At 35.2% G+C, this 72,089-nt stretch overlaps 1 pseudogene; it reads left to right on the top strand.

Moving 5' to 3' along the window:
* Positions 1–21,553: 21,553 nt before the first annotated feature.
* LOC149167222 (calcium-transporting ATPase 1, endoplasmic reticulum-type-like) lies at positions 21,554–52,783 on the top strand (annotated as a pseudogene).
* Positions 52,784–72,089: the final 19,306 nt, after the last annotated feature.

Genomic DNA, 72,089 nt, shown 5'->3' with positions numbered 1-72,089 from the left:
ATGTTGACTTCTAAGGCTCAGCCTAGAATCAACCCAGAGATCAAGAGAGTACTGCAATTGGCCAAGAACAACAACGTGGGAGATTAGTACTTGTACCAAAACCACACTAAGATCAGAATTTATGGTTTGAGCTAGCCCCCTATAAGTTGCCCAAATACCTCCCTATGAGGATATTTTCTCTTGCATACTTCAGACAAATCATTAGCTCTGGTGAGGTCCACTTCCTAGCTTATAGGAAGAAAACCTAGTTCAAAGTGAAAAACCAAATGGGCCCATTCATTTGCAACAACAAAGCGGTTGGACCAGAGGCTGATAAGTTGCTTCAACAAATGAAATTAAGAAACAGTTTCATGTGGCACTATGACCCTCATGGGGTCATAAACAAGCTCAAACTCAAGGTCAAGTTGGGAGCATACATCCACCACCCAAGGCTTGACATTGAACAGTTTGCTAACTAGGATGAGTGGGTGGAGAACACCTTGATTGATATGGACAACACTATTGTGGATGTAGAGAACACACTCATTGATTTGGAAAGACAATTTGATAACGACTCTTTCCTGCAAGTTCCAGAACAAGGGGAGCCAATGAACATTCCTCCTATCATACAGAGCCCAGCCAATAAAGAGAATAATCCTAAGAAGAACAGAGAGGAGGCATCTAGATCTGCCATGGAGACTACTAATGAGCTGTTTGAGCCAAGCAAAAGGCCCAAGTTGAATCATGTGTTTGAATAGGAGGAGAACATTGCATCAGAGGAAATAATTGACACTAAGGCAATGGGGCAGAGAAGTAAAGAAGCAGTTGTATCAAAGGAAACATAGCAGCCATCAACCTCCAACACACAGATGATGGATAGACAACAGAGTATGGAGATCTCTTCCTATGTCAGGCAAACTGACAAGGAAAAGGATATCAAGGATATAATCAAAGAGATAAAGATGAGGAATGAAAAATTGAAGGCAGAAATATATGCCAAGTACCTCAAGCTTACACCACCAAACCAGACCAGACTGATGTCATCCTTTGACATCAAAGAAGGAAAAATGCAGGTCTCGTTTTTTCAACCCACTGTACAACAACCAAAGACCTCAGTAGATTACACGAAAACTAATTTTGAGGTCTTGGCCAAGGATGTTCATCCCATTGATTAGAGTTTCACAAGCAGGCTAGAGAAATGATCTACTCCACCCTCGCAGCAAATGCCATGGATGCTTACAAGCTATAGGATTCATTGGACAATGTAATAGCTCAATACAAATTGGAGAGGGCCTCTTCACAGGCCAAAGACACCAGGATAAAGTCCTTGGAGGACTTGGTCCTTGAACTAGGCCATGTCCCAAGTGATATTAAGGCCACATAAAAATTGATCAAAAAGAAGAATGAGGACATAGCATCCCTCAAGAAACAGCTCAAGTTGCCTCATTTATAGCACCCATGGGCAAAAGGAAGTCCTGGAAAGCCAAACCAATCATGAGGAAATGATGGAATTAGTGCTGCAACTGAATGACCAATTAAAGGAGATGTAGAAGGAGTTAGATAGCTTGATTCAGATCAAACAAGCTAGTATTGATAATGCTCCTGCAACTGTCATTCCAACAATGATCACAGTTGTACCTTCTACTTTGGTAGCATCATTAGCTCCCACTTCTCCAATGGCCACTGCACTACTGACATCTGCACCGACTACATTAGAAATAGGATCAACAGCAACAACCTCCATAAGTGATGAAGCAAATAGGCTGGTCAAAGCAATGGAAGAAATGTCCATTCAAACCACTGAGATGAATAGACTAAAGGAGAAATTCACCAACCTAGAGACAGATTATAGACTTGCTAGATCATGCATAAAGAAGAACAGTAAAAGGCTACAAGGATGAATGAAAGAATAAAAAGCCTGGAGAAAGAAATGACACTTAATGAACCTATAGGTAAGGCTAAGGAGCAACTATGGGCCAATATCATTGACTCTAAACATATTGATTTAATAAAGCAGGCTACAGAAGCCATTGAAAGGGTTAAAACAGAACTTGGAGATATGCCAGAGGAAGCAGCAAGAATCATCCACTTCCTCAACTCCAAGAATAAGTATGAGTTACAAGAACTAGAGATACCTAATAGGATAGGTACAATTTTGGAAGTCAGAAAAGTCCTCACTAAGAGGAATTTGATGTTTAATTTAGAAGATAAGTGTCAAAACATGCAACTAGCCGTTGACAGGTTCATGGCTAAGTTCGAACTTTTGAAGGAAAAGGGAATACCTAATCCCTTAGTAATAAATGATAATTTAATAACACATGAGGATTATAATAAGAAGATTAGGGAAGTGGCCAAAGAACAGGTAATCACTTCATCCATGGAGGGCTTACCAACAAGCATAGTGTTGTATCAAACTTTTGAAAACTTGTTTTACCTCCAGCATGAGGTAAAACACTTGTTTATTAATAAGCCTACCTTTGCCAAATATACAGAGGCAGATGAAATATACAGAAAAATTCTCAATATACAATTACCAGATGAGGGATGATGGGAAAAACCGAATGAGTTACTGTAGTAAATACACAGTAAAATATAAATGTACAGTAAAAAGTAAAACAACATAGTAAAAGGATATTGACAAGTCAAAAAGGTTAAAGCGTATCAGATGAAAGAGTATCAGATGAAAGGTTAAAGTAAAACAGAACATCTAGTGTGAAGACCAAATAGCCAAGCATCATAAAGGGCAAAAGATCAAAGCGAAAATCCAGAAGAACCTAAATAACAGGGACCGCAAGCAGCAATTCAATAGCTGTCTCTATCTTCTTGCATGAAGATATTTCTTTTTCCTAGATTAGTTCTCAATGTAGTTTGAGATATTTTGTAATTCCTTTTGAATAAATACTTCATAATTCGAGGTATTATGGTGGATTATTTTACATTTGTAGAGTTATTTTGATCTGAAAACCTAAGGGTGATTGTACCATTTTCAAGTCAACAGACTGGAGCAAGTAATAAAAGAATTTCGCTATAAGATTCATGAGATGAGCTATTTTCAGTGAAGTATCTTCTTTGATTGATATTGTTACCTTCTTATGTGTTTCATAATCTTAAATGTGTTCTAAATTTGAATGAATTAAATGGAGATATGACTCAAAAATTGTTTAAGTAGACTCTGTTTTGCATAGTTAGTCATTTACATGCTTTCCTCTGATACCCGTATTTGAGAACCCCTAATTGCTCTCCCATCCCAGTTGACTTCTTTCATTCCTTTCATAGTCCAGCCTACGGAACCCTTAATTTCTCCCTGGATCCGATTTGAAGCCATTTCACCATTTAGACTTTGAGATCTGTAGTAACTCTTCTATCTTACCCTATAGACATTGTTTTTAGAACTAAATCCAGTCTTGTTTGTTTGACATTCGACTCCATAGCCCAATGGTAAAAGAAAACCTCTGTTCATCTAAGTAAAGCTATCCCACCACCTAAATTCAAACCAAAACCCAAGTGCAAACAATAACTAGCCTCAAATCATCTTAACTAAAACAAAGTTAAATTATAAAGAGAGAGCCCTCTCTGAGCATCAGGAAGGCTAGGTCCTGATCTCCAAAAGTGGTTTGTGGTTACCTTTGACTTTTTTGCTTTCATTAACTTCGAAAGAAAAATCAGATTGATAACATTCCTGGTGACCATATTGAGGAACTTCGATAATTAGTCTCATAAAACTTTAAGGAAACCTTAAATTCCATCTTAAGCCCTTAAAGTCATTTTCTGAAAATTAATCTTAATTTTTTTTTATAAAAACAATTAAAAAAATTAAAATTCTAGCTCCTAAGAAGACTCACTATACTAGGGCCAATCCAGATCCAAACCGTGCTACCATAGTTGATGACCTGGAGAGAATTTTAAGAAAACCAAAAACAATAGAAACACAAGCCAGTAGTAGCCAGTTAATCAGAGCCAATTCACTCCTTGAGGGGTTGTTAACTTTAGAGGAAATCCATTTTGATTTGTCATTTGACCTCTCATTATTTAGAAGTAAATCTGAGAATGCAATCCATGAAACAGTCTTAGACCCTGAGTTTGTTCAACTCATTAAATAAAAAAGGATTATTCATTCAGATTTAGATAAATTTGTCGTTGAGACTTTTGACAAGATAGAAGCTTGGGCCTCTAAATTGATAAGTAATATAGGTGATTCTTACCTTCAACAATCTATTGAAATAACTACCCTTACTACTGCTGCCCCTGAAGTTTCTGCACAAACTTCACTCACTGTAAATACCCCTTCTTTTACTACCACCTCACCAATAGTATCCACAGTCCAGTCACCTAAACCAGTTATTAATCATCCATCCTCATCATCATCTAGTTTACCTCTATCCAGTTCAAGTCCTTCCTCAAGCACCACAACTTTACCCTGTATTCAAACTAGAATCACAGCTTTGGAAAACCGATATGCACCTCTAGTTTTACCTACACAACTCCATGCCATGTCCGCATATTATCAGAGTAAAATCTTCCTGTTTGATGCTACTAGTCAGTACACTACCCAACAGCATGTAAACAAGATGTCTGACTTTTTTGAGTTGCATGAGATAGATGAAGCAGATGTCCAAATGAGGTTGTTTGCCCAAACTTTAACTGGGGATGTCAAGAAATGGTTCAAAGCCTTTCTTGCCAACCATATTGTAGACTTAGCCAATTTTCATAGATTATTCATTGATAGATGGGAGAGAAAGAAAAACCCATTGCAAATACTTTGTGAATATGAAAACATTAGAAGAGCTCCTAATGAGTCAGATCAGGACTATTGCACTAGGTTCAACAGTATCTACAATGCAATTCGAGCCAATATTAAGCCTCCACCTAACCTAGCATTAATTAAATTCCTTGATGGTTTTGACGCTGACATGTCATACCAGTTAAGGGAAAGAAACCCTGAAACACTGGAACAAATGCAAAGCAATGCTATTAGTGTAGAGGCCAACCTATTAGCCAAGAAAGCCTGAATGAGAAATGAAAAGAAAGTTGTATTTAAAGATGAAACTTCCACTTCATATGGAAAGGTAGATATTTTAGCTAAGAATTTAGAGAGAATAATGGATAGATTAGAAAACATGGAGAGGAAAAATCAATGGGAAAATCAACAACCACCCCCAATAAGAAACCCCAATTTTAGGAAGAACCCTAACACTGGAAAAAATGCTACACCAGATCAACAGATTAGGCCCCCCTTCTAAGAGAACTATGTTGAGGATTCACAGAACCAAGAAGGAGAGGATGACACCCAGATAAACTTACTAGAAACCAAAGATGAAGACACTATTTTTCTTACTCAAGAAGAGTAGGAGTTTTATATGCTACAACAATTGCAGTTAGAATCTGGTGAATCCTTTGATTTTAAATAGGGATATGAGTCAGCTATATATGAGGTACACAAACAATATAGTTTAAGAAGTAAAAAGAATAATGAGACTCCCATTAAAAGATCCATCCATACCCAGACTAAGATAATAAAAGAAGCTCCAATTACCAAAGTGTTACAAATCCTCCCTAAGGGAACACTGGAGACTTCTACCCCAAAAATTGTAGATATAACCTCCACTAAAACTCAAACAGAGACAATTACTGAAAACAATAAAAATAAGAGAAATCAAGGCAAAATAGTGGAAACATAGGCTGAAATGCCTAGTACTGAGAAACAGGATAAGAACACACAAATTGCATATGTTAAGGAAGATCTAAATCAGACAAACAAAGCTCAGCCCCCTTTCAACATCAAAACTGAAATAGGAAAATTAAAGATATCAATTCCCTTGACCGAACTAGTAAAGAATGAATCCTATAGGTCACAGATAACTGAAACTTTAAACATAGGAGAGGGAGAGGATTCTGTTAATTTGAATGATGATCAGCCTAAATTATTGTTTGGCCCTGAGGCCAATGGTATTCATCAGCAAGGGGGAGTTCCTCCTTTATACATTAGCCTGAACATTCATGACAAAATATTGCATAATGTTATGTTGGACTCAAGGGCATACCATAATTTGTTGCCAAAGGCAATCATGGAGAGACTGAACCTAGACATTACCATACCATATAAGGATTTGTTTTCTTTTGACTCTAGCCAAGTTAAATGCCTTGGTTTGATCAAAGACTTATGTGTAACTCTTGTCCAATGCCCTGCAAAGAGTATTCTAATGGACATAGTAGTTGCAGACATCCCACCGAAATATGGAATGTTGTTATCTCGCTCATGGGGAGAAAAACTGCAGGGATCCTTGTAGTTAGATATGTCTTATGCCACCATATCTGTTTTTTGCCAACCAAGAAAACTATATAGAGAGACCTTGATGAAATACATGGTGAGTAGTGATTAAAAACCAAAAAAAATTCCCATATACTCCATGCATTCAGATATGGACTCTTTTATCCTGTACAATGCAGAACATGACAATAACGAAATCACAGCTCAAGACCTGAAATACATAACAACTGATAGTGAGAACATCTTTCATGAGTCCCTTTGGCATATTGAATTTGATGGATCTGTCAATAGGCTAGGGGCTAGTGTAGGAGTGTGGATCCATAATATGGAGAATAATCATGCTGAGGGACATGCTTTTAGATTGAACTTCAAATGTATCAATAACATGGCTGAATATGAAGCCCTAACTCTAGGGTTACATTTGGTTAGGAAATTTGGAGCCAAAATATTTTCCATCATGGGAGACTCAGAGCTGATTATTAAACAGATTAATGGTGAATACTCTGTAAAAAATCCTAGACTTGGTCAATATAGGGATACTATCCTAGACTTGATCAAAGACCTCCTGGAAACAAACTTTGCTACCATTCCTAGAAAAAAGGACATGTAGGCCCACAGTTTGGCCACTTTTGCTAGTACCTGTAAATTGACATTTCAACCCAACCATCAATACAATGCAGAAGTAAGACATAGGCCTGTTATACCAGACAACCTGAAGTGTTGGCAGATTTTCTCCCAGGATTCTCAGATTTACGATTTCATGAACAATGAAGGTGAGTTTCAAAATTGTAAGATAGATACAGATTGTACAATAGACAATAATATAGAAAGTAACATAGATGTAAATATTTTAGATGTAGCTAAACCAACTAAATTTAGTAGAGTAGAAATAGATAGTTTAGAGAATGTAGAGATTGAGGAAATAATGAATGATGATCTAGAAATTCTTAATCTGAAAAATATTTTTTTTCCTAAGAGATTAGTCCCTTTAGAAGATTTGTTTGACTCTAATGATGTAGCTAGGAAACCCAAAATGGTACCTTTGAGAGCTGACATAGAAGAGGTTAACATAGGAACTGAGGATAAACAAAAACTCATTAAAATATCAAACGCCTTGCCTCCAGAGGAAAATATTAAATACATCAATTTGTTTAAAGAGTTCTAGGATGTATTTCCATGGAGTTATGAAGACTTAAAGTCTTATTACACTAGCATAATCCAACACAAAATACCTCTAAAAGAAGATCATAAACCTTTCAAATAGAAACTTAGGAAAATAAACCTAGTTCTCATGCCATCTATTGAGAAAGAAGTTAAAAGAATGTTTGATGCCCAAATTATATCCCCCATTAGATACTCAGATTGGATTTAAAACTTAGTCACTACTAGGAAAAAGACTGGTGAAATTAGACTTTAAGTAGATTTCAGAAATTTAAAGAAGGCCTCACTAAAAGATTACTATCACCTACCAAAAATGAACCATATCCTGTAGAGGGTAGTAGGCTCATCCAGGATTTCACTGTTAAATGATTCTCTAGGTATAATCAAATCTTAGTTCAACCAGAGGACAAAGCCAAAACTGCATTTACTACTCCTTGGGGTACCTTCATGTATTTGAAGATGCCTTTTGGATTAATGAATGCAGGTGCCACATTTAAAAGAGCTGTGGATAGAGATTTTGCCAAGGAAATCCATGACTTCCTAGTAGTATACCAAGATGACATCACAGTCTTCTCTAATTCTGACAATGAACACCTAGACCACCTAAGAAGAGTATTTTTCAAATGTAGAAAACTTGGGATTTCTTTAAATCCCAAAAAGACACTCTTCAATCTGGAAGAGGAAAAATTTTTGGACATATCATATCTAAAGATGGGATTAGAATAGATCCTACTAGAATAGAGGCCATTTTGACCATTACCCATCCTAGAAACGTTATAAAGTTACAGTCATTTCTAGGCAAGGTAAAATTTTGTAGGAGATTCATTTCAAATCTAGCAGAACTGACTAAAGAATAAAATAACATGCTAAGAAAGGACTCATCACTTACATGGAGAGTGGAGGCCAAACAATCCTTTGAAGCCATCAAGGAAGCCTTAACCAAAACTCCAATCCTAATAAGTCCTAATTTTAACAAGGATTTTATAATTTTTTCTTTTGCTTTAGAACACACCATTGCAACAGTCTTGCTGCAAAAGAACAACCAAGGATATGAACAACCAATTGCATTTTTTAGTAAATCCTTAAGAGATGCCACACTAAAATACAATATTATGGAAAAACAATCATTAGCTTTGGTAAAGGCTATCAAAGACTTCAAAGTATACATTCTGTATTCTCACATTATTGCTTATGTTCCACATTTTGTAGTTAAGGACATTTTGACACAAAATGGGCATGAAGGGAAAAGAGGCAAATGGATTACCACAATATTGGAATATGACATAGAGATAAAGACAACTATTCTTATCAAAGGCCAAGGTTTAGCCAAACTCATGGTTGAATCAAACTGTCAGGCCCTTGATATAAACTTCATTAGTATCGTTGATGATCAAGAAGAGATGGCGACTCCACCGATCAGTGAACCTTTTACTGATTCACCCTGGTATGCAGATATTATATTTGTATTACAAAATTTACAAGCTCCTCCTGGTTTAACAAGAACTAAAGCTATATTTTTAAAGATGAAGTCATTAAAGTATTATATCATAGATAATGCATTGTTTTGGAAAGACAATAGTGGTATTCTTTTGAATTATTTACTAGAAAATGAAGCAAATAAAATCATGCAAGAGTTTCATGCAGGGGATTGTGGAGGACACTTGTACTGGAAGACTACTGCTGACAAAATCCTGAGGGTTGGTTTCTACTGGCCTACTTTGTTTGCAGATTTTAAGAAACATGTGACCTCCTATCATAAATGCTAGATATTTGATGGAAAGAGAAAACTTTTACCCTTGTCACTTAAACCAATTTCCACTTAAATGCCATTTCAACAATTGGGGTTAGACTTCATTGGAGAAATACACCCAACCTCCTTAGCTCAGCACAAATGGATTCTGGCAGTCACTGACTATTTTACCAAATGGATAGAATCCATACCTTCTAGACAAGCCACAGACACTGTCATAATCTCATTTCTAGAGAATAATATCTTATCAAGATTTGGATGTCCCCAGAAGCTCATTACTGATAATGCAGTTGCCTTTAAATCCAAGAGAATGATAGACTTCTGTAACAAATACCACATCACCCTTGGCCACTCCACAACCTATTACCCTCAAGGTAATGGACTTGCAGAATCATCTAATAAAATCATGGTCAATATCATTAAGAAATTGTTGGAAGATAACAAAAAGACATGGAACAAGAAGTTAGTCAATGCTTTATGGGCAGATAGACTGACTACTAAGAAGTCCATTGGCACATCTCCTTGCCAGTTAGTATATGGGATGGATGCAGTTTTTCCATCATCTTTGGGAGTGCCATTGATGAGGATCATCCAGGAATTACAGGTGTAACCAAATGATATCCAGAGAAGGATAAATCAGACCATACATCTGCAGTAGACTAGAGAGGAAGTATATGTAAAATCACAGGTAATCCAGGACAAAATCAAGAAATTTTTCGATAAAAAGAGTAAAGCAGATGATTTCTACATAGGAGATAAATTCCTTAAGTGGGATTCAAGGAGAGAAGACAAAGGAAAGCATGTAAAAATTGATTTTTTGTGGTAAAGGCCTTATTTTATTTATGGCTACAATGGTAACAATGCCTTTTTCTTGAGAGAGATAGATGGATCAGATCTACCAGGAGGACTTGTTGATGGTAAAATGCTAAAGCATTATTTTTCCACTGACTAATAATAAGTTCACTTTACTTTGCATCATTGTACATAACATTGCAGAGTGTAGATTGAATTGGATGGTAATCCTTTGAAGTTGAAGCCCGGAGAGAAGGCCCTGAGCTTTGAAGGATTCACTATCATAACTATCAATAAACCATAATCATAGAATGAAAATTCACAAGGTAATGACAGTCACAATTTAAAGGCTACTAATCTTTAGAGTTTTTGCATTTCACCAGGAAATGCCATCCCCATGTGGAGCCACTATTAGAGTCCTATAGTGATAGGATTCATAATTTTGAATTGGATGAGGTTAAGTCTTGTAATATTGTACATACCTTTGCTTTCGGCAAACATTTTCCATATTAAATTTAAAAAATGTAAAGAGGGTATATCCTAAAAGAAATATCAAAGGACAAAAAGAATAAGAAAAGTGAAAAAATATGAACCCCAAACAAAAACAGATCATGAAAGTGTGCAAATAAAAGTGCCACTACTCTTTACTTTACTATCTAAAATAATGCTTGTGTGCAGCTTGTCATTAATGCCACAACCCATGATAGTCAAACTATTTAATTTTGACTACTTCATGCTTTAAATTTCATGTTTATAGTTAGAGAATAAAGATCTAGCCAAAAAGTTTAATCTTGGTAGATCAGTAGATAGGTAGAGAAATAAAAGGAGCTCATCAGTTTAATCTGAGCCCTTCGAAGATATAAGGTTAGACATAGATAGTTAACTTTTCAATTGAAAAAGGAAAGAAAGGGTCTGCTAGCTTAAGTGCACCCAATAAAGTGAAGAAAAAAATGTTAGGGTAAGTAGAAGAAAGGTTGCAGAAAGTACAAAGTTCTATGAAACAAAAGCACATTTATCATGTTTAATCATGTGTTTCAGTGTGCAAGAGCAGTTATGAAAGAAAAAGGATGCTCATAAGTTCATTTGGTTAACTTCCCCCCATTCCATTTCACCCCTCACTACATACTTACTAATTTCCCCTTTTACCCCTTCATTTCTTATGCAAGCCCCTTTTCCTTCATTTTGACTCCTACCCCTTGGTTTCACACAATTCCCTAGCAAAATACCCTCCAAACTCATTCCCCTACCCAAGAACCCTTTTTCCCTAGTGTGAAACCCTTTCCCATGCAAAAAATCACTTTCCCTTGATTAATTTTCCTAAGAAAACCCACTAAACCCTATTATCCTAACTATTATCCCCCCCATTACTTTATTAACTCCGCTACAATATCTTGTTCCCAACAAAACCTTGGCCCCACTTCATAAACCCGCATTACATTTTAACCCCACAATTATCCATTAATTCATTATACTTAAGTGAAATTAACCCCTGGGCCCCACTAATATCTGCCCCCATTTCCCACTGCACAATTCCGCCACGCGATGGTCATTGGATCTTGCACCCCCAGATACTATATCATGCCCATTCATCTCCCGACCTTTACCGACCCGAGAGCATGCGATATGGGCAGTATTTCTTGGGCCCCCTTGGGTTACATGGCGGCATTGCGTTAAGTCACTTGCTCTTGAGAAAATACCATCCATCACTCAAAAGCAGTGCGATGGCTTCCTAAACTATCTCCCTACTGAAAGAAAAAACCATCACTGTTCACTAAACAAGTTTCCGAGCCAATTTTTAACTGCTGCCTGTTAAAAGGCTGTAGACCCCCATTTTAACCCTTTTTGCTCGTTTTCTCTACGAAAGTGTCTTAAGCTTTCCTGCACCCCCCAAGCTTCTGCAACCAGTTCTGACCACCAATTGCCTCCCGAACACTCTCTAGAAGCCCAGTTCAACCCTCCAATGCACGACTGAAGCCACAAAACCCTCTGTAGCTGCCATCAAAACCAATTTGCATTCTAAACCTCAAATTCCAGGTATTTTACAACAAACCATAGAGAACCCTCTCAAACTCAAAAGTATACAGTAAATTCAAACATTAAAGTAATTGAATTTAAATAATTTTCATTGAATTGAAAGTATTTCCCCTCAAGTGCCAAAACCCCTATCCTGCAAAATTTCCATTACCCTATCCCTATACCAGAGTTATCAAGACTTCATTTCCACAAGCTCTATAAGCCCAATTCCCATATTTTATCACAAAGATGGTTGCCCAGATCTCTTTCGATGTTAGAACTGTATGAACCCCTCACTTGGACATTGACCATTTGGCCCTAGCTGACAGAGATTTCCATATTAAAGACAATGCTACTCCAGGCCACCTTTTGAGAATCCACTGTTGGAGTAAGGTAAGGTTCCTAAACTATGTTGATGACATTAACCTTTGGGAATCCAATTTACCCAAGTATACATTCCCAAAAGTTCACCCATTCCCAGAAATTTTACATTTTTGTCATGCTTGTTATATTCGAATCCTAGGGGCTATTGTGGCACCAAAACATGAGTTATTATTCACTATTACTCCTGAATCCATCAACCAGATGCTGCAAATCTAGCCTAGTCCTAATATGACCCCCTTGTCTATTGGAAACCTATTGGACCTGTACATCACACTGGACCTAGTCAAAATCAAACAAATTTTCCAAAATTTCATCATTGAGGAATGTCATACTCCTACAGACATTCCACCCTATGCCTCCACTATTTTTCAGATATTGGCAGGCGCATAATCACCATGCTCTCATGCATCCTAGGATACACATCAGATGAGCATGTGGATGAGGACGTTATGGCCTTTCTGTCCATTTTCACTCCAGTTAACACTCCATCTATCATGTTTGATTATGCCCAGTTCATTGCAGACAGAATGCATGAACAATTCATTAGACTGCCCACTGAAAGAGTTTTCAAATACTCTTCAGTATTGTTTCATATGTTCTTGTATTACCAAACATATAAGTTCCCTTTGAGCATCCAAAAACTGGATACCAAGGGAAAGGAGAGATCAATCATCTACTAGACACCCTTGGTCCACAAGTTTTCGACAGCATTCACCTACAAATAATTCATAGACTCCTTTGTATACCTTGTCATGAACATGCTGACTTCTAAGGCTCACCCTAGAATCAGCCTAGAGATCAAGAGAGTACTGCAATTGGCCAAGAACAAAAATGTGGGAGATTGGTACTTGTACCAAAACCACACTAAGATCAGAATTTATGGTTGTGAGCTAGCCCCCTATAAGTTTCCTGAATACCTCCCTATGAGGATATTTCCTCTTGAATACTTCAGACAAATCATTAGCTCTGATGAGGTCCACTTCCTAGCTTATAGGAAGAAAAACCAGTTCAAAGTGAAAAACCAAATGGGCCCATTCATTTGCAACAATAGAGAGGCTAGACCAGAGGCTGACATGTTGCTTCAACAAATGAAATTCAGAAACAATTTCATGTGGCACTATGACCCTCATGGGGTCATAAACAAGCTTAGACTCAAGGTCAAGTTGGGAGCATACATCCACCACCCATGGCCTAACATTGAATAGTTTTCTAACCAGGATGAGTGGGTGGAGAACACCTTTATTGATATGGACAACACTATTGTGGATGTAGAGAACACACTCATTGATTTGGAAAGACAATTTGATCACAACTCTTTCCTGTAGGTTCCAGAACAAGGGGAGCCAATGAAAATTCCTCCTGTCATACAGACCCTAGCCAACGAAGAGAAGAATCCTAAGAGGAACAGGGAGACACAAGGGCTTCACTCAATGACCTTGTAACATAGCACGTGCGTTCGTGGCATACCAAACAATACCCTTAATTTGACTACATATTGGAAAATGCCTCTAAAAATCACTTTATTTACCCCCTACCAATACTAACCCAATACACATTCCTAATTTAAAAAGCCCCTACTTTCACTAGATATTGTAGGTATTCGTTTTTTCATAAACATTTTTGATACCCCTATATATTTATAATTTTCATTAACAATGGTAAGTAGATTTTGCACCTAGAAAGAATAACCTAAATACTAGGTATCTGAAAACTTGAAAGTTTTAATAAAAAAGGTGAATATAAGTTGGTTTATTTACAAATACATATTGTGGAAAATTTGAATGGAAAATACATAGATTTGAACTCTCAATTGTATCTATGTTCTATTGAATAATGAAAAAGATACACTACAATAGTTCAAAATAAAACCTCGATAACCAAAACAATGGCACACCTTTCATATTGCTTATAGAATAGGAAGAGGAGAGAAAGTACAATGAATATGGACACATGCAAAATCCTATTTCGTTGGAATTTATCAAATCATAGCCCTAACCTGATCACCTAGTGCACCATAGTTGCATGCTAAGAGTGCCAAGTAAGTATGTCTCCATCAAAAAATGAAATGGACCATGCAATCATACATCCTTCCTTGAGATCTGTGTCCTTTACCTAATATGGGAATTTCTCACGCATAAGTATTCTAATTGACTAAGGATCTGCAACCTCTTAGTAAAAATATATCATGCATGCTAAAAATAACAAAAGAAAATATGTAATAATAGAAAAACTCTATCCAAAATTGAAATTGCTAAATTTGGAACAACATCTAAATTAGAATTAATTGGTGTTACATGCATGACCTTAGAATGCATGCACTCTCTTCCAAACAATAGTCTATTTCACTATCTCCTATGGCATGCATGTGCCCTATACCAATCAATAGTTTTTATTAGTGTCTCCTTCACTTTCATTCAACCTATTCATCACTAATGTAAGGAAAGGGTGAAGGTGTTATATCTGTTGTCTTCTCTACTACCCCATCAGTGGGAGGATCACTAGCGTAGCAAGGGGTAACAAATATAAACACGCACATTAGACATATATTATAGAGGTATTAGTAATGTGATGCATGTCTACTCTAGAGCAAGGCTACTTGGGAGTGGGGGGTAAAAGTAGGAAGCGAGAGTAGAAGTGGGAAGTGGGAGTGGAAGCGGGAGTGAGGAATGACATTTTCAAAAGCTCCCAGTTTGGGAGCGATTTTGGGAGTGAATTTTATATAATATATAATTTTATATATTTTGATGCATATATGTAAACAAAATCTTGTAGAATGACGAATTTTAATAAAAACATTTAAAAAAATGGATTAAACCATATAACATCATTTATCTACTAGTTATAACCTTCACCAACCATAAGTCCACAAATTACAAGTTCTCAATTATATAGGAAGTAAGGGCACACCTAACCAAAATAACATCAAGTGCAATCCATCTGTTAACTGAAAATACATCAAAAAATAGGTTTTGGATGGCCTCTAACATCCAAAAAGCCATGCTACAATAAATACCTACATATCATCAAAATCATTGGCTATCTTGGGATCATTGTCAATAATATCACCCTCTAAGAATTAACAATAAGATAGAAAAAATGTAGCATGTGAAGTCAAGATTCCATTTGAGTGAGGTACATTTTTAGTAGGGTCATGATAGAGGAGTTTGAAAACTAATGTCACTATCATAAAGGAACATAGAGGGCTTGGTTCTCTTGATTAAATATGAGTTCCATACCCTAGTACATGACAAAATCCAATGGAAACATTGTGATCCCCCCAATCCTAAAATCCTGAAAAACTAATAAGTCTGTTGGATTTTAAGTGAGATCTAAAATTCTACTTTCTCCATATGAAATATAATGAGGTTAGAACCACTCTCAAACATCCTGTGTCATTTCATGGTAATGTTAAAAATTTAAGTAAAAGTGACATTCAAGAATTTAACATTACCATGACTTGCATGTCAATACTAGGGCCATAGGTTTGAATATTAGGCTACTATGGACCTAATATTACCATATTGTTTTCTTTCTCCCTCCCACAATACTCTTAAACCTCTATTTCTCCAGCCCACTTGTTTTTTGCCTCCGCTTGGCCAATGTATTGTATAAACAATACCTTATAATACACATATTGCTATAAAACATATAAAAACCATCTACCCCCTATTATATGCTCAATATATTATTTCATTTTTCCTCATTTTTTATCCCCCAATATTAACGCACATGATATGGTATTTCCTTTTCAGTGAAGCCCCCATGCAGGGAGGAGGCATCTAGCTCTGCCATGGAGACTACTGATCAGCTGTTTGAGCTAAGCAAAAGGCCCAAGTTGAATCTTGTGTTTGAATAGGAGGAGAACATTGCATTAGAGGAAATAACTAACACTGAGGCAATGGGGCAGAGAAGTAAAGAAGCAGCTACATCAGAGGAAACGCAGCAGCCATCAACCTCCAACACACAAATGATGGATAGATAGTAGAGTATGGAGTTCTCTTCCTATGTTAGGCCAGCTGACAAGGAAAAGGATATCAAAGATAGATGCAAAGAGATAAATATGAGGAATGAAAAATTGAAGGCAGAAACATATGCCAAGTACCTCAAGCTTACACCACCAAACCAGACCAGACTGATGTCAGCCTTTGACATTAAAGAAGGAAAAATGCAGGTCTCATTTTTGCAACCCACTATACAACAACTGAAGACCTCAACAAATTACAAGAAAACTAATTTTGAGGTCTTGGCCAGGGATGTTCATCCCATTGATCAAATAGAGTTTCACAAGCAGGTTGGAGAAATGATCTACTCCACCCTCACAACAAAGGCCATGGCTGCTTATAAGCTACAGGATTCATTGGATAATGTAACAACTCAATACAAATTGGAGAGGGCCTCTTCACAGGCTAAAGACACCAGGATAAAGTCCTTGGAGGACTTGGTCATTGAACTGGGCCATGACCCAAGTGATATTAAGGCCACAGAGAAATTGATCAAAAAGAAGAATGAGGACATAGCAACCCTCAAGAAACAGCTCAAGTTGCCTCATTTAAAGCACCCACAGAGAAAGGAAGTCCTAGAAAGCCAGACCAATCATGAGGAAATGATGGACTTGGTGCTGCAACTGAATGACCAGTTAAAGGAGATGGAGAAGGAGTTGGATAGCTTGATTCAGCTCAAACAAGATAGTATTGATAATGCTCCTGCAACTATCATTCCAACAGTGACCACAAATGTACCTTCTACTTTGGTAGCATCATTAGCTTCCACTGCTCCAATGGTCACTGCACTACCAACATCTGCATCAACTACATCAGCAATAGGATCAACAACAACATCCTCCACAAGTGATGAAGCAAACAGGCTAGTCAAAGCAATGGAAGAAATGTCCATTCAGACCACTAAGATGAACAAACTGAAGGACAAAGTCACCAGCCTGGAGAGAGATTATAGACTTGCCCAAATCATGCATAAAGAAGAACAACAAAAGACTACAAGGATGAATGAAAGAATAAAAAGCCTAGATAATGAACTGACACTCAATGAACCTATAGGTAAGGCTAAGGAGAAACTATGGGCCAATATCATTGACTCTGTCAATGATATTTGGCCATCCATCCAGGTCATTTTTTAATAGACTGATATAATAAAGCAGGCTATAGAAGCCATTGAAAGGGTTAAAATAGAACTTGGAGATATGCCAAAGGAAGCAACAAGAATCATCCACTTCCTCAACTCCGAGAATAAGGATGAGTTGCAAGAACTGGAGATACCTGATAGGACAGGTACAATTTTGGAAGTTAGAAAAGTCCTCACTAAGAGGAATTTGATGTTGAATTTAGAAGATAAGTGTCAAAACATGCAACTAGCCATTGACAGGTTCATGGCTAAGTTCTAACTTTTGAAGGAAAAGGGATTACCTAATCCCTTAGTAATAAATGATAAGTTAATGACACGTGAGGATTATAATAAGAAGATCAAGGAAGTGGCCAGAGAATAGATAATCACTTCATCCATGGAGGGCTTACCCACAGGAAAAGTGTTGTATCAAACTTTTGAAAACTTGTTTTACCTCTAGCATGAGGTAAAACACTTGTTTATTAATAAGCCTACTTTTGCCAAATATATAGAGTCAGATGAAATATACAAAAAAATGCTCAATATCCAATTAGCAGATGAGGAAATATGGGAAAAACTGAATGATTTACTATCATAAATATAGAGTAAAATATAAATGTACAGTAAAAAGTAAAATAGCACAGTAAAATGATATTGACAGGTCAGCAAGGTTAAAGTGTATCAGAAGAAAGGTTAAATTAAAATAGAACATCTAGCGTGAATATCAAATAACCAACCATAATAAAGGGCAAAATATCAAAGAGCAAAGCCAGTAGAACCTAAATAATAGGGACAACAAGTAGCAGTTTAATAGTTGTCTCTATCTTCTTGCATGAAGATATTTCTTTTTCCTAGATTAGTTCTGAATGCAGTTTGAGATATTTTGTAATTCCTTTTCTATAAATACTTCATAATTTGAAGTATTATGGTGGATTATTTTACATTTGTATAGTTATTTTGATCTGAAAACCTAAGAGTGATTGTACCATTTTCAAGTCAACGGATTGGAGCAAGTAATAAAAGTATTTCACTACAGGATTCATGAGATGAGCTATTTGCAGGGAAGTATATTCTTTGTTTGATATTATTACCTTCTTATGTGTTTCATAATCTTAAATGTGTTCTAAATTTGAATGAATTAAATGGAGATATCACTCAAAAATTGTTTAAGTACACTCTGTTTTGCACAGTTAGTCATTTACATGTTTTCCTCTGATACCCGGATTTGAGAACCCTTAATTGCTCTCCCATCCCAATTGACTTCTTTCATTCCTTCCAGAGTCTAGCCTAGGGAACCCTTCATTGCTCCCTGGATCCAATTTGAAACCATTTCACCATTTAGCCTTTGAAATCTACAGTAACTATTCTATCTTACCCTGTAGACACTGTTTTTAGAACTGAATCTAGTCTTGTTTGTCTGACATTCGACTCCATAGCCCAATGGTAAAAGAAAACCTATATTCATCTAATTAAAGTGATCCAACCACCTAAATTCAAACCAAAACCCATGTGCAAACAATAACTAGCATAAAATCATCTTAACTAAAACAAAGTTAAATTATAAAGAGAGAGCCCTCTCTGAGCATAAAAAAGGCTAGGTTTTGATCTCCAAAAGTGGTTTGTAGTTACCTTTGACTTTTCTTCTTTCATTAACTTCGAAAGGAAAATTAGAGTGATAACATGTTGAAGTCCCTGACTAGGTTGGATTTTTCATATATTAATAAGAGCTCTTTTCCTCTTGTATTTCATGAGTAATTGTACTTTTTATTATGTGGAATTGATGATTTTTCTATCATGATTATTATTTTGGGTATATGTTTGTTACAAGCATGGTTTCATAACAGGTTCTAACTATGGCCCTTGAAATTTTTTTATTAGTTGATGAATGGTTAATGAGTGCATGAGCTAAAAAATGTTATTGTAGCTATTATGAGAGGGAATTAGACCTTCTAGATGATTCTTAGATAATTATAATACCACTATGTTAAGATATGCATTCATGACCTGTAGATTACATGTTCTCAATATGTTTGATGAAATGACTGTGATGGTTATGCCTAGTTAGGTCAAGTTTTGATCAAAGTTTTGTATGAATGGATTTGTCTTGATATTATTTATCATTATGGAAAGTCTCACTGATTTATGGGAAATAGTATGGAGGATAACCTGGAATTTAGGCTCAAAATTTGGGAGCTCACCCTTTGAATTGAGGACTTTAGGTCACAACTACTACTTGGTAGGCTTATTCATGTGGTTGGAGGCCCTTAACCACATGTACGTCTTGTCATGCAAGTCGTTGGGGGGCTAGGTCATTGAAAAAGAATTCCAACTTAGGATTTAGGCACTAGGAGCTGTTATTTAGCTCCTGGGTGTCCTGTAGCTCCTAAAGAAGGCTAGTAAGGTTTTAGTTCATCGATTCCACTTCCTTAACTATAGTTAAGAGGTTTAGTCATGTCATAGTAGCCTGTATCTCATGTTTACCCTGATAAGCTGGTGAAATTTGGTAAATGTGGGAGTAGGTGTTATATATTGGTATTAGAGCGGGTTTCCATTCTCTTTGGGTGATATGTTAGATGCATGTATTTATGCTTTCATTGTTATGGTTATTTTTATTCATGCATTACAGTTTCTATGATTAGCATGTATCTAGTCAGTTTTATAGTTTGTGACATCATGCATGGTAACTGGGATGATTATTGAGATAATGTTGGTATATTGATATGATTATTTATATACATGTATCGTGCTAATATGGACTGGTTTTGCAGACGAGATAGTTTCCCATGAACTTCACAGTGGTATGTTGATTATGTTTATATTTGGCTTATCTAACACAGTATGCTTGTAAGAAGAAGAGGATTAGAGATGACTAGAAAAAAGGTGGATTATAGTTCACAAGACTCTCCTTATAGATTAGATGGGCATCCAAGTGATGGGTACTCTCGTGGCATAGAAAACACTTTGAGAAGTTTAAAGCTATAAATAATAATTTGCAAAGTAGATAATGAAAAATCATTCAGTCACAAGAAAGACTTGCCAAAGAATAGGAGAAACAAGAAGAGGTCCATGCAGTTTATATTTCAGAGTTTGTCATACTTTCAGAGACAGGGACAACCATTGATCAGTTATTGATAGGAGGAGAAGACTAATGGGGCATACGGCAGCAGGTCTCATGGTGCGAACAGGTCAGATAGATATGAGATAGTCAAAGATTGAATGTTCTCAGATACACCTGCTAGGAGAGGTAGTGGATATGGTTCTACTCTATTTCTAGTTCAGACAGATACCTTGGTCATCATCACTATCATCCTTACAAGGGGAGTGATTGGGGATATTTTTCAGATGAGTTCAAGAAAGCTAAGGCACCTAAATTCGATTGCGAGTTGAAAAAACCAAAAGATGCAGAGGAATGGTTACTTGGGATGAAGAAGTTCTTTTAATTTCATGATTACATAGAAAACATGAAGGCAATGATTGTTATTTTTAGTCATAAAGGGAAAGCAAACATCTAGTGGGAAGATGTGAATTTTGTAAGAGGCATGAGGATAGAGGAGATTATTTGGCATGAGTTCAAGAGACTCATCAGGAAGAAGTATTTGTCAGAAAGGTACTATGATGGAAAATCCAAGGAGTTCTATGAGCAGAATATGGGGTCAATGACAAATGAGGAATACACGACTAAGTTCCTAGATTTTTTGAGGTATGTGCAATATCGTAAGGATGAGACGACAAAAGTTCATATATTTATCAATGGATTTCCATTAACATTTAAGAGTCGAATTGAGTATGATGAGCCTCAGTCGCTGGAATAAGTCATTGGAAAGTTGAAGCATTGTTGTGAGAAATCGAAGTGTAAGACTGGGTCTAATCATGGTTGGAAAGGGAATTCCAAGACTAAAGGTAAATGGCCACCAAATTAGGGAAGACCTCAAGATGCAGGTGAGAAGGAGCATGTTTCTCCTTACAAGAAGTTTAATTTAGTAGAGAAGGGACATGGAGCTCAGCCTTAAGAGATGTAGAATAGAGGTGATGGTAGGAGACAATTACAATGTTGGACATGTGAAAAGGACCATCTTAAGAAGAATTGTATGTCGTATTATGGTGCTAGGCCTCGGATTTACAGTGATGAGGAGGCACAAACAATTGGGGATGTTGGGCAGAGATTTCCTCAAATATATGAAACATTTTATAATAAGCAAGTAGATCACCAAACATCCATTATTGAGATGGAAGGTAAGCTATGTGATCAATTTGTTTCTATTTTTATTGACCCTAGATCTAATTATAGTTATGTTCATCCTTACTTGGTGGATAAGTGTGGTTTGAGAAATGAAGTGAATTCATAGTCTTAGTTAGGCAGTTGGCTATAGGTACTAAGAAAAGTGTTCATCATTAGGTAAGAATTTGTGCATATGATTTGAATGGTATGCCTACATTAGCGCATCTGGATGTGCTTTCGATTGGATAATACAATATTCTTCTCGGTAAGATTGTACCTTCATAGGACTAAGGTGGATTGTTATGAAAAGGATATTGAGTGCTTGGATGACAATGGAGAATAGAGAATATTGCAGGGTAAGAAGAAGCCTAGATCAATGAGAATGGTTACAACTATGCAAGAAAAGAACATTTGTAGGAAAGGGTGTGTATTATTTATATTGCATGTTTCTAATGATAAGGGTAAGGATGTTTAGGATGCAAAAGCCTTGAAGAGGTATCTGCCTTTGCAATAGTTTCAAGATGTATATGCAGTAGATATTTTAGAGCTACTGCCTTACAGGGAAGTGGAATTTTCTATTGTGTTAGTGCCAAGAGCAGCACCAACATCAAAGCCACCTTATACGATGAGCACTCTAGAGTTAGTGGAACTAAAGTTATAGTTGAAGGAAATTCTTGAAAAGGGACACATTATTCCATGTGTGTCGCCTTGGGTGCGCCAATATTGTTTGTGAAAAAGAAGGATGGTACTCTTAGGTTGTACATTGATTACGGATAGCTAAACAAGGTAACCATCAAGAATAGGTATCCCTTGTTGAGGATAGATGACTTTTTTGACCAGTTGAAGGGAGGAATAGTGTTCTTAAAGATTGATTTGAGATCAGGATATCATCATGTATGCATCAAAGAAGAGGACATATACAAGACTTCTTTCTGAACTAGGTATGGGCATTATGAGTTTGTTGTAGTTCCTTTTGGCTTGACTAATGTTCTAGATACTTTCATGTGTTTGATGAATAATGTTTTGTGTCCTTATCTAGACAAGTTTTGGATTGTATTCATTGAAGATATTGATATATTCTAAGAATGAGGAAGAGCATGTCGAACACTTAGTAGCAATATTGAGATTTCTAAGAGAGAATAAATTGTATGCCAAGCTTAGTAAGTGAAATTTCTTTGAGATAGAGGTATATTACTTGGGACATGTTGTTTCCAAGGAAGGCATAGAAGTGGATCTAGAAAAGATTAGAGCTATCATGGAATGGGCAACTCCTAGGAATGTGGATGAGGTTAGACCATTCATGGGATTAACAGGTTCTTACAAGAGGTTCATCAAGAAATTCTCACATATTTTTTATCATATTACATCACTACAAAGGAAAGGAAATAAATTTGAATGGATAGAGGAATGTGCAACTAGTTTTGAAAAGTTGGAGTAGTTGTTGACGAAAGCTCCAAATCTAAAGATTACAAATATAAATAAAGGCTCTATGGTGTGTATAGATTCTTTCAAGAGAGGACTTGGTGGATTCCTAATGAAATATGGATAGGTAGTATGTTACAAGTCAAGGAAACTGAATGAGCACGAGAAGAACTATGTGACACATGATCTTGAGTTGGTAGCGATCATTCATGCATTGAACATGTGGATGCACTTTATTCTTGGCAGGAGGTTTGTGTTGATAAGTGATCACAGTGGGCTAAGATATTTTTTTTGCCAACCTAATATAAATTTCGAAAAAGCTAGATGTTTGGCCATGCTTAGTGAGTTTGACTTCGAGATCAAGTACATCAAGGGTAATGAGAATAGGGTTGTAGATGCTCTTAGTAGAAGAATGCAGGGGAATCACATAGCAGCTATTAGATCATATGGGACAGATTTATAGGATCAGATATTATAGTCAAGACAACAGGATGAAAGGTATATGGATCTTAGGAATAGGTTACAACAATTGGGCACAAGTGATCAGGATGTGGATTATCATCTCACAACAGATGGTTTGGTGAGATTTAGGGAAAATATATATGTGTCGGACAACAATGACTTCAAGAAGCTTATTTTGAAGGAATTTCATGTCAAGCCATATTTAGGTCATCCAGGATATCAAAAGACACTAACAACTGTGAAGAAGTTCTACTATTGGCTGAATCTAGAAAAGGAGGTAGTTGAGTTTGTTGCAAGGTGTTTGGATTGTTAGCAGGTAAAAGCAGAGTGTAAGAATCACGATGGTTTACTACAAATGATTCTAATTTTGGAATGGAAATGGGAGGTCATTTCTATGGACTTCATTATAGGTTTGCTGAGAACATCTAGAAAACATGATTCTATAATGGTTGTCGTTGATAGGTTGACTAAGGTAGCTCACATAGTTCTAGTGAAGTCTACTTATTCAACTAGTGAGGTAGCACATGTATTCCTAAGAAGGTTCTATTTGATAGAGAGACTAAGTTCACTTCTAGGTTTTGGAAGGTGTTATTTGCAGGTTTGAGTATAGAGTTTTCATTAAGTACATCTTATCATCGACAGAAAGATGGACAGACAAAGACAGTCAACAGGATTTTGGAGGACATGTTGAGAATGTATGTTATGCACCAACAGGGAGTGTGGGAGGAATATCTTCAATTGGTTGAGATTTATTACAATAATGGGTATCAAAAGTCACTGAGGATGAGTCTAGTTTAGGAAATTTATGGGCAAAGTCGTAATACTCCAATCAATTAGAGTGATCGAGTGTATAATGTACTAATAGGACCGGGCATGTTGGTAGAGATGGAACAACAAATGTAGGTTATCAAGAATAATATAAAGGAAACACACCAAAAACAAAAGAGTTATGCAAATCACCATAGGAAATTTAAAGAGTTTTAGGTTGGGGAACATGTGTACTTACACATAGAGCCCAAGAAGAGCTCCTTGAGGATTAGATCATGTGCCAAGTTGGCACCTTTCTATTGTGAGCCTTTCGAGATCCTTGAGAGGATTAGACGAGTGGCCTACATACTTTCACTTCCTCCAACAATGAAAGTACATGATGTTTTCCATGTTTCATTGCTTAAAATATATGTGAACTATATTGATCATTTGATTGATTGATTAGTATTTTAGGTGGATCCAGAAGGAGAATTCAAACCAAAACCTCATTGCATATTACAGCAGAAATAGCTCATGCTCTGGAACAGAGGAATTGAGCAACTTAAAGCGGAGTGGAAGCACATTGGCCGTGATGAAGCTACATGGGTATGGTTCATCAAATGCGGGCTATGTATCCTTCATTATTTTTTGGTTGAGGAAAAGGAGTTTTAGTATATTTATATGTTTATATATGGTTGTTATTATAAATATTGCAATGAGTTGTGTTACAAATATCTAATAAACGGTATGGTTGTCATGTTGGTTTTTATTTTCGGAAGATTGTATTGTATATACTACATCAAGTTGGGTTCTAAAGCTCCATGGGTAGTATGATTTGCCTTTCAATTGTTGGTTATAAGTGGCATAGAAAACAAAGGATGGTGTTCCCCTAAGGGGGAGGGGTCTGTAATAGCCTCAGGCTAAATTTCATGTAATAAAGTTAATAAAGGAAAATAAGAAGAAGGTCATGAGACACATATTCAAAGTTGAATGTTGGGAAAAATATAAAGGGGTGTAAGAAATGTTAATGAAAAAATGGATACCTACAATATCTAGTGAAAGTAGGCATTTTCTAAATTAGGAAGGTGTATTGGGTTCATATTGATAGAGGTTAAATAATGTGATTTTTAGAGAAATTTTCCAATATGTAGTCAAATTAGGGGTATTCTTTAGTATGCCAATAACACATGTTATATGTCATAGGTTCATTGAGTGAAGCCCCCATGGCCTTAATTGGAATTTTATTTATGAAAATAAAGGAAAATATGAGAAAAGGGAGATGAAAGGTTACATGTTTGCATGAGAGGAAAATTGAAAGGAAAATAGAGGAAAATGAAGAAATTAGAGGCATGAATAATAAAAATACTTCTCAGGATTAGTTCATAACCTTTCGTCCGTTAAATTTTGGAGCTCTCTCTCTATTATCTCATGCTCTTGCACACTAAGATAATTCTTGTAGCACTCTAGCATTGGAAGAAGGAAGGAAAAGGAAGGAAAAGGAAACAAAGGAAAGAAAAGGACAAGCAAGGAAAAGTTGGAGCAAGCAACTTCAGCAAGAATATTTGCAGGTAACAGGTTGCATGTGGAATTTCTTAGGTTGTTGGTGAATGCATGGTACATGCATGTGTGTATTTGGTTCTCTTGTTGTCATTGACATGGGTTTTTCCAGATGTGATAGTGGTTTCAGCCTTGACTTGTCATTTTTGGATAGCCATGATGTGATGGGGTTTTTTCATTTAGTTGAGATTTGGATTTACAAATGGTTTTGAAACCATGTGAGGTGGTCTCAAGGAAATTTCCATAAGGCCTAGGAATCCCTAGACTAGTTTTGGGAGGATTGCGATAAATCTTGAGGGTGGAGACAAGAAAATTCCTCAATGTATTGATGAAGAAATGTTGAGGCATCCAAGCTTGTTTTGGGCCTAGTAATCCCTTGACCGATTTTTTGTGGGATTGCGGTAAATCCTGAGGCTTGATGTGGTTTAATATCTGAGAATCCATGGTTTTTTATGTATTGGTTTTGGGCCTACTAATCCATTGAGCAGTTTTGGCAGGATTGTGGTAAAGCCTGAGGCTGGAGGTGATTTAATCTCCGATAAGCCTTGGTTTTTTTTGCCTAGAGTCCCACACTCATTCTTGGAAGATGGCATGGGAATGATTGGTTGAAAGAAATATTTGGTTCAACTCAATCTATGGTGGGGTGGTACATGGAAGTCCATGACCTAGTTGGATTTTGCATATGTTAATAAGATATTTTTTCCTCTTTTATTTCATGAGTATTTGTACTTGTTATTATGAGTCTTTGATGGTTGTTCTATCATGGTTATTATTATGGTTATATGCTAGTTATAAGAATGCTTTCACAATAGGTTATAGTTATCGATCTTGACACGTTTTGATTAGATGGTGAATGGTTAATGCATGCATGAGATAACACATGTTATTGTATCTATTATGAGAGGGCACTAAACCTTCTTGATGATTCTCATATAAGTATCAGACCCCTTTGTTCAAATATGCATTCATGACCTATAGATTACATTTTCTCAATATGTTTGATGAAATGATTGACATTGTTAGGTTTGGTTAGGTAAAGTTTTGATCAAAATTATGTATGAATATATTTTTCCTAGTGTTCTTTATTATTTTGGAAAGCCTCGTTGAGATTTGGGCAGTAGTCTAGAGGTTGGCCTAGAATTTAGGTTCAGAATCTGGGACCACACCCTCTGAACTGAGGAATTTAGGTCACAACCACTACCTAGTAGGTTGATGCATGTGGTTGGAGGCCCTCAACCATATGGGGGCCTTGTCATGCATGTGTTTGGGAGTATAGGTCACTCAAAAAGAATTCTAACCCAAGATTTGGGCAATAGGATTCATTGTTTATCTCTTGGGTGTCTTGTAGCTCCCAAGGAAGGTCGATAAGGTTTCAGTTTGTCGATTCCACTTCCTTAACTATACTTAGGAGGTCGAGTCATGTCATAGTAGACCTCAACTCATGTTTACCCCTGCAAGACAGTGAAAGTGGGTAAATGTGGGAGGATGCATTACAAGATATGTGGATAACACTCTGTTTTTGTTTGTTTCCATGCTAACAAGAACATCGAGGATGGTTTTCCCTTTAAGGGGGTGGGGTTTGTGACACCCCTGGTACATTTCCTAACTTTTTTAATGTAGTGATGTAATGGCATGAAGTATGAGACCACAAATCCATGATCTAAGAGGGAAGAGGAAAGATTAACTAAGTAGTTCTACTACTAGCTGAAGAGGAAGTTCTACTACTGGCTAAATCTGAAGAAAGAGGTAGTTGAGATTTGCTTTGTACGTAAGTTTATTGTGTTATATGCATTCATTCAGGTTTTGTGACTCATATTTTTTTCATACTTAATTTATATTTCAAATGTAGGACTCTTAGTCTTGTTAAACGCTAAATGTGTAAGGCATAAATATGGTTTGGGTCTTCGTGGAGTTGCAAGCTTGGTTGTAAGCATGTTAAAACTCTTAAATGTTTAATGTTTAAGAAAGACCCTTTACATGTGTTAATTGTTCTTCACATGCCTTGTTTTTCTTTATTTGATCAATTAGACTAGATGGATCAAAGCCAAACTCCGAGTTTTTATTTAAATCCTTAAGGTCTAAGTAAAATTAGGGTCAAACTAGAGAAATTCTAATAGAGTAAAATAATGGTTAGAATTGTAAAATTGACGAAGTGTTGAAAGTCAGGGCCTTTTGGGGTCGAGATCCTTCACGGTTATATAATGGACAAAATATCCTAACTAGTGGACCAAGCACGACATTACTCGGGGGTTAAGAAGGCGGAAAAACCTTATAAAGTTGCTCCTAGATATATGTCATGACTAGTGGGCTAATCCCAACCTTAGTTAGGGGTTAGGACATTGACGAGATCAGTGATTAGCGGTTGCGACCTAGACTAGTTCAGGAGTCAGGGCCTTAGATGTTTGCATTAAGGATTTCATTAGGGGAGGTCAACGATGATTCCTCAATTGTGGACCCTAGGCTCAAGTGGTGTGGAAATGGCCACAAGGTGGGTGAATTGGACCACTAGATGAGGTGGAGCACCATACAAGTCCACATTGTAGCACTCTTACTCACGTGGCTAGGGTTTTGTTGCACAAAACTTTAAATGGCCATAACTTATGATCCGGGAGTCAGATTCTGATAAAACTTATATTGTTGAAAAGTTCATGACAAGTTGATCATGATGGTAATGTTTGTTAATGGTTTCAAAGAAGTTGAAATTGAGGGATTTTATAACACCATTTCCAGAACTAAACATTAGAGGTTATATGATCACAACAACTTCTTCCTTGAACCCTTAGTGTGGGTTATGGGTTTTATGGGGGTATGTTACATTTAACCCATACAAAGATATCTCAAACTTAGTCCCTTTTATGGGGGTATGTTACATTTAACCCATATGAAGATATCTCGAATGCAGTCCCATTATGGGTTAAGCTCCTCGACTTCCACACTCCTATTGTAGTGATGATTGCCCTAGAGAAATTCAAAATGTAGTCGGAAAATATTTTGATAGAACTGAACCAAAGGGTTCTCTATTTGCATGTGCTAAAATTTGTGTTGAGGTATATCTAGAGAAGGGCTCGCCTTCTTAAATAAACCTCACTATGGGGGATTATACTCATTGTCATATTCTTGATTATGAGTAGATCCCATTTAAAAGTAGATTTTATCATCAATACAATCACTCAGTGAGATATTGTAAGAAAGCCTATGCTAGTAAGGGCACAAATCCACCATCAAATCAAGAGGAGTAGTGGAAATCTCAAAGGAGAGGAGGGAATAGAGGTAGCTCATCAGTGGGAAGGAATCAAAATACTCAAAATAAAAATAGGGCTTCATTATCAGCAAACCAATTTGATGTTTTGTAGAATCATGCTGAGAACGATCTCAAGGATTCAAATCCTAATTCCAACAAAGGAGATTCTAGAGAAGACACAATAATAACAAATCAAGAAGATGAGGAGATAAATGAAATATAGGAGGTTCCAAAACCCAAGAATACTTTAGATCTACAACACATGGAGCTACCCCCTGTAGAAACTTTAAAGGTTCCCGTGAATAATAAAGGAAATCCCCCATTCAAGTTTGGTAATGCTAAAGGTGGTCCCTCATAAACGAGGTTAATCACTTGCAACATGGTGCAGACCATAACTTGAGTGGATGAGGGTAAAAATCATGAGAGAGAAAGCATCAAGAAAAAGAAAGGAAGGTTGTTCAAGAAAGCAACTTGAAAAGCAGAAGCTGAATAGAACAAAAAATTGGGCAATCAACCTGTAATTACTAAGATACTGAAGCCATCAACACACAAATCTTAATCTATGTTATGCAAGTTTGTAGTTATATAAGGAGTATTTTGGAGGACATATAAAAAGTTTCAGCTTAGAATAGAAGTATGTAGTAAGATAATTAGTACTTTAGGTCTTTTTGGACATTTTTGAACTTGGATGATGAAGATCTAGAAAAAGATATAAAAAGTTTTGGCATTCAAACCAAATTAATTAAATAAAAACACACCTACCCCTTTCGTTTAAAATAAAAAACATTATTTCCTTCCATTATAAAATTGCATTTCTCAACTTTAAAATTATTATTATTATTATGTCATTTTAATCAATACTATAATGATTAATTTAATTAAATTGATTTTTATTATTCTATTATTTAAAAAAACAAATATAAACCAATATTGTTATATACATAAATGTTAATAAATCTATAATAACTATTTTAAAAATATCGAACTAATTACTCATCAAACATGATATTGTTAATTTGAAAGCTTATTAACCCTTCTGAATTTTAAAATAATAATAAATTTTTATATAATATCCTAATTTTAACCTACATTCAATTCCATTTCCCTAATTAATTAACAGAGATTTCTCATAATTTATACCATTATAGGCCATTGATTCATAACGATCATATTGGCTAGACCTAAATCACTGAATATATATTGATTTCATTGTCGTCAAGGAAAATCTTGTAACCATAAGTTAAAGCATGGTAACCATGGTTTGCGCATTATTTATAATTGCATGCGAAGCTTAATGAGCTCTAATAATTTCCCTGCATCATTATAAATACTTACAGCTAGAGCTGATCAATAGCCTCGTTCAACGTATTTCTGTCGAAGAACCAATGAAATCGCTGACAGTCATGCCCGACAGGATTATACGTGAAATCGAAACCAGGCATTAATTAATTATACCAACCACTACGAAATGACCCCAACATAAACACACCATCGCCATTGTTGGATTCCATCTCCTTAAACTGCTGAGACAAATTAGTGAATTTACAGTTGGTCTCAGTGATTTCTTCACCAGAGCAGCAATAACGGAAGTGACATAACGGGAGGGATGAATAATCCCTTTTCCAAGAACTCTCCCTACTTGCGCTCCAATCTCTGAAACAGTTCGTCAGCTTTCTCTGATCCGATCTTCTGTTCGACGAGGCTTCCTACAAAACTTCTTACTAGATTCGATTTCTTCTTCCCAAAACTCCGGGCGTCTCTAACCCAGTCCTTGAAATCTTCTTCGCCCGTGCTGCAGTCCCCTGATCAAGAGGGCGGACCACGCTTCAATGGCTTATCTCAGTTTTTTGCGTTAAGAAAGTAACAGTACAGATTCATTTCACTTTTTCTGCATTTGAAAAGTACCAGTATAGATTCATTTCAAGGTCTGATATAAATATTTAGAGCCATAAGTATTAATTTGTTAATATTAATCAGTATTAAAATATTTTATGAATAATGTATATTAAATATTTTATTATATGTAATATTAAAATATTTTATTGAGTTTAAGAGTATTTGTGTGAAAACATGTGTAAATATGTAAGTGATCAATTTAAAGTTTATGATGTTTTTTAAGCATAAAAATAAAATATTCTCTAAATAATTAAAATGGTTTTTTATTGTTAATATATTTTTAAGTAATAATAAAAATATCATTTTTATATGCAGTAATAAATGGTTCAATATACATGTTATGTAAAATATTTTATATATTGTTTTAAAAGATTATGTATATATTATACAAAGTTATTAGAAAAAATATTTTTTTATGGTTAAAATGTTTGAAGTGATCTTAGTACTTTACAATTTAATCATTTTTTAGGTATTTGTTTTTTATCGAAATCCAACAAAAAGTTTTTGGACTTACAAATTCAATGTATGTAATTTCTATAACATTTAAGTAAGTATGTTCGTGTGTCCCTCTTAAAATAAAATAAAATATTCTCTAAATAGAAAAGCAATGTAAGTTATAACCAACCTAGATGAACACATATTAAAACGGTTTTTTGTTATTAATATATTTTTGAGTAATAACAAAAAAACCACTTTAATGTGTGGTAATAAAATGGCTCAATTCACTTGTTATGTATAATATTTTATATAGTGTTTTAAAAAATTATATATATGCATATAAAATTGTTGAAAAAAATATCTTTTTATGGTTAAAACGTTTGAGGTGATCTTAGTATTTTATATATTAATCATTTTTTAGGTAAAGGTTTTTGCATTTACAAGTTTAAGGTATGTAATCCAATTTAAACAATTGAAAATTAGACATTGTTTTTTGCACTCTAAAAAAGGTTTGCGCCTAAAAAAATTTGATTTCTCGCGCTTAAGTTGGATCTATGATGGTTTTAATAAATTTTATATATGAAGTTGAAATCAATATAAATTAGTTAATATGGATCTTCAAATAGTTTATTTAAATATTTTGTTCAAATATTTTTCAAAAGTATAAAGTTTAAACATCTTTAGTCAAACATTTTTTTTATTTCTAATTACTTTATAACATATTTATTTATTTTATTTTTATTATAGCATACATTATTTTTCAATTTAAAATATAATTTATTTTTATTTTAAATAGAAAAATAAATTTACACATCCACTCTTTACAATATATTTTTTTATTTTTATTATAACATTATTTTTTAATTTAAAATATAATAACAACACTTTCAAAAGATACACGTCGAGAGATCCGAATAAAAATCGGGCTCCAATGCCCCCGGTGCATGGTGTACTACATCACCTACTAGATCATCAGTAGATGTGGGCATGGAACACTTGGCTAGTAACTAACTTATGGCATTCGCAGTGGGGCCGGGGACAGGAAGGGTTTTTCAATTCCGGCATATTTATTTGAGAAACAGCGCACAATGCATGGGAAAAGAGAATATGTCGTACACAAATACAAATTCGCTGCGATTTTCTGTAGCTGGAATGTGGCGGTCTTAGCCAACCGTCTAGGGAAAAAAAGGGAGGATATGTATTATATTGTACAAAACTACCAATTCCTTGAAATTTCGTGTAAGTGGATTGTGGAAGGGTGTTGTCTGCTGTTTTGGCGAAGAATTATTGAGATTTTTAGTGGGGTGTACAGCGAAGCGGTCTGATCATCTTATTAAAAAATCGAGCACGCGACAATTGTGTTGAAGTTTAGTCATAATCGATCAAGCATGACAGACCAGACATCTGTGCATAACGTAGAGCAAATTGGATTTGGTGAATTATTTAAGAGCGAAGATAATTAATTATACTTAAAAAGGTGTTGCAGACACATTCAGGATCGGAGAACAAGCCCCACCGCAAAATGCGGATCCACAGCAGACGCCGGAGAAATTTCCTCCACCAATAACATACGTTGGTATGTCTCAATTCGTCATGCGTTAACGTAGTCATGTGGCAAAGCTGTTCGAATTGAATAATGTCTATGGAATTTCTTGTACTACAGTTATTTTATTAAATTTTTTATATAGTTTGAATAGGTTTAATGATTGAGAATATATGTTTTTTTTAAATTATAAGCTGTAGTTAATCTGTTTTTTCCCAAAAAAAACAAAAAAATTAAGGACTATAAATATTTAATTGAATTTTTTATATAATTTAAGTTTATATAATTTAAATAAATTTAATAATTAAAAACATATATTTCTTCCTAATCGATATTCAAAACAAAAAATAAAATATCTATACCTTTCCTAGACTGGGCATTGTTAGGTTGGATTTGCTTGCTTGGAAAATCTTGAACTCGTTTACGAATCACTTACGAATGGGCTAAATAGACCCAGTTAAGAGAATCTCTAAAATTTATAATTGGAAAAAAAAATGCCAAATGAAGTTGATTAAAAAATACACCTTTAATCTTATATAACAAGGGATCTAGCTAAACACAAAACGAAAGTGGCTGTTTATGAAGTTTGATTAAAAAATACTCCTTTAATGTTATATAACAAGGAATCTAGTGAAACACAAAACGACGAAAGTTCCTATTTATATATAGGGAAACAAATTTCTTATCTATATATTTATATTTTTAAGGTTGATAAATATTTATATTTTTAATGTTGATAGATACATTTGTTTTTTTAAGGTTGATAAATATTTATATTTTTAATGTTGATAGATACATTTGTTTTTAAGGCGGCAGAATAATATGTTTTAAAATAAAGATTTAGATTTTGTATATATAAATAAAAAATGTTGATATATTTTAGTTGTTTCATTTATATTAACAAAATTAATGTTAATTTTTTTAGATTTCTAAATTTATGTTTATATTTAGTGAAATTGTTTATTTTTCACATTTACCTAGTACAATTATTACATTATTATATTTATTATCAAATAACAAATATCACCATGCTTTATAAAATGGATCATAATAAATGAATAAGCACATTTTATTAATTATTAAATTTATGATAAATTTAAAAAAAAAATGTTAATAAAGATTTTCTTATTGGGTGACAGAATAATTTCTTTTAATTAAAAACATAAATTTCATGTATATATATCAAATATGTTTGTATATTCTTGTCGTCTCCTTTCCTTAACAAATCAAATTGTCAACGTTAACTTCTATTTGTCTTTAACTCAATAAATATATAATTAGTAAAATAATTTACCATTTTACATTTACCCAATATAATTGTTAAATTACTATACATATAATCAAATAACAAATAACATCACAGATTATAAAATGTATCTTAAATAAATAAGCACATTTTTTTAACTATAAAATCTATTTAGAAACAATTTAAAGCTTTTTAAAACAACCAAACAAAATAATGTGTTCACATTTGTTTTGTTTTTCAAAAAAAACGTTATGAATTATAAATTGTTATCCAAAAAATTTATAAAATTAAATAGTTAATCCATAAAATTAAATAGTTCATCTATAATAATGTTTTTATATATATAGAGTTAGTCTTTCAAAAGAATTTTATCAAAAATGTAGAAATTACTTAACTAAAATTTGGATATTACTTAACATTAATAAAGATTAATCTAACAACTTGGTGGAATTTTGAAAAGCATCAAATAAAACAGTTTTTTTTATATCCCAATTCCTGTTAAAAAATTATATCTCAATTTCTCTTAAATCTGCTCACTCTACATGAACAAGACACCAAATAATGAGCAGGTTGCATGCAATGTTGCGAAAATAATTACAATTTACTAAGTAAAGAAAAATGATTCTGAAGTTTAGATTTAAATTGAATCTACAATTTAAAAAGTTGGTAGAATTTGTAATATTTTTCTTTTCTTCCCTTTCAATTATTAACAATTCTTGACGGAGTGAATTCAAATTATTGACGGGGTGAATTCCATTTGGGCATTCTAAACATCATGTTTATTACATTTCAAAAACTATCAACAAGTGACTAGAGTAAATGAATAGAAAAATGTTCAACTAAGAAATGTCGTTGCCAGCTGGAATAAATGAATTACTAATGATGTGAACCCTCTCCGTAATTATGGTAATCTAAATGGCTTGAAAAAAGGTATATTTATAGTCTCTCCCTAAGTAAAATGGTCATTTTTTAAATATTGGTAAAGTTGGTTCTAAATTGAAGATTTTTATATTTTTATTTTTTATTTTATTTATTTATCTAAAATAAGTAATGTATATGATTATATACCATTAAACATTAAAATTTATAAAATAATTATAAATAAAATTTTAAGCTGTAAAGATTTAGGAAAAAGCGAGGAAAAGATTGGGGAATGAGGATAAATGGAGAGATACATAAGAGGGAAAGGGGTAGAGGAAGATTACGAAGATGAATCGAAATTAGGATGAAGTAAAACAAAAAGAAGGAAATAAATGAGGAGAAAAAAGTACAACAGACATGAGGAAGAAAATAAAGAGATAAATACAAAGATTAATGGTGTAAGGAATCATAATGGGAGAGAAGACAAGAACAAGATAAATACAAAGATTAATGGTGTAAGGAATCATAATGGGAGATATAGATTGACTAAGGGGGAAACCATTTTTTACTAATGTTTTTGAGGTGATTGATATTTTAATGGCTTCACATGTTATGTGAGTGATATTGGGGGATTTATCTGAGAACTTTGATTTGTCCTGATGATGGAACCCCTTTGGGGTTTGCAACCTCGAACTAGAAATTGTGGATAATCCGGATCATGACACTACAAAACTTTGATTTGGTCAAAGAAAATTTGATGTTTAGTGGAGAGGGAATGTTAGTTACGGTTGTGCTTTTTATATGAGAATGATTGGTGTCAATGATATGTCCTTTAATTCTGTCAAGGAAGGAATGACCAATTTGGCCTATGTCGAATGTACAATAGGAATAATTTTTTTTGTAAATGCCTTATTTATGGAAGGGGTCACATTTATCTTTGATGGAGGTGAAAGAGTTTTATATGGTTTTTAATGGTTTTCATTTTTTTATAGGATTTAGGAAATCTTGTTAGTGGTACCTTGACTGAAAGGGAGAAAGGCTTGGGATATGAGATTTTGCAAGTTTAGGTAGTTAGAACTGGGAAAACCATATAATAAAAATGGATTTTTAGTTTACAGGCGAGAGTAGCCATTGGTTTGAAGGTCTCTTTTAACGTAACAATTTGCAAAGTTGCAATGGTTATTATTGGAGATAGGGAATGCACAAGTGGCTAGGGTGTTGAGGACCCCCACTTTTGGGATGGGTGATAGTGTGAATTGACATTGAGATAATGGTTGGTATGGGTTTTCTTTTTAAAAACTCAATGAGATAGCGAACAATTAGTATTGCAAATAAGAATAATATCAACAAATAGGAGTTTGTTATCATGTTTGACTTCCATATTGAATTAGATGTCTTTAGACATGCGATGATAGGTGACAACAGGGATCCCGATGGAAATTCCATTAGTTTGTCCATTTAGATTTCTTTGATAACTAAATAATATATTTTCAAGACATTTTTTATGAAATTAGATGTGCTCGAAATAGTATAATGGTAGACAACCTTAAGAACATATTTGACAACAAATTTCATAGATAACAAAACAATGTCAAATATTTCAAGGAGGTTGTTATAGTCAAAATGGAGACATTTAATGAATTCAATGGAGTGGGAGTATTCATTAATAAAGGTTGAGGAGGCTTTTCTAGTGAAGGTTCATGTTGAATGTGAATCATTTTTCCTTTAATATATAAAGTCTGTGTGTTTTATTCCAAATTCTATTGCTCACTTTTGTTCATGCATCCCTGTTACATTGTTATGTTCACTTGTTTCATTAGAGAGGCTATAATTCGAGCTAAAGTATTGCCAAGAGTGACAAGAATTGATGTCAAGAAGGTGAGAATGTCGGTGATTGAATGCGTAGTGGATAACGTCAAAACCAAGTCCAAGTGTTGGTCAGTGTAGACAAATGGAATCAGGGTGTATGTGGTCGGGGCCACAATACAATGCAAGTGTGGTAAGGAGATGACCAACCCGATCCCTGACTCGGATGGGGCATAGCTAGGTGGTCAGGCATGACCCTAGTCAACATTCATGGAGAGAATGGAGAAGGGGCCAACCCCTGACCACTGGGGTTTCACTGGGGAGCAATACCATACCACGTACATTCATATTTGGGGATATATTTTGAGTAATAAATGTGATAATATATTGAGAATATAATATGGGGTAAAGGGTTTTTATATTGGAAAGTATAAAAAATGGAGCTCAAAATTAATGAAAAAATATAAAAGGGTATAAAAATATGATAATGAACAAATTGATGGCTACAATATCTAGTGAAAGTAGGGATTTTTTTAATTGGGAAGGTGTATTAGATTCATATTGGTAGGGGGTTAAATAATGTCGTTTTTAGAGGTATTTTCTAATATGTACTAAAATTAAGGGTATTGTTTAGTATGCCACAAATGCACGTGATATGTCAGACATTCATTGAGTGAAGCTCCTACGCCCCCAACCGAGTTGAAGCTCTAACCCGTTGACTTGTGATGTCAAGGTAGATTGCGAGCTTGGCTTGAGGAGTTGTGGACTGAGAAGAATCACGGTGAGATTAGGGAAGCATGATTTCGAGGTTGAAGTGACATAGAGGAGAATAGTGGTCCTATGTGTGACTTTGGTTTGGGGATTTGATAAACGCGAGCTTCATTCGTACAAAGAAAGGTGGAAAAACCAGTTAATATGGGCCCATAAACCACAAGCTTCTGGATTGGAGCCACGATGAGATTGAAATGAGGAGACCCCTAGTTCGATATATATATATATATATATATATATATATATATATATATATATATATATATATATATTCCACCAAAATGGCTATTATCTACATTAAATATGATAAGGAAAATTGGTCATATCTAGTCTTAGCCTTATAGGCACCATACCACATATATTGTAAACATTAACTTTACAATTATCATTCAAATAAAATGTAAGACATTTGAATGAGCTATTGCGGAGGTGCGAAGTCTTTGGAGTGTGGAGGAAGTTAATTGTGAAAAATGTAGAGGTGTAGAATCTTTGAAGTGTAGAGGAAATTCATTGTGTGGAGTACGGAGGTCCACACAATGAAAGGTTCCTTTGCACCTCCCCACTCTGCACAATGAAGGATTCCTATCTAATTTTCCATTTTGTTGCCTATGAATCCCACAAAAATCAGACATTGAATTTTGTAATAATCAAATTTGACATTAATTATATATGACTATAAATTTTGTCATAAACCTGCGACTGATGAATCTGGACTAGGCGTAAGCGGGCAAACTAATATCGTAGGAAGAGGAAATGTATGTAACGCTTGTGATATTGCTCCTAGAGACAACCCCTAGGTTGAAAAGAGACCAATGCCTAGGACATCTAAAAGAGTGTTCATAAGATCAATTGCAACTGTTCACTGACACTCAACATTTAACATATTTTTAATAGAATTGGTTCGGAATCTCTTTCAAGATGGTAGATTACCATTTATATCAAATTAGACTCACAAAAGACTTAAATATCAATCTCTCGTGGCTAACGTATAGAAGCATATAGTTCATTGGTCATTGTAGCAACCGTGAAAAAAGAATATGTAGAAGAGAAGTCAAATACATAGGGCTAAACATAGAATTTTATGCATCCGACTTCAATAAGAAATGAAGGAATGAACATTTGAATGATATTTTATATTACATGGATCGCATATTAAGGATGTCAGATCTCATTAGCATAGGCATCTTGGTTCAATATTAAACATAGATGAATCCATGATTTCATACAACGACATCCAAAAACTACTATTACATGCCATCTAAGAAGGAAAAACACAAATGAATGGAATAAACATAAAACATAGTACATACAACAACCTTATGCAAGAAGAATCACAAAAACTATTTATTAATATTTAGATAGAGCATACAATTTCCATTTCTCCATTAACAGTTCCATAGCCCCCTTTGAAACAAAATTCGGAACCCTTCAAAATGTATCATAAACATTTTGTATAGGGCCTCAGGATCTCTACCCCTTACAAAATATTCCTTCTTGATTTACCAATGATTCATCAAAACATAATGATATGAGCATGCTACTTGCACTGTTGTACAGACAAAAACCAAATAAATTTAGTTCATTTCTGGAATAAAATATTTACAGAAATCACAAAACAGTAAGGTGTCATGATTCAAACGATCAGAAAATATCTTCATCTCCTCTTGCAAGGTTTTGAAGGTAGAGTTGTTGGGTCGATAAAATGGATTTAAGGAGGGTTGACAAATTGACCACATTTCTACCACAGTGTTGGGCTCAGTAGAGGAGAGCAAAATAAGTTTTGAGAGGAGATATTAAACCCTATGAGCCATGCATAATTTGGCCTGGAGTGAAACAAGATCCTTGCCAACCCTAGTAGTTATAACTCTCTCCTTAGATAGTTCACCACTATTTTTCCCTTTAAGGTGGAGTTCTTCATGTGGGGGGAATTGAATCTACTTTTAGCCTCTACTAGCATTTGATTGTACTACTCCCATGGGATTAATCCACCTACGAAGTCCCAATAGCTCGACAATCCTACTCAGACCCTCTCTTCAAACTCTGAGTCAAAAGAAACTACATCTTTCAACACCTTCTCTAGACATTCTTCAACCTTTGCTCTAGCAACTTCCTTTTGGATCATTTTATAGACCTCGATGATTGGAGTCAATCGATCTACCACATCTATGGCACTAGAATCACTAAGTGGTTTTTCATTGACATACTGAATCAATCTTTTAGTTGTTTTAGCATTCCTTTCACCTTCCTCCTTGACAGATAAGACGAAGAACTCATAGTCCTTGATTGCAACTTTTTCTCTTCCATCAGAGTCATGTACTCCCAGTTATTCTTCATATTTGTTATCACTTCATCCCACATTAGTTGCTTTTCCTGAAGGAAAGACATGTTACCTTTCAGCCTGTCTTTAAGCTCAGTGATTTCTTGATTTGTTGCCTGTAGATTTTTGTTGACCAGCTATGCATTTTTCTTGGTAGTCTCCAATTGTTTCTCCTTTTGTGAAAGGGTGCGTTTGGAATTGTCTAGATCCACCTCTACCTTCTTGAGTTCTCCTTCTGAGAGTTGCAACTCAATGAGAGATTTAGTGAGCTGCTTAGTAGGATTCTAAGGATTCTCTAGCACAAGCACTGCACAAATATTGGCGTCAATTTTCTGTTGGAGATATGGTACTTGTTGTTTGAGGGCCACAACTTGGTTATTCCACTCTATTAACTCCTTGGATAGAATCTATTTTCTTCCTCCACCTGTGCTAGTTCTTTGGACTGCACATGTTCACAAGCAGACATCTTGAACTTATGCCTCAACTCTTGGATCTTAGTCTGTGAAATCTCGATAAGAGTTTCTAAGGCAACTTTGTCTTCTATGTTCACTCCTAGCTTTACAATAAGTTCCTTGAAGTTCTCATTTTGCATATGTAGAGCTCTAGAGTTAGCTCTCTCTTGCTTCAACTTCGTTGCAACCTTCTCCAATAACTTTTTAGCTTTACTAATGGTCATCACATTCCTTCTTAGTTCACTATAAAACATTTCTCCCACTTGCCTATGAAAGTTGATTTTTTCAGGCAGAGGGACACCTGTTAGGTGGAGAGATACATCAAAAGCGCTAAACTATGAGCGTGATGGGAGGGGTTGTGTTGAGGGATGGTGTAGTGAGAACTTTGTCTAATTCCTCTTCAGATCCATGGAAGTTAGGAGTCTAGTCTAGTAGGGGATCGAATTAGATGCCAGCTGTTGCTGCATCTATTCTCTAAACATTTTGTTTCTTTCCTCTATTGCCTTCCCTATAGGCCACATAGAACCTATCATTGTTGAACTCCCAACTAAACTCAGAAAGGATACCTCTGTAGATGAGGAGGCAGAAGCTTGTAGTGGGTCATTTAAGGTCACATGGAAAACTAGTTGATCTATCTTTGTCTCAGTTAACCCATTTTCAATCTCTTCCTGCATTGCTTCATGGGTTTTGGCCCATTTTCTAGTGTGAAAATATTCCATTTCCACATATCCTGTCTAATCCACACTGTTTTTATGTGCCTTGTCCTTTGCTGCTAGAGCCTCAATCTCCATTTATATATTAATAGGCTAATAATTAAATTTATATTTCCACTACACTTCTGGCCTGTATTCATGATCATAGGTTGAAGCATTAATGTTTTTTCTTTTCTTTCCAATGACACCATGGGGGTCATAATGCTAAATATCCCCCATTTCAAAATTCATTTCTTTTAGTAAATTCTCACTTGGCTGAAGAGCTTTCCTGGTATTTCCAATGAAAGGACCTATAGGCTTACCCAATTTGAACATATAACCTTTCTTAACAGGTAAAAATTGGATTTGATCCATGTGTAGGGTTTGTCTAATGAACTCTAAGGCAAATAACCTCATGGGCATGAAAACAAGTAACTGATAGGGAAGGAGCTCACACCCGTAAACCCTAATTTCAATGTAATTCTCAAACAAATACCAATCACCTACTCTGGTGTCCTTACTAAGATGGAGGATCTCTTTTTGCTGAGGAAATATTCTTGGGGGGGAGACATTATGGATGATTTTATATGAAATGGCCATATAAGAGGATATGAATTGGAAGTATACCTCATTGTTGGGTTTCTGCCTCACAACAACATCCCAATCAAAGACATACTTTCTCTATTTGTTTGAATCCATTAGACTGATACAAAAGTATTCAAATTCATCTAAATGGGTATACAAGAACAAATAAAACATTATGGAGTAATATCTGAAAAATGAGGTAACGAAAAAGTGGTGCAGCTGGAATTTGATGGACTGAGCTAGGAAGGAAGGTATATCAAACATATGGCCTGCATGCATCATCTATCTCAGAAATCCTATGATGGCTTTGATAGAAATATTGGTATCATCCTCCCCAAACAACTGGGAAATTACAGTGAGGATAGTTTTCACTTCCTTTGTAAAGGTAGGTATTAAGAAAGTATCAGCAATAGGAATGGATTGGTGGCTAGGGGCCAAAATCATTTGCAAAAAGGACTATTATTCCCTAGCTGAGAGGGCACTGTAACTGTAGAATAAGGTGGTTTTAGTGAATTTTTGCGGCTAAGGAGAAATTGGGTATACTAGAGTCTTTTGAATTAGTTATGGGGTCACCTCCAGGATTTTGACTATAGTGGAAGATATAAAATAGTTCTTCTTCTCAACATAAGATACAACAAGCCATGAAATGAACTCAGGAAAAAGATAGAAAAAGGGTGCAATTTGGTAATATAGTCTTGATTCAATTACTGTGAAAGGGTCCTCTCCCTTGACATAGAGGTCATACATGTCGAAAAAGAGGTCTGACAGGTGGTAGGGACATGACGGGTCGAATATTTGTACCTTTGTGTCCATTAGTGGCTCAGTGTAGGATGAAGGTTTGGATTCCCACGCTTTGAGGGTCTTTGGGGCCGATTTCTTCATTTTTAGCGTGTAGACAAAAATTATAGGTAGGAGGCTAGCAAATTGCCTATTTGATCGGGTGACAGTTGGAGAACAATGTTGGTGGGAGCTCTAGAGAAATCTGGTGGATGAACATCCTCGTAGACGAGATGAATAGTGAGATAACTTGGATGCAATAAGAATGAATTTGAATTCAAACAGATAAACTGGTAAGGGCCTTTATAGGTAGGGGGAAAGAACCATCTGAAGTTAGACGAGGTCATGATGGGGAGACACATGGAAAAAAATGATTGGAAGGGTTACAGGTTGACCATGGAGGGTACACTTTATCGTTACCTTGACACTCACTTGTTGCGTTGTCGGCAACCTAATGCATGGTGGGTGTAGTCCCCACCTCTCTTAGGTGGGTGGGCGAGTGGGAGGCAGGACCAAGACGAGACCTCCTAGAGTTAATTTGGTCTATCGATTGGTTGATCCCACCTTACTAACTTTTCAACTCCCGAGGGTGGCGTCGACATATCGATCGCGCTAGTCCCCCCCACCCTCGAAATGCTTCTTTGAGTTGGTCGAGCCAGGATGAATGGTGATCCACCCATTAGCTACTCGAAATTTAAGCATGGACCCACCTTCAATTTTCCTTGATCCTTTCGGCTTTCATCTTATGAAATTTCGACTTTTGGCTTTCCATTTCGCTTTCAATTTTCCATTTGGCTTTTAGCTTTCAAGTTTTAGCTTCTGAAATTTCGTCTTTCCATTGGCTTTTGGCCAAAATAAATATTTTCTAATGTATTGCAAGAAATGCTTTGAGAACCTTCATATTAGTGCCTCTATCTATTGGGCATGGGGTCAATTTATTCAGGTAAAACATAAAGAAAACCAGAAACAATAAGAACATAAAACATTATTGGTATGTACAATGGCTCACTAATATATACAGTGGGTGAAAATGGACCTCTTTAGTGCTGAAAATAGAGCTTGAGAAACTTCCCATTCACAGGAAGTTCAAGCACCTCACCATCAAAATTTTCCAGTAAAAAGGTGTTGTTTCCCTTTTCTTTAGATGTCTTGAGAGTTACAAGCCACAAAGGATCAAACTTCCCATGCTTTCCCTTGTCCTCTCCTCTAGCATTCCATCTGAGTGCTAAATATCCTCATTGTAGGGATCTGTCCTTTGCTTTTTTATCAAAAAGAGCCTTCATCTTTTCTTGATATTCATTAAGATTTTGAGTCACCGGCCCTCTGTTTTCTTGCATTTCTACTAACTAATTTATCCTCCTGATCATAGAATTGGGCTCCTCCTCAACATGTAGTAGAATTTTAGCCACTAGCATGGCTAGTTTGACAGGGAAAATTGCAGCCTTTCCATATACCAACTCAAAAGCACACTTCCTGATTGACCTCTTGGTAGTAACTTTATGGGACCATAATGAAAATTTCAGTTGTGAGTCATAGTTATTTTTATTTTCTAATATGGTCCTTTTAAGAATCCTCACTACAGTTTTTCTTGAGGATTCAACCAATCCATTTCTTTGTGGATAGTAGGTGGTGAAGTGGCCCATGATGATGTTGTACTTTTAGTAGAAACTAATAAACTTGTTTGACTTAAATACTTGAGCATTATCAGTGATAATCTTCCTTGGACATACAAATCTAGCAAGGATATTCTCATCCATAAACTTGATGACCACTGCATCGGTTGGATTTCTAGCTGGGATGGCCTCCACCCATTTTGTGAAATAATCAATGGATGTAAGTATCCATTTTTGTTGACCACTAGTTGGTGGATGTATTTCTCCAATGAAGTCTATCCCCCATTGTCTAAAGGGTTCTTCTACAAAATCAAGGATCAAGGGGAGGGGTGCCAACCCCTTCTTCTATGCAAAAATATGACATTTTTCACAAGCCCTAACATATGTCTAAAGCTCACTGAATAATTTAGGCCAATATAAACCAGCTTTGAGAATCTTATGGGTTGTGTCTCTCTAGTTGTAATGTCCCCCATAGACACAACTATGGAATTCATCAATCACCTTAGGAATCTCCTCTTCCACCAAACATAATAGCAATATCCCCACTCGATCCTTCCATTACAAATGACCATTTGAAATAAAATAAATTATGAGCATGTAGCCTCAAGGCCCTATATTTAACTTTGTCGAAATTCAATGGCCAGTTCAAAAAGTGTAAATAATGGACAAGAAACTTATACTAATGCGAGACTAGGTATTTCATCTGGATTTTTTATGTTGAGGTCTCAATATTCTTCTATTCCTCTTCTCCTCTACTTTCTCCTTCCTCATTTTCCAATAGATTTATGCCCAAGGCCTGATAGTTAGCTTCAGACAATATTTTCGGTAATCCTTGCCCCTTGATCAACTTAGTGGGTTTGATATCCATATAATATTCTTGAATTTTGGTAATCCATTTTCCTCTTATGCCTTCACTGTCACCTTGTACAAGAATATCTTTCACAGGAGTCATAGGGACATAAGAAAATATATTGGATTGTAGTACATAAATAAAAAAAGCCTTCAGAGCCTTGACTAAAGCATAGGCCTATTTTTCTAAAATAGTGTATTTCAACTTAGTATCTTGCAACACCTGGATGAAAAATGCAACTGGCCTGCTCCTGTCCTTCACTATTTTTCAGGAATAAAACAATTGTCACCATGATAGGAGAGGAAAATGAAAAAATGAGGAATGGTCTCTGATAATCTAGGCTAGCTAAGGTTGGGGCTTCTACGAAATCTTTTTTAATTCTGTATACTACATGCTACAACCTTATGCAAGAAGAATCACCAAAATTATTTATTAATCTTCAGATAGACCATACAATTTCCATTTCTCCATTAACAATTCTAGAGCCCCCTTTGAAACAAAATTAAGAACCCTTCAAAATGCATCATAAACATTTTTTACAGGGCCTCACATTGAGTACCCCTTAAAACATATTCCTTCTTGATTTACCAATGATTCATCAAAACATAATGATATGAGCTTGCTACTTGCATTGTTGTATTGACAAAACCCTAAGTAAATTGAGTTCATTTCTTGAAATCAAATATTGACAGAAAACATAAAACAGTAAGGTGGCATGATTGGCACTATCATAAATATCTTCATCTTTGTTGGTGAGGTTCTGGAGGTAGAGTTGTTAGGTTAATAATCTGGATTTGAGGAGGGTTGACAAATTGATCACATTTCTGCCACAGTGTTGGGCTTGGTAGAGGAGAGAGAAAGAAGTTTTGATAGACAATCTTAAGCCCTATTAGCCTTGCATAATTTGGCCTGGAGCGAAGCAAGGTCCTCACCATACCTTGTAGTTGGAAATATATCCTTAGATAGTTCACCACTCTCTTGCCCTTTAAGGAGGAGGTCTTCTCGTGGGAGGAATCAACTCCACTCTTATCCTCTACCAACATTTTCTTGTACTTCTTCCATGGGATTAATCCACCTACGAGGTCCCAACAGCTGGGTAGTCCTACTCGAACCCTTTGTTCAAACTCTGAGTCAAAAGTAGCTACATCCTTCAATGCCTTCTCTAGAAATTCTTCAACCTTCGCTCTAACATATTCCTTTTGGATCATTTTAGAGACCTCCATGATTGCAGCCACCCATTCTACCACATCTATGGCCTTGAACTCACTGAGTGGTTTTTCATTGAAAAATTGAATGAATCTTTTAGTTGTCTCAACATTCTTTTCACCCTCCTCCTTAGTAGATAACATGAATAACTCATAGTCCTTGATTGCAAATTTTTTCTCTTCCATCATAGTCATATACTCCCAGTTATTCTTAATTGTTGTTATCACTTCATCCCATATTAGCTTCTTGGCCTGAAGGAGAGACATGTTACCTTTGAACTTGTCGTTAAGCTAAGTGATTCCTTGATTTGCTGCCTCTATATTTTTGTCGATCAACTTTGCATTTGTCTTGGCAATCCCAAATCGTTTCTTTTTTTGTGCAAGGGCACGTTTGGCATTGTATATATCCACTTGTACCTTCTTGAGTTCTCCTTTTGAGAGTTGTAGCTCAATGAGTGTTTTTGTGAGTTGCTCAGTGGGGTTCTAAGGATTCTCTAGCACAAGAAATGCACAAATATGGGACTTTATTTTCTTTTGACTTTGCTACCTATTGTTTGAGGGCCACCACTTTGTTATTTTGGTCTATTAACTCCTTGGATAGAATCTATTTTTCTTCCTCCACCTGTACCAGTTATTTGCACTGCACATGGTCATGAGCAGACATATTCGTCTTATGCCTCAATTCTTGGATCCCAGTCTAAGAACTATGGATAAGAGTTTCTAAGGCAACTTTGTCTTATGTGTTCACTCCAAAATTTACAATGATTTCCTTGAAGTTCCCATTTTGCATATGCAGAGCTCTAGAGTTAGCTCTCTCTTGCATCGACTTCATTGCAACCTTCTCTGGCCTTCTCTTGCATCAGTTTTGCTAATGGTCATGGCAGTACTACTTAGTTCACTACAACATTTCTCCCACTTGCCTTTAAAAGTTGATTTTGTCAAGCATAGGGACACTTTTTAGGTCCATGGATACATCCAAATCCCTAAACTCGGAGCCTGATGGGAGGTACTGTGATGAGGGATGGTGTAGTGAGAATTCATTTGATTCCTCTCTCGGTCCATGGAAGCCAGGAGTCTGGTATGGTAGGGGACCGAATGCGATGCCAAATGCTTTTGCATCTCTTCTCTAAACATTTTTTTTTCCTCTGTCACCTTCCTTGTAGGTCACATAGACCCTTTCATTGTTGAACTACCAACTAAACTCGGAAGGGCTACCTTTGTAGATGAAGCGACATAAGCTTGAAGTGGGTATTCTAAGGTCACATGGAAACTTGGTTGACCTAGCTTTGTCTTAGACAACCTGGTTTCAATCTCTTGCTCCAATGCTTCTTGGATTTTGGCCCTTTTTCTAGTGTGAGCATCTTCTATTTCCACATCTCCTTTCAAATCCACACTCCTTTTCTATGCCTTGTCCTTTGGTGTTGGAGTCTCAATCTCTATTTCTATATTTCTATATGAAGGAAACTATCACACATAAAATAAACAATAAAATAAACACTCAGAAATATAGAAACTAGACATGGCGGAAAAGGCCTCAGCCTTACAACATTCCTCACATTCTCATTATTAATCAATCCAATATACAAAGAATGATAATAGTACAAATAAATACATGAGGAATTCGGTCTCAAGATAGTACGTCTATCTTGGACAAACTTGGTTGGGATATTTTCTCAACAAAACACTAATCTAGGAGAACTAGTTGGAGAGAATCTCTCATCCTAACTAAACTCCCTAGTTTGAGGAACTAACTCCTAATTCTCAAGATTTCATTCATTTAATTATGATTTTTGGATTTATAATTTTTTTATTATGAGAGTGAGGCTAACAGTCCCCCCCTTAATGATAAATCCAAAATAAGAACAAGGAACCCTCTTCCAAGTTTTCAAGTTAATCCTCAAAAAAACATTTGCCTAAAAAACCGCCAAAGTTGGATGCTGAAAAAACTGCAATATGAAGAGACCATGAATCAACTGAAAGTCTGAGTCATCTCTAAAATTTTGCTTGATAACTCCATCACATGTCAAGCTGCAAAAGGATCTATCTATCCTTTGCTTGAAATTAGCATCCTGTGTCTACTGACAAAATATAGAGAACGTCCATTGGCTGATAACATTGAAAAACAACTCACTGTTGCTTTTGCTGTGTTTGAAAACTGCTCACGACTGACTTTGTTGTTGATCGCCCATTGGAGAATTTTGTTGATGCTCACTCACTGATGAAAATGCCCACTGGATGCTTCGCTGATGTTTTTGAGAATTTCAGTCTGACAACCACTGTCAATTTCATTGGCATTTTCCCCCCTTTGTCAACTGAAAGGAGAGACAATCACCTACATTTGATATATGAACTACCCCCCTTCAGATGTAGGAGAGTTTCACTATTGTAATCCCCTGTTCAACTATACGAGAGTACCATCTTCATTTTACTGTTGGCTGCAATATGTGTGAGTGAATTCAATTGTAAAACTTATACAATCTTTTGACTGTGGATGACCATTCCCAGGGATCAATCCATGAATAATCGATCTTCAATCTGCTTGATTGTTGTTGTTTGCTATAGTGTGTTGATGAATTATTTGTCTTGCCACAATGGTGACAAGGGTGGAGATTAAAACACTGATCTTCCAGATGACTGGTTCTTTGACAATGAAGGCATTTTGGTTTGACTGCAACTTCAGTTTGTGCACATGTCTATTTGTCTGCAGCTGTCTCATGGCTTGTTGATGTTATTGGATCAAGAAACCCTGCATTGATGAACTTGATCAGCTTAGAATAGTCAGGGATATGCAAGGTGTTTTCATCTTTGTCATATCCTAAGTCTCGTCGATTTTTGTTACTCTGAAGTTCTTCCCATGGCTTGATGATTGGTTTGGAAGAAAGTTGAACTGAATCAGGGACCACTTCAACACTTGAAGTTGGTTGGATCAGTGACTTGAAATCAACATCTTTATCTTCATCTGTATGGATGAAAGACTTGGAAACATCACTCTTCTGTTGCAACTCATCTCTTTGAAGTTGTGACTCCAGTTGAAGAAACTCAATCATTTCATGTGCGTGTTGAAGATGCATTTGAATATCAACAAGAGTTGTCTTGTTGATGTTCACCATGTCACCCGTTGATGATAAAATCAAATTGTTAAGAATTTGGGACAATTGAATGTGTGTCACCATGTTAGCTTGCTCACTTTGAATTCAGGCTCGCTTGTACTGTTTCTAATTGATGATGCTTTAAACACTTGCTAGAGTTTTACAACATGATTGCTTGAACTCTTGATTTCATGCTTGCTTGATGACGATCGCTTTTCTTGAATTCTTCACTGACACTTCGTGAGTGCTTCAATCAACTTCACACTAGCTCGTTTGTTGTAGATGTTGTGCTTTGAACTTTCACACTTGATTTTGACACGCTCACTTGCTTGGTTGTTTGAATGACACGCTCACTTACTTTGATTGTTTGAATGACACGCTCGCTTGATTTATTGCTTATTTCTCACTTGTAGAATATAATACTAGAATTCACACTCATTTGATGATGATTGCTTGCTAGATGGCTTGCTTGAACTTGCTTGATTGATTACTAACACTTTGTGCCTTCTTGAATGTACTCATTGAATGTGCTGATTTTAAAAAAGGAAGGGTGTCGAACACTGTCGAAAATGTACCCAAGGGGAAAATGACAAGTTCAATCTTGATGACTCAGTTGAAGACTTACTTGACTTAATGTATTCACCATAACAATTCAAATTAGGGTGTCGGTTATAACTGAGAGTGCACCCGTACAATTCAGTTAAAAAATGTTTATCTGCAAGTGATACAAAAGGTGTTGATGATGTTGATGTTGTCTTCATTTGAAATGCTTGATTTTGTAGCGTCTTTAACTTGATTTCTTTGATTACATGATGTGAAATGTGCTTTCTTGGAAGATCATCTTATCAAGTTGATGATGTGATGCTTTGTGCTTGTGTACTTAAGCTTGACTACAGGAGCTTGATTAAGTGTTCTTTTACTTAAGCTTGCTTATGTGCATGTAGTTGTTTAAGAATAATACAAAGAGAGTGTTTTGATAATCTGAACACAAGTAATGCACATGCATTCATTACACACGGTGTATCTAAGATCCCCTTATTCAATTTCGGGTGGATCTAGGACACAAGCACCACAAAAAATTATGATTTTATTAATTAGTGAATTTACATCAACCTTCACTTTCACAATATCATGAATGAAATTTCTCCAACAATGAGAATTCCAAGCTCACAGTCCCTTGAAGCAATGTGTCTTCAAAAAAAAGAAAAGTACACTCTGCTAAAAAACTTTCTTCAAAATACATAAGTGAGCTTCCCTTTTAAAAATCTTCACTTATCACTCCAAAAATTTAAAACATGCCCTTATTACTCCACAAACATCACTTTAGAAATAAGAAAACACATCTTATTTCTCCATTAAAAATCTCACATTCCAATAATGAGCTTTATCTTTCAAAAACTCCCATTTAAAATAATTTCATGAAGTTCCTTTTTTAAAAGGGTAAATTAACTTTTATAAAGTCACCTTTTTTCAGTGAACGAATCTCTTCTTAAAAGTCAAAACACTTTAAAAATTCAAAACAAACTTTAAATTTTTCATAAATTATACCTCTTTGTTGGAGAAGAAGTTGAGTATGGCCAGCTAGTATAGAACACTCGCGAGAGTTCCAATGGTGACAAAGGCGCTGCAAAGCGGAGCCTACGCTTTCATTGAGAGTTCTCCGATTAAGCTTGTGATATTCTCTTTTCATGGAAAAAAGAGCGCTGCCTCAGAAATTGTCGTTACGACTGCTGCGATGATTCCTAAATCTGCTACGGCTACCAAAAATCTGAGATCAATCCTTTTAACAGGAGATTTATTTCTTGGTGCTGTCATTGCCTGTAGTAATGGATATTTACTCTAGAATCTAATGCCCTAGAGGGCCCATAGTTGTGCAGAGTAGCAAACTGTGATCAGAGGACTGAACCATAGAGATCACCCAATGAAAGCCCTTTTTTTTTAAATCCAAAAACCTAGAAATTAAAAAAACAAAACGAACAACATCCTTCAATTTCTTGATCACAGAGAAACTTTTCTCATCATCTTTGCCCTAGTCGCAGATAAAAGAGGAACGAAATTATTTCACACACAACAAAGCACATTCCGAATATGAACCAATAGAAACCCTCATGTTAAAATGACTCCACATAAATTTGACAACTACAAGTGTTTTTATCACCTCTTTAGGTGTTGGAAATTTTTGATTTGATACAACGAATAAAACAAATACGACTTATGAAACCAACGAATGATCGCCCAAGCTTCCACATGATGACAACTCTATTACAAAGGAGCCGAAAAGTTTTCTTGATCCATTATGCAGAGCAAAGGTGCATCATTTTATAGAAGATGAAGATGATGTAGCATTGCTCAAATTTGAGCTCATTTGGGAGCTTGCGCGGTGTCTTTAACAGCATTTCTCGCATATTCAATGAAGGGAAACACTATCAGATGCCTTTTTCCCATCTCAAAACTTCCTTCATCCACTCCCATTACCCTCTGCGTCTATTTTCCACCGAGAATCTGCTTCTTCTGACACCAGATCTTATAAATATCATGGAAAAGAGAATGAATGGTAATTTTCCATGGGAGCTGGATGCAGCCATGCTTCAACATCTTGAAAAGCATATTCTTGTGCCTCTTCCTAAGCATGAAGCATGTCAAGCCATGTTTGAAGACCTCTTGCCTTCGTTGAGCCGCTGGTTATTTTCTTGATTTTGATTGCCAATGCTATCGTTAGCATCTGGCAAGAGACCAATGCAGAGAAATCCCTAGAGGCGTTGAAGAAAATGCAGTCAGAACACGCTAGGGTGAGAAGGGACAGGCATTTCATTAAAAATTTGCCTGCAAGAGAATTAATTCCTAGTGATATCGACGAGCTTAAAGTAGGTGATAAGGTGCCTGCTGACCTGAGGGTTTTGCATTTGATAACCTCAACTGTTAGGGTAGAGCAAAGTTCGCTAATGGGTGAAAGTATGGCTGTGAATAAGGGTCATCACAAAGTAGATTGTGAGGACGTGGAGTTGCAAGGTAAACAATGCATGGTTTTTGCTAGAACAATGGTTGTCAATGGTACATGCATCTGTCTTGTAATAGCCACGAGAATGAATACGAAGATAGGCAAGGTTCATTCTCATATCCACGAAGCTTCGCAGCATGGTGAAGATACACTGTTAAAGAAAAAATTGAATGAGTCTGGCAAGGTTCTGACTTCCATTATCGAAGTCATCTGTGCGTTGGTCTGGCTTATCAATTAAAATATTTTCTTACATGGGAGTATGTAAATGGATGGCCTTGAAATTTCAAATTTTCATTTGAAAAATGCACTTATTACTTCAAAATTGTGGTAGCGTTAGCTGTGGCTGCAATTCCTAGAGGTTTACCTGCAGTTATTACAACATGCTTGGCTCTTGGAACTAGAAAGATGGCTCAGAAAAATGCTATTGTGAGAAAATTACCAAGTGTAGAGACTTTAGGGTGGAAAATTCATAAAGAAAGATTCAATAAAATGAATTTTTCTTCCATTGGATTGACATTAAGCAGAGTATAGATGTTTTCAATCAGATGAAGCTTACTCTACTCATTCATACGCAGCTTACGATTGCTCAACATTTGCTTTAATAACAAAAAAACAAGGCAAAACTCTTTGAAATGTGTGCAGACTAAAACAATACCTTCATACCTTAAATTGATGAAACCACATCCTCTCTCTATCACATGGATGGCTTCTTTTTGCACCTTTCCAACATGCACTCCTCACGTTGTTTCAATGCAGAGCTGGTCACATTTCTCTTTTGACGATACATTCAACTCCACACGATGCCACAAATTTCATAAACAATTTATTTTTATAACATGCATGAATCTTCCAGCTCTGATACCACATGAAGGAAACTAACACACATAAATAAACTCAATAAAATAAACACTCAAAAATATAGAAACTAGACATGGCGGAAAAGGCCTCAGCCTTATAACATTCCTCACATTCTCATTATTAATCAATCCAATATACAAAGAATGATAATAGTACAAATAAATACATGAGGAAGTTGGTCTCAAGATAGTATGTCTATCTTCGAAAAACTTGGTTGAGATATTTTCTCAACAAAACACTAATCTAGGAGAACTAATTGGAGAGAATCTCTCATCCTAACTAAACTCCCTAGTTTGAGGAACTAACTCCTAATTCTCAAGATTTTATTTATTTAATTATGATTTTTGGATTTATAATTGTTTTATTATGAGAGTGAGGCTAACATTAAAGTTAGCTTTCAACTCAGCTTATGGCATGTATTCATCATCATAGGTTAAAGCATTAATTCTTTTTTTTTCTTTGCAATGACATCATGGGGGCTATAATGCCAAATATCCCCGATTTCAAAATTAATTTCTTTCAACAAATTCTCAGCAGGTTGAAGGGCTTGCCCCGTATTGACAATTAAAGGAGCTATAGGCTTACCCAATTTGAACATATAGCCTTTCTTAGCAGGGGCAAAGTGGATTTGATCCATGTGTAGGTTCTGTTTGATGAACTTGAAGGCAAATATCCTCATTGGCATGAAAACATGTAATCGGTAGGGAAGGAAATCACATCCATAAACCCTAATTTCAGTGTAATTTTCAAACAAATACCGATCACCCACCTTAGTGTCCTTACTAAGCTAGAGGATCTCTTTTTGGTGAGGCAAGATTCTTGGGGCGGGGGTGACATTATGGATGATTTTATATGCAATAGCCATATAAGAGGATGTGGATTGGGAGTATCCCTCATTGTTGGGTTTCTTCCTCACAACAACATACCAATTAATGACAAACTTTCTATGTTTGCTTGAATCCATGAGAATGAGACCCATGTGTTCAAATTCATCTACATGGGTATATATGAACAAATAAAACATTATGGAGTAGTATCTGAAAAACGAGGTGATGGAAAAGTGGTGCATCTGGAATTTGATGGACTGAGCCAGGAAGGAAGGTATATCAAACAAATGGCCTGACTACATCATCTCTGTCAGAAACCCTATGGTGGCTTTGGTAGTAATATTGGAATCATCCTCCTCAAACAACTGGGAAATTACAGTGAGGATATGTTGCATTACCTCTGTAAAGGTAAGTATTGGGAAAGTATCAGCAATAGGCAAGGATTGGTGGCTAGGGGCCAAAATCATTTGCAAAAAGGACTATTGTTCCCCAGCTGAGAAGGCACTGTAACTGTAGAACAAGGTGGTTTTGGTGAATTTCTGTGGCTTAGGATAAATTGGGTATACTAGAGCCTTTTGAATTAGTTATGGGGCCACCTCCAGGATTTTGACTTTGGTAGAAGATACAAAACAATTATTCTTCTCAACATAAGATGCAACATGGCATGAAATGAATTCAAGAAAAAGATACACATAGGGTGCAATTCGGTAATATATTCTTGATTCAATTACTCTGAAAGGGTCCTCTCCCTTGACGTAGATGTCATACATGTCGAACCGGAGGTTTGATAGATGGTAGGGACATGACGGGTCAAATATTTGTGCCTCTATGTCCATCAGTGGCTCAGTGTAGGATGAGGGCTTGAATTCCCATGCTTTGCAGGTTTTTTGGGCTAGTTTCTTCATTTTGAGTATGGAGACAAAAATTATAGGTAGGAGGCTGGCAGATTACCTGGTTGACCGAGTGAGAATTGGAGAATGGAGGTGGTGGGAGCTCCAGTGCAATCCGATGGATGAACAGTGTCACGGACCACATGAACAGTGGGATAACTTGGTTGCAAGAAGAATGAATTTGACTTCAAACAGCTAAATGGGTAGGGGATTTTATAGGAGGGGGAAACAATCATCTGACGTCAGATGAGGTCATGAGGGTGAGACACGTGGCAGAAAATGATGAGAAGGGTGTTAGGTGGACCATGGAGAGGACACTTTACTGTTACCTCGATGCTTGCTTACTGGCGTTGTCGGCGACTTGAGCATGGTGGGTCTAGGTAAATTGGCTCATCGATCAGATGATCCTGCCTTGCTGACATTTCAACTCCAGGGGGTGGCATCAATGTATCTATTGCGCCAGTTCCCCCCTTTGAATTTCCTCCTTGAGTTAGCCGAGCCATGATGAACGATAATCTACCCATTAGCTGCTTGATGATTAAGCAGGGGCCCGCCTTCAATTTTCCTTCATCCTTTTGGCTTTTGGCTTCCGAAATTTCAACTTTCTCATTCGACTTTCAGCTTCCGAAATTTCGAGTTTCCATTTATATTGCTACTTCCGAATTTCGGCTTCCGAAATTTTGGCTTTCCTTTTGGCCTTTGGATTCCGAAATTTCGGCTAAAAGAAATATTTTTATGATATTTAACAACGACTTGAAAGGACTCAATATTAAAAAAAATAACCTATAATGTGAGGAGAAAATGCTTTAAAAAAATAACTTACTATTAAAATGCAATCTTAAAGCATAAAGCATTAACATAGAATATTAAAACAATAACCTGTGGGAGGAGTTGATGTTTTCAAAATATTAAGATAATATGTTTCAAGCTAAATATTTAGTCATATATAGACATCATAAGTTATTTTTTTAAAGCATTTGTTCCTCACATCATAGGACTCAATAAATATTTTAAAATTAAATTAATGATGTATTATATCATTATAATAAAAAAAAATAGAAAGATTGTATTTTTCCTTTGTTGTATTGGGAGACTTTCTACATTTACCAATAAATTTAAATAGCTAGATTTACAAATACATTTAAATCGATTTAACAATTTAGTAAAAAATATCCAATTATCATTTATTATTTTATATATATATAGTTAGTTATTGATCTCCGTAATGTTGATACATTTTACCCGAAAAGACTTCCTTTACACTCACACAATATATCAAAATTACTTCCTCTGCATCTTCGCAAATAACATTGTTAATTTTGTCCCACAAAATATGATAGTCTAAATATAACAAAATAATTAATTTAAAACTTATTATATTAATATTTTAAAAGAATCAACTCCTTATCTAGGTTATTGTTTTAATATTCTTTGTTATTTCTTTATACTTTAAGAGTGCAGGTTATTGTTTTAAAAGCGTCCGCTCCCCACATATTGTGTTAAGCTTTAAGACTGCGTTTAATAGTATGTTATTATTTTAAAAACATTCGCTCTTGACATCTTAGGTCATTTGTTTTAATATTGTGTGTTATAGTTTTACTCATTACATTAGTAAACAACAATATTCCTATTAATGTAATGTATGTTAATTTATTTTGTTAATAGAAGTTATAGTGTTAATAAATAGTTTAAAAATTAAATTAATGATGTAGTGTATCATTATAATAAAAAAGAAAAGTAGGATTATATTTTTTTAATTGTATTTGAAGATTTTCAAGATGAGTTGTGGAGTACACTGTAAGGGGTTTACAAATAAATTTAAATAACAAAGTTTACAAATAAATTTAAATGGATTTAGTAATTTCTAAAAGTGTAATTGAAATGGAAATTATATCTATATATATATATATATATATATATATATATATATATATAAAAGTTTTATTGTTAATCTCTATAACATTGATACATTGTGCACATTAATACATTGTGCAGAGTGCGGAGGTGCAAAAGAGGAAAATTTGTTTCACACTTGGGTGAGGAGGAAAACTTCCTTCATACTTTGGCACTCCACACAATGTATCAACATTACTTCTTCTGCACTCCATACAATGAAAGCTTCCTCTATATATTTGTTCAGCCTCCCCATCCTCTTGCTTACATAAGGGATCTAGCACCATTTCAGTTCTAACATCATTGAGTAGAGCAGTAGCAAGGTCAGGCATAACATAACATCATTGGGTAGAGCAGTAACAAGGTCAGGCATAACAGAATCACTGCAGTGTTAGAACACACTCAATCATGGAATGACTACATACAAAATTAGGTTTTTTTTTTTCATTTTAAAATGATTTGTTACACACTTAATAATAATAAGGAAAAAAAATCTACTAAGACTACTATGCTCCATTAATATACTCTAAACCAAACATAAAATATAAAATACATTTTTCATAAATTATAAAATTATTTTAAAAATTTAAAAAAAAAAAAAAAAAACAAAAAAATATTAATAATTAAAAAAAAAACCTTTGACTACATAAAAACTTTGACTATAAAACAAGTGTTGACTATAAAACAAGTGTTATAATCCTTAACCAGGCAAGGACTAATAAAATATAATAACATGTGCCATAACAAAATAGTGGCAACAAATTATTTAAAAAAACCATCGTACCAAGGTAAAGTGATTCCTGAAGTAACTGAGAGGAGAAGATGTAGTGATCTTGTGAGTATGATTTTATCGAAGTCCTTTAATTCTATTAAATGAATGAGGATGGATTAATGATAACGAAATTTTATGTGACAATTACCAGGCCATATAATATTTTTCTAGTGCTAACATAACTTATTTCATCAAAGTATAATTATAGATTTTTTTTTTTTCTTATCTAAAGCAGATTAAAAAGTGGTGCTCCCAAAACTTATTATATTAAAATAGAATTTAGCTAATTAAATTCAACTAAAATTTATTTAATAAATAATTTTTAAAATTAATTTATCTAAATAAATGTTATAAAGCTTAAAAAGTGAGAAGTGTTTGAAAATGATTTATATATGAATTTATATCATAGTAAATATTATATTTATGATTCAAAAGAATTGAAGAAAATATTTATATAATTATGTTAATAAGTGTGTTTATTTTGGAGTAAGTTTAGAATTTTAATTTAATTATTAATAGTTATTAGATGGATGGTATAGATTTTTTTTTAGAGTTTATTTCAAAAAAAATTAATAATAGTTGTAGATCCAAAATTGAAATTGAAATTATATATCATTTTTTAATTAATAATAATAATTTAAAATAAAATTATGATGTATTTCATTTTAATGATTTTTTTAATCTTAACAACGTTAGATGTATTATGAAGTCAACATTTTAATATTTAGCATGAATTAATGCCAATCTATATTTATCAATAATTTAGATTTTATATAAGCATTTACATTACACAAAACATTATGTATGAGATTCAATATTCTTCATATAAAATTTAATATTCTTAATAAACTTGAGTGACACAAAATAAATAGAAATTTATTGCAAAATACTTATTTCTATCAATTATAAACTTGCATTTCTCTTTTTTTAAATTATTATTATTATTATTATTATTATTATTATTATTTTAATCAATGCTATAATAATTAATTTAATAAGATTGTTTTTATGGGTTATACTATTTAAAAAAAAATCTATATTAATAAACGTATACTAAATATTTTAAAAATATAAAACTAATTACTCATTAAATATAATATTATTAATTTAAAAAATTATTATTAAAAATTATTAACACCTCTAAATTTTAAAGTAATAATATTTTTATATATAAACTATTAAAATTTTAACTTAAAATTCAATATATATATAATTTACACCACTATGGACCATTGATTCCTTGGGCCTAAATCACTCGATATATATTGATTTCCTCGTTATAAAAAAGATATATAAATATATATATTCTCATAATTTACACCACTATGGACCATTGATTCATCATAGTTCAAAGAAACTGGCACATGTGAAATATTTGTGAGTGAAGAAGGTTAACGGCAGTAACAACTGAACCACCCCAATCGGCTTGCGGTCTGTCATATACACTTGTGTGCTTCTGTATGTGTCGGACTTATTACCTCGAATATTGAAATGATAAGCTTTTTTATATGGAGTTTCGAGAAATGTGTAAAACTTCTGAGTAAATATTAAGTATGATGTAATAAATTAATAATTGTTTTATTTTTTTATTGGTTAAATATCATATTATTTTTCATTTCAGGAAAAAATAAAAAATTATTTATTTATTTTTATGTTCAATTTTTTCTTACTTTGAACTATGGATTAATTAAATTTGATATATATAAAGTATAGAATAAAGTTTTTCAGATTAATCACATTATTAGAATTTGGTCAAGGTTTTGAACCAACTGATGCGGTTTATCCTCCAGATTTTGTTCTAACGATAAACCACAGTAGTTGGTTTGAAACATCGCCCAAATCCTAACAATATGTTTAATCCAAAAGACTTTCTTCTACATTATGAATCACAAAATTTTTAGATCTAACATATAAAGTATTTTCAAATGGTTTTCTCAAAGCACAAAAAGATATAGTTTTTTAACTTTGTTTTTTAAATAAACACAAACAAAAAAAATGAAAGAAAGAATCAAACAAACTAATATCAGGATTCAAAACAGAATATTAACACTTAAATGATTAAATTTAATAAATATTTAACCATTTTAATCATAAACTTTAATGTGAAAGAATCAAACAAATTAACCCCAAGATTAAAAGACATAAATATTAACATTTAAATGATTAATTTTGATAACTATTTAACTATTTTAATCGTCATATACCAGGAACACTATATATATAGAAAGCTGTAATCCCATAAATATTAATTCAATATAAATTGTATTTATAAATAACAATGCATATCTATGTATATGGATTAAAAAAAATCATAAATTTCAACTACCAATTATATCAAAGTAAAGAAAGCATGGTTCGAGTTTCAATAAAAGAATATTGAAACTTTTAAGCTTACGTATCTGTTAAGTTGTAAAGATTATTTTCCATTTGTTGTTAAAAAATTCTTGTGCTACTATAAATTAGAATGATGTATATTTTGTTTTTCAAGTAATGAAGAATATCTTCTTTTGTTTCTTTAATTTTCTCTCTTCAAAGACGTGTTTTTGATTAAGCAATCTAGATGATACCATAGTAAATATGCAAGCCTTTTCTGGTTTTGTGAAGGAGATTTGTCAGAAGTGATTAAATTAGGAAAGATTTGTCAAAAGTAATCAGATAAATTTGATTTACCATATCTCACTTTGATGTTGGAGGTTCCAGATCTATTTTTTTCATTATTTGAAGATCAATATATAGGTGATCCACAATAGTGATCATGTTATTTTACTATTCACATGATTAGATCTGTGGTGTGTCTGTTTTGATCGGACATATTCTTGCATCTATTGGATCTAGTGCTTGTAACAACATTCACTCAAATTGCTAGAAGATGTGTTTTATTAAATATGGTTCAATCATATTTTCTGGAGACACATTCTTAAATTTTACGAATATACCTTTTTAATGCAATTTGAAGTACCAAGTGTTATTTTTTAGGGGTGAGGAGCATTCAATTAAAATGTTAAAAATTATTTTTCAAATTTTCGTGGGATTTTTTTATTTTTATTTATTTATTTATTTATTTTTATTTTTAATTTTATTTTTAATTTATTTATTTATTTTTATCTAGAGGAATCGAAAACCGGGTTGGTTTTGTACTCACAAGATATGGCGTCGATTTCAACCACAACCACTATAACCTCTAGGTGCCTACATATGACCTTATGCAAGCACAAATGAATTGGGGGGGTGGGGTTTGGACGTCAAACCACTTTACACATAACATTTCATTTTTGCGATAATCACCATTTGAGTTGTCCCATATGGGCTCCTTGGGAAACTTTATTAAAATTGTATGGGCAAATGTCTTTTCGTTTTTGTAATTCCAAATTGTTTTTCCACTGATGTATCTAAACTTTTTTATTAGGAAAGAACATTGCATTTTTGGGCAAGTTGTTTAAGGAATTTTGGAGGAAAAATATTTTAAAATTAGTTTCAAGTTTGATTTGGACCAAGTTTTTTTTTACATGGTCGAGTCGAGGACCATATAGCTCCTTAATCCCCATAAGTATCACAATTCCTGGAATTTAAAAATGTAACAAGTGCTCTATTCAAAAGGACTGTGGTGGATTTTAAGGAAAAAATAATAGTTTTAAGTAAAGAAATTGAAAAATATACCTATCTAAATAAGTAATATGAAGCCATAGGATTGATTGAGTTATATATTTAGTATAAACTGTTGTTTAATCTTGATAAATCTACAACTCCAAAAGAAATTTGGGGTATGTTGGCTTTATTATTTGGAATGGTTAATGACATTTGTGCTTTAGAGTTTGATGTAAATTTATCACAATTGGTACTTGATCAACAAAACCTTTATTAAGGATTACCTTGCCAAATTATGGCTATCGTTGATCAACAAACCTGTATTAAGTATTACCTTGTCAAATTATGGCTATTATTGATCCAATTAAAAGGATGTGGAATAGAAAAATCATTAGAGCAGTCTATCTTCTTGATGTTATCAATATTAAACAGTAATTTTCATGTCTTTTCATCTATATTCTATTCTACTATGGAAACCTTTGGAGATGCATTTAATATTCCCAATTTTGAGATATTTTATGATTGCCTTATAAGAGAACACTATGATATTAAGTAACTATATGTTATTTCTACTTCATCGAATTAGAATTTTGTGGTGCACACCTTCAAAGGTAAGCACAAATCCTAGTTCAAATAGAGTATTTGTTTTTCCACATGTTTTTGTCATGTCCTATCCTATTATGTAAACATTTTGACTTGGTCAAATTATATAAAAATAAAATAAATAAAATTGAGGTAAACACAAATCAAATAGGCTTCGTTACAATATGATCTATTAATACGATGAGGCAATACCATGTGCCCAAACAATTGTAATTCATTTGAATCACTACATAGAATTCTAAAATCATGAAGAACTAAAAATACAAAATATATTTTATTTTAATTTGATTTGGTCATACGTCTAGCAAATGTATACCAATACCATGGATTAATACCATGGACTAGTACCACAGTCCAATACCACAAATTATCAATACCATGTTCCTAAATAAGTTCCCAAACTATATATATGTGTGTGTGTGTATGTCTGTGTGTTCTTGTTGTCTCTGCAACAACAACCTCCAAAATGTTTTCATATATATGTGTGTGTGTGTTCTTGTTGTCTCTACAACAACAACCTCCAAAAATTTTGCCTACGCTCAATTTCAGAGCCTTCCTTGGTCTTATGCATTGTCGTCGGAAACATTGAAACTCATTCCATGTGTTTTATAGGTCATTTTGTGACATCCGATTAGTGAGCCTCCTAATGGGATCAATCAACATCATACTCCCCCTTGACACCATCTTTCATAAATCCCTAAGAATGTACCTTTCATTTCCCAGAATTTCAACCCTAAACTACATCATCTGAGCCAGTTTGAGGACCAACATTCCCTGTAAGCCTACTGGGGTGTGTTCACCTACAGGTTTCTCCACTATGGCCTGCGTTGGTCACCATCAAGTTGCTCCCCTTTGCACCTGTGTTGGTTCTAGAAATTTGGGAGAATGATCGGGATTCTAAAAGATTCCCCTTCTAGGAGTTTCCAAAAGTTTTTACAACTACTTACCCTGCATAAAACATTCAGATCTTACCCTTCCCTACTTTAGATTTTTCACCACTTAACTTTTGATCCTATCCCTCCATCAAAGGTGGATCTCTTACCCTATATTGGTAATTGGATAAGAACCCCCAAACTTACCCTACTTCTCTATATATTCCCAACCTTCTATGTGGTTGGGGGTTAGCTTTTGCAGAGTGATTCTTCCTTTCTGCTGTTGTAGTGAGTGGTCATCATCTCATGCATTTAGGGTGATTGGAGGTTCATATTGTGACAAGGAAAGGACAATTCAAGAACTTGGAGGATCTCTTCTACAAGATCAACTACTACTTATGGTTGTAATCTCCTTCCATTTATATTAATGCTAATAATTCATTTTTTCCCTATATGTGATGTTGTTACTTCACTTATTTCAATACCATGTTGATCTATTGAATGGATTACTTAGATGATATTGCATAGATCTTGTAGTTTCTTAGTGTGCGTTATCTAACTGTGCAGGCTCTAATTTTGGCATTCGGAGCTGGAATTGGAGCTTCCAACCTGAAGAAGGAGTGAAGTGTGCGAAGGATTCCAGGTGGGCCTCACTCACTCATCTATTTACTTTAAGGAAAAGCATTGTGTCCCTTGTCTCTCTATTGTTCTAGGTTAGCCACTGACCTAGGGGAGATACTTTTGTCTGCAATCGTAAATATCGTATAGAAAATTGGTGACTCCACTAGGGATGGAGTATTCTCTTGGTGGTTTCCTTGTCTCTTGTGCTTGATTACCTCCTTAATAGACCTTTTTTGTATAATCTAACCAAGAGCATACCTAGGAAGTGATTTCATTGAGCCTTTTTTGTAATTTTTGTGTTGGAATTCTCTTTCCCAGGCACAACACGCCCCCTCTGCCTTTGATAGAGAGTTGCATCTCACCTTGGCCCACTCCGCACTAGCGTTGCAAAGCATTGGTACCTCTTCTACACTAGCGTTGGTGCCTGTTTTTACACAAATTTTTCCTTGATTCTTAAGCCTATCTTTGGTCAGCGTACTTCCAATTAAACTTCCCCGAGTCTTGAGTATCTTGTGGTGTCTCTAAAGCATCCATTTGGTTTTCATGCGTGTTTGATTTCCTTGGTAAGAATTGGTTTTTCTTTTTCTTTGTTCTTATCATTAGGTCGCTTGCAAACTTATTTTGTTTAATGATTGATCGCTTGGATGAATTGTTGTTCTAGTCCTCATTCTGAAAAGTGCATTTGAATAAGTGAATAGACCTTGAATCTTAGTTTTTTTCAATTTGAAAATTAAGTGTGGTGAAAATAAAAAATATTGCATTTGCATCTAGGGTTTTGTGTGTGAAATTGCATATTTTCGCTTTCATTTATACAAAAAAAATTCCTCCACAATTGATGGGGGTGGCGGATGAATTGTATATGATTGTTAATCACCTTTGAGTGACATCTCTTTTGATTTTTGGAATTTTCACCCAATTTCAGTTTGAGTCCTCTATTCATGAAATCTGAGATTACGTTTGATTTCATTGGAATCCTCTTATGTTTGTTTTGAAGAATTCTCTTGCATAGATCACATTTTCATAGTTAGAATTCTCATTTTCACAGCTGGAAAGGAAATTGTGCATAGATTACATTTGCATAGTTTTCAGGGAAATCATGCATAGATTACATTGCATGGTTTGGCATATTATAATCCTTTAAATTGAATTGGAATAATGAAATTGAAATATCTAGTTAGGAAGCTCTTCGTTGGCTGCATATTTTCTTGTTGCATCATTGTTTACACCTCTTCCATACACTAGATAGCTTTCATCGAAAATGAAAAGAGTTCCTTTTTTCATATTAGTTCCATCATAGCTGTGTCCAGGTGACATCAGTTTTTGAGCCTTGAAACTGAAACATAATTCAAGGTCAGCTTAAAAATTCATCTCAATTAACCTAAGGAACATTTGAAACTTAACGACACACATAGAGGTCTCGGCTAGAGATGTGTTCCAGCATCATTAAACGTAGGAGCTGTCATAGTTTTCCAGTGTTGTATCCTGGGGGTGAAATATTGTTCCACGTATGTAAGTGTATAAGATCATTCTCCACATACCTTCAAGTATATCAAATGGTGCTCCACGCATGATAAGTATATAGAAATGGTCTCATAGAAAAATTATGCATTAGACAACACTACCATAGACTGCACTCCCACGTACTATCGAGTATGTTTTGGGAGTCCCCTATAGGCTTCTATCCATCCATAGGTAACCAAGTCGGTCGCCTTGTATAACGTGATACATCGAACAAATTATTCGAGGATATTTCTTGCACGTACATTAAGTCCTTAGTTCTCTAAGGTGTATATTACAGTTCACGGTTGCTTGGTAAACCTTTATGCCTAGTTACCCCTTTGTTTTGTCTGTGTTTCTAATTTATAAAATTAATTAATTGACCACTGAACAACATCCTCCCTGTGGAACAACTCCTAAGTGGAAATTAGGTTGAGACTAATGGTAATAGTTCCAGAGTCTACCAATCAAGGGAACCCCTCTAACGGGAATCCTATACCTTTTCCTTCTATTGGAAATATTGGCTCTCCCTATATGGAAACATTGTCCCTCCCTGGATTTACCATTGGTTTTCCAGTTTGGTTGTTTTCAACCACTATGGTTCCAAATGTCCAAACTACTTCTCAACCAGGTTCTCCTCCACCTGAACAACATCGACCTCATGTTGATCCTAAAGTTTACCCTTTTCCATCTTCACCTATTGTTTCTTCATCCCTTTCTTCCTCTTCACTTGGTGGAATTCTTGATTCTAGTAACTAGGAAGCTAAGAAGAAGAAGAAAAGGACAAAGAAGAAGAAGCAAAATAAGCAAGGGGGAAACCAAGCAACCATTCCTATAGACACAACTAGTATGGACACATATTCCAATTGGCCCCGTAAAGTTAAATTCCCTTGAATGTTATGTAAGGGTGACCACCTTCTTACAGATTTTTATGGTATTCCCAAGGTATTATAAGTGTGGTCTACTGGGTCACATCGACGTAACCTTCAACTAGTGATAGTAAGGTCCATGGGAAAAAGGGTAAAGTCAAATTTACCTATATGTTATGTGAAGGGAATCATCCTATTCACCTTTGTTCTTATACAAATGAAGCCTCAAAAGTGTTTGAAAACCTTACAACTTCTTAGCCATGACTTTTAGCTGGTTATCGAAAGATTTCTCCCAATCCTCCCTGAGTTGATGAAGTGATTGATCAGAATCTGAATCCAATCAATCCCACTCTCTCTGAACTTGAATCCCATAAGTCCGTTCCTGAACAATCATTGGTTGAGAAAAATTTTAACTCGATTCCACCTCCAGTTGATCGTACCTTTCCCGTAGAGATTGAACTTCATACCGCTCAAGTTCTTCTTGTTTTTTCATATTCCAGTGGAATAAGGGGAAGTACTCCCATTCAAATGGAACATGGGGGAAATCCTCCCATTCCCACAGCATAAGGGGGGAATTTCTCTCATTCCCGCGGCACCCCCTCGAAGTAGTATGGTCACTTCCTTATAATGGAGTCGACTGACAGGATATCGTCTTCCTCCTTATGTGCCCTTTGATATCATGGTACGATCTTATAATGTGGTCGTACCTAGGAAAATCATAAATGAAGGCACATATGTTAGTATTTTATCCTCAAAAACTTTACAAGCTTTAGGTTCTCCACAGCTTATGACCATTACCCAGAATTTGTTGGCTTTTAACAGAGGAACTAGTAAATCGTTAAGGATCCTTCCTCAATTTCCTATTACTTTGGGAGGAAAGACTGTCTATATTGATGTGATGGTATTCCAAGGCCCTTTGGATTTTAATTTACTTCTTGGGAATGACTATTTTATGTCATGGGATCTCTTATCTCTTCACTCCTCCGTGTGATGTGTTTCTCGCGTGAAAGAAGAATCATGACTATTGACCAGATTTCATTCATTGGTCCTAATTTGAATCCCAATAAATAAGCTTCCATAAATGGTCCTTATATGCAAGCGATATCTTCCTGACCATAGGTTAATTATGTGGCAACCTATCCCATTCACGAACCTACTGCTTAAAATGAGCTTTTCATTGTTTTCTCAACTTCTTTCAACCTAGATCTAGTAGGTGATATGGTGAATAATTTACTCGAGGCATTGGAGTATGATCTTTCCATTGGATCCTTTGATCCCTTCCAGAGCGTTGTTTTCCCATCTGATGAGAAACTCTTGGAAGCCATAGTCTCTTGGAGGCCATGATCAAGGTCTAGAGCAGAGTTCCTTTTCTTGTGTCAAGCTCCTTAAAAAATGAAATAAGGTCGTCAGAGCAGAATTCCTTTTCTTGTGTCAAGCTCCTTAAAAAATGAAACAAGGTGTCAGAGCAGAGTTCCTTTTCTTGTGTCAATCTCCTTAAAAAATGAAACAAGGTCCCATGAGCATAGTTATTTCCATGTTTCAAGCTCGCTAAAAAATAAAACAAATCCCCTTCTAATTCGAGTGTTTGATTAGATCTCATAAATTCCAAACCGAGTCTTTCACTTGATCTCGTAAATGAACCTTCATTCCATCCACCTGTTAGTACCCAATAGTCTACTTAGGTGCATGATATAAAGCTTGGGGGGTATGTACCTCGAATTGATTCATCACATTGGGGGTATGCAAACTTATTTCAAGATTGTGTAAAAATGAAACTAATTTCAAGTATAGTTTCCCATGTTTCAAGCTTCTGTAAAAATGAAACCATTCCCATTTTGTCCCTTGTGATTGCCATTTTTATCAGCTTATTTTTTCCATATGATATTTGGCTTTTTCATTCCATCATCACCATATTCTTGGTTGATCATACACTTTCACATGGTTTTTAACATTTCCTAAGGAACAACTGCGATGAGTGGTCTTATTAGCCAGCCTCTTGACCTTTGCGTGTTTTGAGAAGTTCCATCATGGTTGGAACCAGTTACTACCCCTTTATACCACTCGTTCCTCCAGGAGGAGTCCTATTTTATCTCTTTTCATACTCCCAAAACATGAAAACATTGTCAAGCACTTGTCTTTTTGAACTCGTAAAAGTAAATGAAAGGACGTCTACTCGATATAAGTTTAACCCTTTTCTGGACTAAGATAGGCTAACTATGAAAAATGAATACCTTAGTCGGAGATGGATAAGAGGTTCTCTTGGGTATTTTTTTCAACCTATTCAGACCTAAGGGACTACCTACGAAAAGGGACATTTGGAGTTTTCTTTTTCACCTCTTTTTCAAACCCTTGAAACATGAAATTGATGTCGAGTTTTACCTTTGTTGTACTAGTTAAAACGTCAAACAATGATGGACTTGTAGAACATGACGTGGATAAACCATTCCTTCTTAGGGTTCAATAAATATGCTCGGATGGATTCATCTGAAGGATGAACTTACAGATCAAGCATATGTTATCCTCCTCAAGCTTGTTAAAAACTAAAGAGGTACTGACCAATATGGTTAGAGAAATCGGGAAAATAAGGGATTTCCTTTTTATAATGGTAGTGAGTCACTCCTGAACACAACACTCTTCCACTTCATCTCTGTGGCTATTGGTTTGGGTAATTTGCTTGTCTTTTGGTTATCATACCATTTTCAAAGCTTCCGTTTCGGTTTTGGGTCAATGTTTCCAACTCCATTCAGTGTCACTAGTGTGTTCATGAGAAGTCATTCAGTTGATATCCACTAAAATACTCTTAAGCCTTCATTTCATGTATGCATTTCCTGATCCAGTTACATGTCAACATCAATATGATCATTATGTCTCAATCATGATACCCGTTTCGTGTCGTTGATGGGCAATACATCAAGGGCCCCCTGCAATGGGTCGCTTCCTATCAACATCAGTACATCATCCAGGAATTTGACTTAGAAAGACCCCTTGGTACCTTGGTGCTTGCATACATCAATGGAAAGTTTCCTTTATCTCAATGATAGGTTTACATCAATCTCCTTCGACCGAAAGATTTTGTGTGGTGTTTGACATCAACTCATTCATTCACACCATATAGATTGTACTATAGTACCTTGAGAGCCATTAATATCATCAATGGTTTCTCTCACATTTGTTAATGGCTGAAATCATTGGCTGGTAATGAGATGGTGTCTACCATGTTCGACTCTAGCCCATTGATTCACATGGTTAGAATCGTACATTGGTTGATCGTGTGAATGAGATAGAAGACCCCAGATATAGTTTCTACCATCTGGGCTACGATCTCAGGATTATACAAGATCACTATGTATGATGGATATGATCATACTTACAATCATCCATTCATGGGTCCACCAGTTGCCTCTATGGATGCATATTTTAATCATTGTAATTGTTATGTTAGCTTATGAGCTAAGTATGGGTATACCTCCCTCAGGAAACAAATATGTCATGTTGTAAATGTATTGTAATAGATGAAACTTGTCGGTTGTCCTTGATTCCTACCTGTCACAAGGTAAATCACTTAAGTCATCAGTCATCATCTCTAAATTTGCACTTGAGGGGGCATTATGTTATAGGCCATTTTGTCACATATGACTAGTGAGCCTCCTAATGGGATCAATCAACATCCTATTACCCCTTGTCACCATATTGCACAAAGCCCTAAGCATGTACCTTTAATTTCCCAGAATTTCAGCCCTAAACTACATCATCTGAGCCAGTTTGATGACCAACACTCCCTGTAAGCCTAATGGAATGAATTCACCTACAGGTTGCTCTCATTTGGCCTGCCTTGGTCATGAGTAGGTTGCTCTCCTTTGCACCTGTGTTGGTTCCAGAAATTTGGGAGAATGATCGAGATTCCGAAAGCTTCCCCTTTTAGGAGTTTCCAGAAGTTGTTACAACTACTTACCATGGATAAAACATTTGGATCCTATCATTTCCTACTTTGGAGTTTTCACCACTTATCCTTTGATCCTATCCCTCCATCAAAGGTGTGTGTATCTTACCTTATATTGGTAATTGGATAACAACTCCCAAACTTACCCTACTTCTCTATATATAATTTCCCATCCTTCTTTGTGGTTGGGGGTTGGATTTTGGAGAGTCATTATGCCCTTATGTTATTATAGTGAGTGGTCATCATCTCATGCATTTAAGGTGATTGGAGGTGCATACTGTTATAAGGAAAGGACAAGTCAATAGCTTGGAGGAGCTCTTCTACAAGGTCAACTACTACTTATGGTTGAAATCTCCTTCCATTTATATTAATGCAAAGAATTCATTGTTTTTCTATATGTGATGTTGTTATTTAACTTAATTCAATACCATGTTGATCTATTGAATGAAGTACTTATATGATACCGCATAGGTCTCGTAGTTTCTTGGCTAGTGTTATCTGATTGTGCAGGTTCTAATTTTGGCATTCAGAGTTGGAATTGGAGCTTCCAAGCTAAAGAAAGAGTGAAGTGTGCGAAGGATTCTAGGTAGGCCTCACTCCGTCATCTATTTACTTTAAGGAAAATAATTTTGATCCTTGTCTCTCTATTGTTATAGTTTAGACACTGACCTAGGGGAGATACTTTTGTCCGCAATCATAAATCTCGTATAACAATGTGTTTTCTTGAGGTCTTCAATCCCTTTTACAAGATATGAAAAATTTTGTATTTTCGCATGTTAGTTGTCGTAAAATGTGCATAAGCCTATTCTAGTGGTTTCAAGAGGTCATATTTGTGTAAATGATTTTTTCTAACCTTATAAACATCTTTCACACTCATTTCCAAAGTTTCAAGCACTGTCGCACAAGTGTCATCATGATGGTTGCGGAGTGCATCTTTATTGTTGCACTTGTTGTAAGTTGTGGTAAAGTTGCCACACTAAGAGAAATGCATTTTTTGTGTGTCCTTGATGATTTATATTGTTGTTTCATCAAGTATTATAAGTGTGTGAGCATAGTCGAAGTATTATCACTATTCACATCAGCCTCACTGATCCCGCACTTAGTGAATTCTTGAAAATCTTGTTGACCAAGAAACCTAGCTTCACCCGGCCTCCCTAAACTGCACATTGAGTAGTATGATTACTCTAGCTATGACCTTTCCTATTGAAATTACGTAATGCATAGTTCCTACCTTCCAGGATTGTTGCGCTACATATTTCGAGTGCTCAAGCCCTAACCTTGGCTCCCAGAATTGTGTAATCCATCTTTCCAAACTAGCCCCAATTATGCATTACAGAATATAGAGCCTCAAGCCAATCCGTTGAACCCCTAAGATGCGCAATCGCCTAACATCCTTTATCTCCCAAAAATGCGCAATAAGTTCATTCAGTGCCTATACCCTTAGCCTATCACACTAACCTCTAGAATTGTGCAGTTTTTTTCCTCAACCCAGCCAAGACTGCACATTGCACTATCTCAAGACTCAAGGCTTACCCCTGACTTGTTTAACTATGAAACTACACAGTCACTGAGCCCCTCTCGAAGTGTGTTCCCTGGTTCTAGCTCAAACAATGGAGAAATATGCATTATATTAAACTAGGGGTTTTTTAGGTTGATGTCATATCATCATCGGTGAATTCCAGATACTTGCACCTTATCATAATGTGGCGAGATGATGAAGAAGGAGTTGAATAAGGGAAACATTTTGAAAGACATATTTGTAGTTGAGTATGCAATTTGATCAACTAAGAGAAATCAAAGGGACACCTATTTGTGATCACAACTCAAGGCTCAAGATCATTGAATATTTCCTATCTCCAAGTCATGCGGAGGTGGAAAGAAAAGCATTCACAAGTAGACATTCAACACACAGTAGCAACAGTGCCTTGACATTAACACATCATCAAGTAGTCAATGTCAGCAGTGTGATGTCATGAGTTGCCACCTGCCACACCATTATGGCGGATTATGTAATTCATGTTTTGAAATGTATTGTAAAGTGAAATTCTGAAGGACATGTATCGAATTTAAAGAGTCGTGTAAATTTGTGTTGATGTTGTTGGACACGCCAACATTTAGGGGATCTCCCCGGTATGAAGTCCCAACTAGACCTCACACTGTTTGGTGTAGGAGTCCCATCCAGTACGATGGACCAATTTCCATTATCTTAGAGATTTGCCTTAGGTCTTACTTTTCAGCACATGAGTGTGTTATGCTTGTATCTTCAAAATCGAGGTGAGTATGCCTGGTGAGTGTGTAATGTAACTTGTGTATGGTTCTCTTACTGTAAAGGGATAGAGTAAGGTGAGCCTCTAGATGAGAGGTAATAATACCACCTAGGGAGAGACACACACGAACCAACAAGGGTCTGTCCATCATCCAGCGGAATAGTCCACAACACATGTGGTAGTCGTTAAAACCAAAATTCAAGGGAAAAAAAATGCACCATCCAATAGAGTAGTCCACAAGGAGATGATGGTCATGATAGGCAATAAACAAGAATGGGTTATCTAATGTCCGACAGAGTAGTCCACAAGGACGAGATAGCAGTGATAAACAATACAACAAATC

The sequence above is a fragment of the Pinus tabuliformis genome, chromosome 5_1, assembly GCF_031772625.1.
Source record: "Pinus tabuliformis cultivar Carrire ecotype Pingquan chromosome 5_1, CPIR1, whole genome shotgun sequence".
In the NCBI taxonomy this organism is placed as follows: Eukaryota; Viridiplantae; Streptophyta; class Pinopsida; order Pinales; family Pinaceae; genus Pinus; species Pinus tabuliformis.
Note: the sequence above shows the minus strand (reverse complement) of the source record. Positions and strands in the feature narration are given on the sequence as shown.